This window comes from Bubalus kerabau, chromosome 4, assembly GCF_029407905.1.
Source record: "Bubalus kerabau isolate K-KA32 ecotype Philippines breed swamp buffalo chromosome 4, PCC_UOA_SB_1v2, whole genome shotgun sequence".
In the NCBI taxonomy this organism is placed as follows: domain Eukaryota; kingdom Metazoa; phylum Chordata; class Mammalia; order Artiodactyla; family Bovidae; genus Bubalus; species Bubalus kerabau.
The window spans coordinates 11,598,230-11,668,537 of record NC_073627.1 but is presented as its reverse complement, the minus strand read 5'-3'; the positions used below and the strand labels follow the sequence as shown (position 1 = coordinate 11,668,537).

At 51.8% G+C, this 70,308-nt stretch overlaps 1 protein-coding gene, 1 long non-coding RNA gene and 1 other non-coding gene across 6 annotated transcripts; 1 reads left to right on the top strand and 2 right to left on the bottom strand.

Annotated features, from left to right (window-relative positions):
- Positions 1-15,912: 15,912 nt before the first annotated feature.
- On the bottom strand, positions 15,913-15,984 carry TRNAC-GCA (transfer RNA cysteine (anticodon GCA)). Its single transcript has one exon. It is a non-coding gene; the product is annotated as a tRNA-Cys (tRNA).
- Positions 15,985-26,386: 10,402 nt separating this feature from the next.
- LOC129651138 (uncharacterized) lies at positions 26,387-32,549 on the bottom strand. Of its 3 annotated transcripts, XR_008714029.1 has the most exons (4): positions 32,186-32,549; positions 31,594-31,712; positions 30,635-30,700; positions 26,387-26,548 (listed from the first exon to the last, which is right to left on the bottom strand). It is a non-coding gene; the product is annotated as an uncharacterized LOC129651138 (long non-coding RNA). The 3 variants fall into 3 exon arrangements; XR_008714028.1 differs by lacking the exon at positions 30,635-30,700; XR_008714027.1 differs by lacking the exon at positions 26,387-26,548 and having other exon boundaries at positions 29,894-30,700.
- A 14,541-nt stretch (positions 32,550-47,090) lies between these two features.
- Positions 47,091-53,247, top strand: CBX4 (chromobox 4). Of its 2 annotated transcripts, XM_055575296.1 has the most exons (5): positions 47,091-47,233; positions 47,382-47,425; positions 48,580-48,645; positions 50,753-50,819; positions 51,066-53,247. In XM_055575296.1, exons 1-5 carry the CDS (start codon positions 47,165-47,167, stop codon positions 52,473-52,475), a joined length of 1,656 nt encoding a protein of 551 aa, XP_055431271.1. In that variant the 5' UTR covers positions 47,091-47,164; the 3' UTR covers positions 52,476-53,247. The 2 variants fall into 2 exon arrangements, with proteins under 2 accessions (XP_055431271.1, XP_055431273.1); XM_055575298.1 differs by lacking the exons at positions 47,091-47,233; positions 47,382-47,425; positions 48,580-48,645 and adding an exon at positions 50,215-50,508.
- Positions 53,248-70,308: the final 17,061 nt, after the last annotated feature.

Sequence of the window (70,308 nt, the reverse complement as noted above, 5' to 3'; positions counted from 1 at the left end):
GGTCTGTGTGTGGTCAGCCACCATCCATTGTGTCCCGCTATGGGTGGGTCTCGGCAGCACTGGGGGTAGCTGCGTGAGCCTGGAGGGGGTCCCTGTTCTCTGGAGAAAGCCGAGTGACCGCGTGCTCCTCTCACAAGGTAACGTGCTGTGTACAAAGACGGGAGAGCAGCTCATTCCAGCTCAGCCTTTATAATCCCACCTTTAGATCCTCCAGTGGGGGCAATGGGTGGTCTTTTTCAGTGCAGAGCAATGTTTGAGACAACTGAACTTCCCCGCAAGGAGACGTGGTGTATCCCAGATCAGAAAGCGCAACACCTATTTAATTCAGGGCTTCCAAAAAATAGACCTTCATGTAATTCTGTTTGCATGGAATGTCCAGAATAAGCACCTCCATAGAGACAGAGGATTAGTGGTTATTGACTGGAGGGATGGAGCAGAATGGGGAGTGACAGCCAATGAGCACAGTGTTCTTTGGGGTCTAGGAAAATATTCTGAAATTAGATGATGGTGGTGATTACACAGCTCTACATGACTGAAACCATTGAATTTTACTCCTTTCAATGAGAGAATTTATGATATGTTGATTGTGTCTCAGTAAACCTGTTAAATATTTTAAATAAGTCTCATGGGCAAATGTTCCTGATGGTAGTAACCAGTACGTACATAATTTCTTCTTTATTTTAAAAATATATGCACAGGTGTATGTAATGGGAAGACGGACAGGAAATACACTAAAAACACCAGCAGTGACTTTGGCTGGGTAAAGGGATCAGAGAAGGTTTTATTTTTCCTGCACAAACAGCCAGGGGGCAGAATCCATCTAGACTTGGGGGTGACGCTAAAGCCCCAGAGCCAAGACCCTGGACCAGCCCATCCCTGCCCAATGCGGACCCCGTGACTCACCAGCAGAGGCATCATGCATCAGGCAGCCAGGGGTCAGCTCCTCTCTGGGGAGGGAATGCTGCAGGGCCGGCCGGTGAGATGGGCGGGGCGGGCGTGGTGGGCAGGTTGACTCGTGAGCCCCATTCTGGCTGTGAGCTTCAACTGGTTCCCCTCCAGGCAAACAGGCAGGAGAGGTCAGGCAGGAGACCAGCAATAATTACCCGCCGGGCAGGCAGGCTTGGCACCCCTCCTTCATTCCCAGGCAGAGAGGTCACCCCTGGCGCCCAGGCCTGCCCTGATGCCACAGCCCAGCAGCAGAGCTGACAGACGCGCTCATGACCCTCCAGGACGGTTCAGGCGGTTCCCCAGGACGGAATCCAGCAGGGGGCCCATATCAGGGCCCTGGGCCTGACTCTCATTCTAGACTCCCAGCAAAATCCTTAGCTCCTCGAGTCTCCATGTGGAGCAACTGTAGCCCTGTGTTTTGCAAAGGAACTGGCTCCATAAATAGTGGTAGATGAATGGATGGATGAAGTGGGACAGCAGCCTGCCTGTCACCTCCGGGTGGCCGGAGGCGCACACTGCCTTGTAGGGGAAAGTGCCCAGGGAGCAGGGTCAGCACCACAGGCACCGCCTGAGTCACTTGGTTATTCCTGGCCGCAGAGGAGGCGGGACTGGGGCTGAGCAAGGAGGCCACCTGGCTGCCTGGGGGCTTGGCGAAGCTGCTGTCAGGGAGTTCAGCCCTGGGGTAAGTCAAGCAGGGGTGTCTGTGGCTGGGGTAGGAGGTTTTCAGAAGGCTGCTGGACGGGGCTGGAGGTCATGTCCAAATTAGGGCCTGAGTGCATGGATGCACAAGCTGGCAGCTTGGTGTGCTCAGCACCGCGCAGCTGGTCAGTGAGTGCTTCCCCAGGCCCTGACCTGCTCAGGGGACTGGGATGTGACCATGAATAAGGAGCCGCAATTAGCCCTCCCTTTCACTATCCTGATGCTGGTCTGGCTCGTGCTCAGGGATCAAGGGCTGCCTCGCAGTGTTTGTTGCCTCCAGAGCCCAGGGGAGCCCAGAAGATCACAGGTTCGGCCAGCTGTGGGTGCTGGCCCAAGGGAGGCCAAGCCGATGGAAAGCTCATGGCATGGATGTACCATGGGCTCCCCTCAGCACAGAGAGGCCACGGGAGTTAGTGCCAGATGCCAGAAACCCAGGATCAAGGCCCAGCTCTGCCTCCTTCTGTGTCGCCTCAGGCAAGTTACCTCACCTCTCTGAGCCCTGGTCTCCTTCACTGTAAGATGAAGTTAAAATAGTGGGTTCCAGAATCCATGCAAGGGCTTGGTGCAATAAACACTATATGCAAAGTGTTTGGCATGTAGTCTGTACTTAAAAAGTGGCAGCTGTTGCCATAATTTTTCTATTATTAATAGAAATAATATTAATATCATTACTATTACTGGCCAGTCTTAATATCTTTAATCCCAAGACGAGATCAGTCCCCAGGGCTTTCCCTCCATTGTTCAGCCTCCTCCCCTTTCTACATACCTAACTCTGGTGACTTAGGGTATGTTAAGCTACCTGGAGGGTAAGGCCCATCTCACAGAGGGGATGCTGTGAGATGGGCCTAAGCTATTCATATTCTCATGAATATGAAAGGTTTTGCCCCAAAAGCTCTTCTGACTTGGCAAAAGTTCCAAGTGCCCATCCTCAAACTTGTCCACTTGCTTTGTGACCATGGGTGTCCCTTCCCTTGCTTTGGTGGCCTCTTGCGTGGCCCCCACTAGTGCCTAGTGCCTGGTTCCCTCCCCAGTCAGCAGGGACCCAGAGCAGAGTTGGTGTGAAGGGGGTACTCCAGGCTCTGTCTGGGGGCCTCTTACACCCTGGCAAGGCTCAGCCAGGCAGGAGGAGGCAGCAGGACGGGGTTTAAGGAAAGGCCAAGGAAAGAGGAATCTCGGCCCTTGAAGTCAGCCTGTCTATTTTTACATCCCATCCCTAAAGGGGCCAGGACGGCAGGCCCATGGCCGTCACTCAGCATGAATGTAATCCCCAGGGAATCTGGTGTCTTTGGGAAATTGGACCCAGGTTGGGGATGCTCAGAGGCCCTCAGTCCCCCTGGGGGGACCTGAAACAAGGGAGATGCTGGCCTCTGGAATTAGACGGCCTGGCCTAAGCTGAGAGTGGGGCAGGGGCTCCACCTCTCCAGACCCCAGCATCCCCTCTGTGAGATGGGCCTCACCCTCCAGACCTGTTGAGAGCTGAGGGGGTGGAGCTGCAGGAGGGCTTCTGGGTGGGGTCTGCTTGGAAGCAGGCTGAGTAGGCCAACGCCTGCAGGCCTTCTGGAGAGGACTTGCCCTGGGGGAAGGCCCTGCTCCCCTGGGGAGGGCCCTCTGAGGGCATGGGTCAGGGGCCAGCACGACAGTTTGCTCAAACAGCAAAGGCCTCACAGCCTGACCGGTGGAAGTCAGGGAACTTCAGGGAGTTGGGGGGAGACTACCCGGATCTGCCTTCAGGAATAAGGGGCTGATTTCCGGCAGACAGCCTGGAGCTCTTGGGCCACCGTGGAAGGTTCTGTCACTCAGTGGAAGAACGGTCCTCAGCCAAGGGCATATCCTTCCCAGGGAAGCGGGCATCCAATGACCAGAGAGGCCCTGCCAGCCCTGCCTAGCTGAGGCAGCCCTGAGCCCAGGTGTGGACTCTTCCTCGGGGCTCCCCGAAGCTCCGCCCCTTCCTGCTACCACTCCCTCCTCAGGTGAGACCCCCAGCTGCTACGCCTCCTCCTGACCGCAAACAAGCCACTCAGCTCCACACAGCAGGATGGGCAGGTGTGAGGTCCTGAGAAGACCCCACGCGGATGCCGCCTCCAGTTCCCCAAGCACAAATCCACCTCCAGGACTTCTGGAATGGGTTGAACTGTGTCCCCGCAAAATTCCTGTCTATTCAGAACCTCAAAAGAAGAAAACACAGGGTTCATGCTGGTGTCATTAAGTTAAGGATCTTGTGATGAGAGCCTCCTGGATTTGGGGTGAGCCCTAAACCAGTGACTTCCATGAAGAGCAGAGACATAGAGAGACATGCAGAGGGGGCTGAGGGAGACGGAGGCAGAGACTGCGGTGATGCAACGAAGGAACGCCAAGGGTGGCCTGCACCCCCTGGGAGACAGGGTGCCCCCTCAGGGCCTCCACGGGGAACTGGCACTACTGACTGTGAGCGAATACATTTTTGCTGTTGTAAGCCGCTCAGTATGTAGTGATCTGTTACAACTACCGTGGGAAACGAATTCAGTTTAAAGACAAAATGGTCTAAAGGCACAGGGATCGCGGTCTGTCCCTTGCAAGCTGCCTTACTCCCCAGGTGCTCTGGTGCTGTGTGGTACTTTTATTCTGAAGTCACTTTGGCGTCTCAGCTGAAGAGAAATGATATGAGATTTCAGTTAAAGGAACAGGCTTGTAGCTGTTAGGGAATATTTGTTGGAGGGGAGCTGGTGTGGAAGAAGGGACACAATTGCAGGGTGACCCAGCACCCCATTTTAGCACTGAAAGTCCCACACCCCAAGAAACCTCAGTGCTGGGTGAGATGCACCCAGGCAGCCTTGTGGCCTGGAGGCCTTTGCAGTCCAGTCAGGTGAGATAAGGAGGCAAGAAAAGGAGGGAGCTGGTCTGGGGATGTTTGGGGAGAATCGGTGGGTCTGAGAGGCGTGAGGACAGGAGACACCAAGGCTGAGAGGGGCCGGTTCTCAAGAAGACGTGTTTCTCTTGGGATGTGTAGGTTGATGTCTGAGTGGGTTGTATGGCCTGGGAGCTGCTGTGCAGCCCTCCTAGACCAGCTAGGAGGCCAGTGTTAGAAGCAAAAGTGAGAGACCAGGATGCCAGGGGACCTCATTCCAACCATGTGGAGAAACAAATGCCCCAGAGCCCTGAGGGCAGGGGGTGATGCCAGCAGGGTGGTGAGAACCCTGAGACCACAGGACCCAAATGCTGGACACAGTGGGCAAGGCCAGCAGGTGCAGAGAGGAAACCGCAGCTCATTCACCCTGTTAAGAGGCACAGCAGGTGACAGAGAGACCCAAAAGCAGCAGAGCGATATGAAGAGGGGAAAGAGTCAGGTCACACAGAGAAACCTGATAAACACAACTTCAGCCCGGTGGTCAAGGTCGACATCGGCAACGATGGTCAGATGCCCTTGACATGACAAGTTGAGCGAGGCCCTTTATCTCTGAAGTCTTCCTCCCCTAAACGCACCACCCAGTCCGGTCCAGAGAACGACATCAGACTTGTCCCAGTGGCTGCGCTCTGCAAGGTATCTGAGCAGTGTTCCCGCAAAGCACCAAGGTCATCCAACCAAGGAGAGTCTGAGAAACTCACAGCTGAGTGGTGCCTGAGGAGACGTGACCAATAATGTAACGTGCTTCCTGGATGGCGTCCTGGAACAGGAAAAGGACATTAAGGAAAAACTACAGAAATCTAAAGGAAGCACAGGCTTTAGCTGGTATTTAGCTGGTAATAATACGTCAATACTAATTTGTTAATTGTGACAAATGTGCCATCCTTATGTATTAATTGTCCAAGAGAGCTTCCCTGGTGACTCAGATGGTAAAGCGTCTGTCTGCAATGCAAGAGACCTGGGTTTGATCCCTGGGTTGGGAAGGTCCGCTGGAGAAGGAAATGGCAGCCCTCTCCAGGATTCTTGCCTGGAAAATCCCATGGACGGCAGAGCCTGGTAGGCTACCGTCCGTGGGGTCGCAAAGAGTTGGACACGACTGAGTGACTTCATTTTCATTATGTATTAATACTAGCAGAAACCCGGGGTGGGGGTGTATGGGAGCTCTGCACTGGCTTGGAAGCTTTTCTATAAGTTTCCATTCTAACATTAAACGTCTGTTTCGAGGACTTCCCTGGTGGTCCATGCTCCCCAATGCAGGAGGCTCAGGTTCAATCCCTGGTCAAAGAACCAAATCCCACTTCTCCAGCTAAGAGCTTGAAGATTGTAACAAAGACGGAAGAATCCGAGTGTCGCAACTAAGACCTGGCACAGCCAAGTAAACATATAAACAAAATAAGTATTCTTTAAAATGTTTAGTTTTTTAAAAAAAGAAAGGAGCAACATTCACAGAGTACAGATAATCAGATTACAAAGGAAGAAATACAAATGGATGAATAAATATGAGAAAATCCTTGATCTTTCTGATCACTAAATAAAAGTGGACAACAATGAGATATTTTTGCCTTATCCTGTGGGCAAAGATGAAGACTCTGATGGTACCAAATGTTGGTGGAGGAGTATTGAAACAGGCACGTGTTGTTGAGAGCAAAGAAACTGGTAATTTGTCCCAACCACATAAACACAAGGGGAAGAAAGGTCATTTGCTGACGTCTGTTATAATATTCACATCTCTGTATACTGTGAACCAGCAGTTCCAATTCTAGAAACCTAGCCTCCAGAAACTGTGGGGAAAAAACATTTGCTTAAGGGCACAAAGATATTTGAAGCAGTATTGTTGGTAAGAGTGAAACGGAGGGAAAACGTCTATGAATAGAATATTGATTAAATATATTTTGATACATTTAATGGAATTTTAAGGATCCACTTTAAAGAACTACATACATTTTTATAGAATATATGAAGTTTATAGAGAAAGTTTTCCAAGATAGATGATTAAATCATAATGCAAAGGATTTCCCTGGTGGTCCAGTAACTAAGACTCAACGCTCCCAATGCAGGGGTTCCAGGTTCAGTCCCTGGTCAAAGAACTAGATCCCACATGCCCCAACTAAGAGCTCACATGGGGGAACTAAGACCTGATACAGCCAAAGAAATAAATACTTTAAAACATGATAAGTGAAGTGTAAGTTGCTCAGTCATGTCCAACTCTTTGGGACCCCATGGACTATACAGCCCACGGAATTCTCCAGGCCAGAATACTGGAGTGGGTAGCCATTCCCTTCTCCAGGGGTTTTTCCCAACCCAGGGATCGAACCCAGATTTCCCCCATTGCAAGCAGATTCTTTACCAGCAGAGCCACAAGGGAAGCCCAAGAACACTGGAGTGGGTAGCCTATTCCTTCTCCAGGGGATCTTCCCTACCCAAGGAATCGAACCAGGGTCTCCTGCATTACAGGCAGTTTCTTTACCAACTGAGCTATCAGGGAAGCCCTTAAAACATGATAAGACATGTTGTAAAACATTTACATGACTACACACACACACACACACAGGTGTACATAGACGCAAACAGGGCTGGTTTCATGGAGAACTACTTCTGAAGCCACACAGGGCCGCATGCTCAGAGGGACCTCTGCTTGGATTAAGGGTCTTAATAATTTTATTTTTGGACACGTGTTTTGTAAGTGAAGTCTGTGGGATGTTAGAGTGTGTGCATGAGCAGATATTTGGAGATACGCCCCCTTGCATATAGCGTTGGCAATGCCCCATGAGCACGGAGTTCTGTGGACCTGAAGGAGTTCAGTGAGATTGAGTGTGAGAATGAGGCTCGTGCATTATGCCTACAACCAATGAGAGGGAACATTGATGACTTCCAAAGGCCACACCTTCTGTTCAAGCCAGAACTTACTTTGAATGCAGAAAGAATGCAACATGGTTTTAAGAAATTGAATGACCAGGAAAACCTATCATCTACTTTCTGACCTGTGTTCCTTCCTTGTATCAGTCAACTGCTCATGCTGAAACAATGACATGAAAGGCAAAGGGAAAGTAGGGCACCCTTTCCCTCCTTTTCCTCCCAGCCCTTCTCTACTTATTGCCCTCCCAGAGCCCCTTTTCCTCACCCATCACAGGGAACAGGACTGGCCAGTTGTAAAGCAGTCAGGTCGAGGGTGAGCAGGGCCCTTGATGAATCCAACTGTTCTGTTGGATTTTCCATCAGTCTCGGTCAGATGCAATAGTTCTGGGTCCAGGGCTGGGTTCTGTGTCCCAGCCACCCTGGGTAGGGCATCACTTTCTGGCAGAAAGTGGTGAGGGGAGGAGCAGCTTGGGCAGGCTGTGATGGGGCTGGCACCCATGCAAGGTCTCAGAGGACATCCCTTGCACAGACCCTCCTTAGGAAGTGACTTGGATAGGCTTAGCCCAACAAAGGAGTGCCAAGAAGTAATGGGGCTTCTTCCAGCAGTTACACAGGGAATCACCCATGACCCAGTAAGTCCACTTGCAGGTGTGTACCCAAAAGAACTGAATACAGGGGCTCGAGCAAATACTCCTACACATGCTCATAGCAGCTTCACTCACCATCATCAAAAGGTAGAAACAACTCAGGCGTCCATCAGCAGATGAATAGAGACACAAAATGTGGTCCACCCATCCAATGGAAGAGTATCCAGGCTTAAAAAGGAAGTTCTGAGCACGATCCAACCCAGATGGAACACTGAAAACACGATGCTGAACGAAGGAAGCCAGACGCAAAAACCACGTAGAGTAAAATTCTATTTCTATGAAACGTCCAGAATAGGCAGAGTCCCTGGAGGGAGAAAGTAGAGCAGTGGTTTCCAGGAGCTGGGAGAACAGATAAACAGGGAGTAATGACTTAATGAGGTCAGAGTTTCTTTCTGGGGTGAAGAAAAGTTCTGGAACTAAATAAAGGGGATGGTTGCCCAACATTGTAAATGTACTAAATACCATTGAATTGTAGACTTTAAAATGATTCATTGAGACTTCCCTGGTGGTCCAGTGGTTAAGATTCTGTGCTCCCAGTGCAGGGGGCATGGGTTCAATCCCTGGTCATGGAAGTAGGATCCCATATACTGCACAGTGCAGCTAAAAAAAAAAATTAATAAAAAATGAAATTAAATCTCAGGCATCAACTTATAAAAATAAGTAAATAAAACAATTCATTGTATGCTATGTGAATTTCACCTCAATTTAGAAAAAGCGGAAGTAGTGCTAATTAGCAGCAGGGCTGGTGGTGGTGCTAGTAGTATTGTAATACTAGTAGTACTAGTACTAGTAGCAGTAGTAGTAGTACTAGTAGAACTGGTAGTGCTAGTAGTATGGGTAGTACTAGTTAGTAGTAGGAATAGCTTGGCTTGGACTCCTCGATTCTACCCCAGGTGAGGCACAAAGGGAGGTCATCCCCAAGATGCCAGCTGAGCAGTGGCACCCATCAGCAACCCTCCAGGCTAGAGCAGGAGCAAGAACCCCAGAGGGTCTTCTCCCTAACAGAGGCATTCCAGCGACTTTATCTGTTATTGATGAGTTGGAAGAACTCCAGCATAAGATAGAGGCAGGCAATGCCAGCAAAAGGGAAGACAGTTAGAGGCCCAAGGAAAACACCAAAGTCGTAATCATTATACGCCACTCAGCTGTGCACTGAATTTTTATATACAGTCATAATAATATAACGTTATTGATCTTCTACTTTTAGTACCAACCGATAAAGAAAGCATCGACCATGAGTGGTTACAGAGTAGACGACAAATATCAGCAGCCTTGGCAGTGCCCAAGAAGCAGAGCTGTGGGGTGGGGTGTGTGGGAAGGGGAGTCCCAAAGGGCAGGGCAGGAATTCTAATATCCTTCACCTTCCCAGAGGGAAGCTGAAACATGCTGGGACAGTCTTTTGTGGCTCTAGAAATGGAGTGGGACAAAGTGACATGGATAAGGAACAGGGGAGCTAAAAGCAGTGGTAGAACTGAAGGGCCAGCAGCAAGAGGAGACAGAGGACTTCACTCATGCCTGACATTGATGGAGCGCATATCTGCATCTTTGAAAGTCTGCAACTTGGAGGTTTGTTTGTAGGGGACTTCCCATAAAACCAATTGTACACAAGCTTTTTCAGAAAACTGAAGCAAGAGAACATTTGCCATTTCATTCTATGAGGCTTGTACTACCCTGATACAAAAATCAAAGATGTTACAGGAAAAAAAAAAAAAACACAGACTTGGGAATTCTCTGGCAGCCCAGTGGTGAAAACTTGGCACTTTCACTGCCATGGTCTTGGGTTCAATTCCTGATTAAGGAACTAAGATCCCATAAGCTTTCCAGCACGGCCAAAAAAACAAACAAAACGCAAAAAAAAACAAAACAAAAAAACCCACAGATCAATATCTTTCACAAACAAGGTACAAAATCATTAAGCAAAATTTTAGAATTTTAATGATTTATTAAATGTATTAAAAATTTCATTATATACGTAAAGAAAAATGCAACATTACAAGGGGGAAACCCAGGAACAAAGACTGGTCCAATATTTGAAAATCAATCAATGCAGTCCACCATTTTAACAAACTTAAAAGAAAAGCTATATGATTATCTCAAAATAGAGAAAGAAAAAAGCACTTGACAAATCCAACATCCATTGGTGACCCCCCAAAAGAGAAAATTCTTAGCAAACTAGGAAAAGAAGGGAACTTCCTTAGTCTTATACAGGGCATCTATAAACCCCATGCTGCTGCTGCTGCTGCTAAGTCGCTTCAGTCGTGTCCGACTCTGTGCAACCCCATAGATGGCAGCCCATGAGGCTCCCCCGTCCCTGGGATTCTCCAGGCAAGAACACTGGAGTGGGTTGCCATTTCCTTTTTCAATGCGTGAAAGAGAAAAGTGAAAGTGAAGTCGCTGAGTCTTGTCCGACTCTTAGCGACCCCATGGACTGCGGCCCACCAGGCTCCTCCATCCATAGCTAACACCAAAATAAATGATGAAAGACTAAAATTTTCCCTCTAAGATCAGAAACAAGACAAGGATGTTCACTTCCCCCACTTCTAGTCAACATCATATTGGAGGTTCTAACCAGTAAAGTAAGCCAAAGGAAAAAAAAAAGCATTCAGAATGGGGAGGAGAAAACCTAGATTGTCATTATTTGCGGATGATAGTAACCATCTATGTAAAAAATCTAATGGAATCTAGAAAAATGTCTGCTAGAACTTATAAGGGAGTCTAGTAAGATTACTGGAGAAATATCAATACATTAAAAAAAATCAACTGTATTCTATATAATAGTAATGACCAGAAATTTTAAAAGTTTAAATATCATAAATAACGTCAAAAATACAAAACACTTAGGGATAAATCTGACAAAAAGATGTCTAAGAATTGTACATTAAAAACCACAAATCATTGCTGAGAGCAATTTAAATGATCTAAGTCAATGAAGAGAGACACTTTGTTCCCCCAAATTATATATAGATCCAAGGCAATCCCAATCAAAATCCCAGCAGGCTCTTTTTGGTAGAAATTGAGAAACTGATTCTAAAATTCACATGAAAATATAAAAGAACCTAGAACAGCTGAAACAAATTTGAAAAAAAAAAAAGCATGAAGTTGGAGAGCTAACGTTACCCAATATCAAGACTTCCATAAGCTACGGTAATTGAGGCCGCAGGCTATTAGTGTGAAGGGGAACAAATAGATTGATGGAATGGAAATAGATTTGTACATCCCTGTACAACTGATTTTTTACAAAGGTGCGAAAGCAATTCAGTGAGGAGAGTAGTCTTTTCAACAAAGGAAACATTTGGACATCCATATGCAAAAAGAACACTCCAATTCATACCACCCACCACTACAGAAAGCAACTCAAAATGGATCATTGACCTAAATGGAAACCAAAAACTACAAACTTCCAGAAAAAAAAAAAGAGAGCGAGAGAGAAAATTTTGTGACCTTGAGTTAGGCCAAGATATCTTAAATACAGAAATACATAAAAAGAAAAAATCAATCGGAGTCGTCAAAGTTAATAACATTTATTAGGAGTTGCCTAGGGCTTAGGGTGGGGTGATTGCTAATGGGGATGAGGTGATGAAAATGTTCTACAAATTTGCACATACCTGTGAATTTCTAAATATCTTTGAGCTGTACACTGTAGTGGTATTGTATGATGTGTGTGTGTGTGCTCAGTCACTCGGTCATGTCCTGCTCTTTGTGACTCTATGGACTGTAGCCCACCAGGCTCCTCTGTCCATGGAATTTTCCAGGCAAGAATACTGGAGTGGATTGCTGTTTCCCTCTCCAGGTGACCTTCCAGACCCAGGGATTGAACCTGTGTTCTCTTGCTTCTCCCGCATCAGCATGCAGATTCTTTACCACTGTGCCACCTGGGAAGCAGTATGGAATGTGAAGTATATCTCAATAAAGTTATTATAATTTTTAAAAGAAAAAAATTAATACTTTTGCTCTTTGAAAGACTGTTAAGGGAATGGAAAGATGCAAACAAGGAAAAATATTTGTAAATCACATATCTAAAGAAGGTTGCATATGAAGAACATAAAAGAAACCTTCAGTGTTACGGAACCTAGGAAAACAAACAACCCCCTTCCCCTGACCACCCAAAAAATCCTCATATATGACTTGAACAGACACTTCATCAAAAAAGATTTGTATGAAAAATAAGTACATGAAAAGATAGTGAGCATCATCAGTTATTTGAGAAATGCAAATTAAAACCAGAGTCAGATACCACCACACACCTATCAAAATGACTAAAATTAAACATCTGATGACATTGATGATGATGTGGAGAATCTAGAGTTCCCAACACTGATGGTGAAAATACAAAATGGCACAATTGCTTTGGGAAAGTTTGACAGTCCTTAGAAAGTTAAAGTATATCACATGACCTACCCATCCCATTCCTGGGTAATAAAGGCATGAATACAAATGTTCTTAGCAGCTTCATGTGTAATAGTCAAAAACTGAAGACAACCCAACAACAGGCGAATGGATAAAGAAGCTGTTATTTCCATGCACTGGGACACGCAATAAAAAGAAATGAGCTATTCATATACACAATGGCGTGAACCAATCTCAAAACTAGGCTGAGTGAAGGAAGGAGAACAAAAAAGCATGTACAGTATGATTCCATTTATATAAAACTCCCCAAAATGCAAATGAATCTTTGGTGACAGAGAGCAGCAGATCAGGGTTTGCCTAGGGAAGGTCTGGGTGTGAGAAGGCAGGGAGTAGGGAGGAAGCATAGACTGGGGGAGTGTTCACGGATGTGTTCACTATCTTGAATACCTATGTCAAAGTTGATCAAATTCTGTCTTTTAAATATTCGCCTGAGTTTTTATATGCCAATTATACATCACTAAAGCCATTTTTTAAACAGTAATGTATCTTCATTTTAGCAAGTGAAACAATGCAAAGACAAATAAAGAAAACATAATCACTGTCTCCTCCTTCCCTCCATTCTCTCTTCTCTAAGGTTTCCAGTGGGCTTCCCAGATAGATCGGCCTTCCCTCATAGCTCAATTGGTAAAAAATCTGCCTGCAATGCAGGAGGCCCCGGTTCGATTTCTGGGTTGGGAAGATCCACTGGAGAAGGGACAGGCTACCCACTCCAGTATTCTTGGGCTTCCTTTGTGGCTCAGCTGGTAAAGAATCCACCTGCAATGCGGAAGACCTGGGTTCGATCCCTGAGTTGGAAAGATCCCCTGAAGAAGGGAAAGGCTACCCACTGCAGTATTCTGGCCTGGAGAATTCTGTGGGCTATGGCCCATGAGGTCACAAAGAATTAGACACGACTGAGCGACTTTCACTTGTCACGTGCCACTTCCCTAATAGCTTAGTTGGTAAAGAATCCACCTGCAATGCAGGAGACCCTGGTTCCATTCCTTGGGCTGGGAAGGTCCACTGGAGAAGGGATAGGCTACCCACTCCAGTATTCTTGGGCTTTCCTTGAGGCTCAGCTGGTAAATAATTCACCTTCAATGAGGGAGGCCTGGGTTTGATCTCTGGGTTGGGAAGATCCCCTGGAGAAGAGAAAAGCTACCCACTCCAGTATTCTGGCCTGGAGAATTCCATGGAATTTATAGCCCATGTGGTGCGAAGAGTCAGACTGAGCGACTTTCACTTTTTCAGGGCTGCTCTGTAAGCCATGGTGTGAATTTACTGCAGTTTATATAATCATCCCTCTAAAAGCTGCCCATTTCAGTTGTTTCCAGTTTGTTTGTTTGCTTTGCTTTGGTTTTGCCCACCACCACCAATGCTGAAAGCGTTCTTTTATGTCGATTTTCATAGACTATTATTTTTATTTCTGTAGAAGAGGCTCCCACAGTGGGATACTGGGTCAGAAGGTATGTGAATTATTTTCTTCTCAGTATATATTGGCAGATTATTTCTGCCAGGCATGTGTGAGATGTCAACGTCCTGCATGGTTTTGCCTCAGTGGATCTTAGCGTTTGTATAAAGAGTGAGCAATATATCATTTTGAATTTTCCTATCAGTGAGGTGAAATATTATTTAATTTTGCCCACTAGACATAGTGTGATCATTGTATCCATATTCTTTAATCTGGTTTTCTTTTGTCAGGGTTTATATGTACTTGAAATTCAATTGACTATTTAAATCTTATTTTCTATGAATTACATTTTTCTATCGTCTTTTTCTCTGTTGGGTTGTTTAGCTGTTTTTTATCAAATCATATTAGCTTGTTGCATATTGAGGAAATTGAACATATGATACACATCTATATACACATACATTATATACATGCAAGCACAAAACGCACATGTCATGCATGTGCACAACCATTGTATATACACACTTGTATCACACAGCTACATGTAGGCATGCCTACATATATACACATGCATTATACACCAATATATATATATACATAAGTGCATGCACACAGATATAAACATGCACATATATACATATGCATGCACCAGCATCCTATTTACATATACACATACACATGCTCATACAAGACATATATACAAATACATGCCTGCAGGAGTTCCCTGGTGGCCTAGAGGTTAAGATTCCAGGCTATCATTACCCCAATTAGGGTTGAGTCCCTTGTTGGGTAACTGAGATCTTGCAAGCTATACGACTTGGCCAAAAAAAAAAAAAAATGTCTGCATTCACATATATACACACGCATGCAAAATAAACATACACACGCATACACATGCATCACATGCACACCATGGGGAGAAGGGTGGGTCCCGGGGCCATTCCAGCAGGAGGATCCAGAGCCTGGACAGGGTGAAGGGTGGAGCCACAGACAAGCAGGGGGCAGGCAGATGGGCTGTGGGTGGACTAAGCAGCCACCCCAGCCCTTGGAAAGGGTTTTGAGAACCACTTGGCTCTCTGTGACAGCCTCCGCCACCTCCTGGCACCCATATGGTGAGGCTCTGGGGTTCCTGCAGTCCACACCCCAGCACCTCCAGCCAGTCACACCTCGATTCCCCCCTCCTCACCTCCTACCAAGAAGATTGCTACAGCACTGGGTGAGCAAGTGGGGCTAGGTCCTCTGAGGAGCTTTGATGTGGACTTCTTCCCTGCCTGATGTCTCTTTGAGGAGTTTTGGGTGAGCAGTTTTTGACATGTTAAATGAGAAATTGCTTTTTTTCCCCTCTCACTCATAAGACTCCACTCTTAAGACTTTAATTGCAGAGGCTCTGGGCTGACAAGTGCTTGTCTCAGCCTGGCAGGTGCAGGCGATGTAAACTTGCAGCGTCTGGCAGAGCTGAGCCACGGAGCCTTGGTGAGGATGCCAGCTTCTCCCGACACCACGTGGCAGCTCCAGGGGCAATGTGGGGCAAGGAGGGTCCCTCGGGTGTGGGCACTGTTATGTGCCAGATTCACACCATCATCTAATTCCTTCTTGGGTTCTCAGACCTCCCAGCCCATCTAGAAAAAAATTTTAAGGAGAAAAGTAAAGGCAGCTAAGCAGGAGGGAGGTGTCCATGCTTCACTGAAAGTGTTAAAAAATTTTCTTTCTGTTAATTTTTTAAATATCTATTTATTTATTTGGCTGTATTGAGTCTTAGTTGTGGCAGACAGGATCGCTGAGGTATGCAGGATCTAGTTCCCTAACCAGGGATGGAACCCAGGCCCTCTGCCTTGGGAGCACAGCATTTTAGTCACTGGATCACCTGGGAAGTCCCTAACATGTTGACACTTTTAGATAAATTATGAGTGTGTGTTGTAATACCCAGAGCAACCACTAGGAAAACCATACACATAGACTCACCCAAAGTGAAGTCGCTCAGTCTTGTCCGACTCCATAGACTGTAGCCCACAAGGCTTCTCCATCCATGGAGTTTTCCAGGCAAGAATACTGGAGTGGGTTGACATTTCCTTCTCCAGGGGATCTTCCCCACCCAGGGATCGAACCTGGGTCTCCTGCATTGCAGGCAGATGCTTTACCCTCTGAGCCACCAGGGAAGCCCAGACTCACCCAAAATCACTGCAAATAAATCAAGATGGACTCCTAATGTTCAAGTAATCCACAGAAAGGCAAGAGAAGAGGAGCAAAGAAAGCAAACAGAAAATCAACAATAAAACAGCAGACTTAAGTTCTAACATGTTAATAATTTGCCTTAATGTAAATTATTTAAATACACCAATTAAAAGGAAGAGATTGGCAGAGTCTGTTTTTTTTAAGTGATCCAACAATATGCTGTTTACAGGAAACTCACTTCTAATTCAACTATGACATTTCCCTGAAAAGGATCCACAAATGGCGAATGAACATAGGAAAATACCTTCAACACTGAAAGCCACGAGGCAAATGCAAATACAGATCACAATGAAATGTTGCTACACATCTATCAGCATGGTTCAAATAAAAAAATAGTGACCACACCACACTCTGGCAATGATGCAGACACACTAGGTCACTCATGCATTGCAAATAGGAGTGCAAAATGAGACAGCCCCTCTGGAAAACAGATTGGCAGTTTCTCACAAAACTAAACATGCATTTGCCATATGACTCAGCAATTGCACTCTTTAGCACTTACCCTAGAGAAATGGAGGCTTATGTTCACACACACACACAAAACCTGTCCATGAATGTACATGGCAGACTACTCCTAATAGCCCAAAATTGGACCTTCCACAGGTAAATGGTTGAACAGTATATCCACACCATGGAATACTACTCAGCAATAAAAAGCACTGTTGATTTAGTCTTGGATTAATCTCCAGGGAATTATTTTCAGTGAAAAAAAGCCAATTCCAAAAGGTTATGTAGTATATGATCCCATTTATATAACATACTTGAAATGACAAAATTATAGAAAATGGAGTGCAGATGAGTAGATCCTGGGCAAGGTGCGGGGCGGTGGGAGGTGCATTGGAGAGTGGAGGAGAGAGGTAGTAGTGGTTATAAAAGGCGATACCAGAGATCCTTGAGGTCATGGAACCGTTCAGTATCTTGGCTGTGGTGGTGGATATATGAACCCACACAGGCGATAGAGTTATTGAAACTAAACACACATGCAGATGAGTACAAGCAAAACCAAGGAAACAGTAAGATGGGGCATTTATATCAACAGTGATATCTTGGTTGTGACATTGTGCCATGGTTTCATGAGATGTTACCACTGGGTGACCCTGGGTAGTTGTGCTACACGGGAGCTCTCTAGGTTGCTTCCTCCAACAGCATGAGAATCTACAATGATCTCAACATAAAAAGGTCAACTTAAAAAAATAAATGAACAAAAATAAACAAAAACCAAACCAAATTCCTTCCGGACTGCCCTGACCTTCAGTCCTGTCTTGTGACTCCCCCACTCCCCCTACTCTCATCACTGCTCCTCCAGCCTCCAATGACCACAGTACGTCACTAAATTCAAGGTTATGGCTTATCCTCGATTCTCCCAAACAAAACGCCTGTCATGGGGTTGGCTCGATTTGCAGGTGTTTTCTTTGGAAAAGAGATCCAGGGAGCAGGAGTGAAGAGGAGAGAGCATGAAGCAGGGAAGGCCATGACCCAGGGAGATGCTGCTTTATGGAGTTGCCATTGCAACGGCGCCTGACCCTGGGGGTGTAACGGAGCACAAAGGGGAGAAGCATTTGTTTGCCGTAGACGCCTTGTCTGTCAAGGATGACTCTGAGAAATGTACTCATGGGGTGCACATGTGTGGGTGCCGAAAGGATTCCTTTGGATTCCCCCACCTTGGACAGATGAGAAGCAGTAGGATTGAAAGCCCACCTCTGGCCTCTGACCCATCCGCCTCTCACGGGACCCCTTGGAGCCTCAGCACATGGCATATCTGGCAAGCTCCTCCCACAAGCCTTCTACCTATGGTCAAGCTCAAAGCCAGCGATCTCTCTCCCCATAGTCCATGGCTCCAGGGTCTGGGGGTGGGCTTTTATCCCATTGCTGGTAAACTCCAGGGATGGAAAGATGTGGGGCCCAGTTAAAATCTCTGTGTGTCCGCCTCCCACCTCCCACCCTGGCCAGCACATGCCCAGCTGCTCTGGCCACCCAGCTCAGATAAAAGTTCAGAGAGAGATCAAAAGTCACCATGCACCTAACTGGCAGAATGGAGGTGCACACAGACTGCCTTTTAGGAAAAACTAGAAGGCCCGCAGGGGCCTGGCAGAAGGAACTCGCTGAATCGATGCCTGTTGGAGGGCTGTGTTCCCAAAGCACATGAGCCCAGGACGAGGGTGGACCGTGCTCTGGCCGCAGCACCGAGACCAGAGCTTCCCCCAGGTCATGGGTCATAGCCCCATCAGGGAGGCAGTTGGGGGAGGTGTCCGGCACCACCGAGCAGGATGTGGGGTTTCTATTACTGATCTGTCTCTACACTCCATGTCTTTCAGACTCGGTGTCCTTCACAGCATAGCAGCCAGGACCAGGAGTCCTTGGTGAAGGCTACCCTAATCCAGGATGCATGTGTCCCGAGAGAAAGGAGGGGCCTCCGCTTCACCCCAGGCCCTAAATCACTCCAGGGTTTCCCAGGCATCTTTCTGCAAATCCAAGAAGAAAGGGTGTGTGGAGATTGCAGGCCACTAGGTAACTGTGGAGTCCTGGCCTGAGGTCACCTGGGGTCATCTAGACTGCCCCCACCCTTTTCTTCACAGCAGGATGGGGAATTTGTTCCTCTGAATCACAGTTCACTGCCCTGGCTGTCATGAGAACCACCTGGGCAATTCTGTACAAAAAAAAAAAAATCCACCCAGATTTTGAAGCAGTTGGTCTGGTCAGGACCCCAGGGTGGTATTATTTTAAAGCTCCTTCATGATTCTCCTGTGCAGCCTAGGTGCACAGTCCACTCCAATCTCCAGGGCCATCACAGTGAGAGCTACTGGTACCACGTTACTGATGTCTCAAGGCCTCCATGTGCTTATCTGTAAAATGGGAACATGATGCCTACCTCATAGGTATGTCATGAGGAGTAAATGGGAAAACCCTGGCAGGTGTCAGGGACCCCATAATGAGTGTCCCTCTCTTGAAAGCCCTCTTCCTGTGTTGTCCAAGTCCCAGCCTCCACTATGCTGTTAGTGGAACTGGAACTGTCAGCCCTGAGTTCAAATCCTGTGATGCTGCTTCCCAGCTGTGTGACCTTGGGCAAAGACCACGGAAGGCCCCAAATCTAGAGAGCTCCTAAAATTTGAACCTCACATCACTTCGCAGACCTATTCAGTAAGGACTCTCTGGGACCAGGATGCTGGCATTTTTATTTTAACCAGAACACTAGGCACCGGAGACAGCCAACCAGACGCCCATACTTAGGGTCCACAACCTTAGAGCTCCAAGCTTTTGTTTTCCCCTCCGGGAAATGGGGTAATAACAATGATCTCATTTTTCACAGCACTAAATGAGACCACAGGAGTGAAGGGGCCTCGAGAGTGAAAACACAGAAACAGGTGGGGACGAGCGGGGTTCTGCTTCTTCCCCTTCCCAGCTTCATGATCCCTCTGAGGCTACACCTGCCTCTTCCAGGTGGGTTCAGGCATGGTTAGTGTCAGTGGCTGCTTAGGCCCCACCGTCCAACTAGATGGTCTTCCCTGCGGTAACTCTCCTGGCCTCTGGCCTGCCTTCGGCTCCTGCAGGTGGTCTGGCTGGTGAGTTCGATGGAAAGAGAGAAACACATGACTCAGCCTCCCACTTCCTCCTTGGGTCCTACCAGCTGCACCGGCCACACAGGAGCCTCTGCTCCCCAGGCCAAGAAAACAGGCAGGGCCCCCAGGGCAGGACCAGCTGCTGGATTTGAGGGACCCAGAGCAAACGAAACTTTGGGGCTCTTGTTCAAAAATTATGGATAATTCTAAGACAGAAGTTGTTGTTGTTTAGTCATAGTTGTAAGTTGTGTCTGACTCTTTTGCGACCCCATGGAAGGTAGCCTGCCAGACTCTGTCCGTGGGATTTCCCAGGCAAGAATACTGTAGAAGACAGTGAGGGCAGAGCACTAAACCAAGGGTGGCGAGGTTGGGAGTGCTTGTCCCACTGGGCAGGTCGCCTATGGTGAAGCCACCTTGCCCCAGGGGAGTGGCAGGGGTCCAGCTCAGCTATCGACACAGTGGGAAGCGAGCGACGAGCAGACCAAGCCACCTTCTTCACCCAGAGTGCCTCCCTCGGCCTTTCAGAGCCTTACCTCTCACTCCCCGTTTGTGATATTTAAGTGGAGTTAAAAGGAGCTGTTCATTCACCCACTCAGGACACTGACAATCTGCAGGGAGACTTGACAAGGGAAAAAACCACACTCAGAACCTGTCTTCTAGATATACATGGTCCAGAAGGCAAGGCCTTTGCTTAATCCCACTCAAATCCCTCTTGCTGCAATGTCAACCTTCTCCTCTGGCCCAAGAGGTGGGCGGGGCTCTCTCAGAGGGCCAGTAATACCACTTAGTCCGGAGCCTGGATCTGAGGTCTCAGCGCCTCCCGGCACAGAACTGCCTCACCTTCCGCCCACTGTACACACCCAGAGCAAGGGTGCTGTCACCCCGATTCCTCCCTACCTTCTCATCAGCAAACGCTGCAGAAGAACCCACTCCCTGGACTTCTGTCCATCCCTTGCCCTGGTTCCAGTCACAAGATTCCCAGGTTAAGCTGTTGCAATATTAGCCTAACCACCTCCCTTGCATATCCCTCTAGAATATTTTCCAATTGAGCTCAGGCCCCAAGCAGTTTGGCACACCCTGTAGGGGACAGACCCCAATTTCAGGGCCCTGGATTAAAAGCCCTTGGCTGCTGCAGCTCCTCAGAGATCTGTGGCCCCAGACCAAAGGGACCAGTCCCCCACACCCCCACCCCATGCTGACCCTCAGTCAGAGCTGGGCTATTTGGCTACTTGGTTTCCAACCTGCTGATGGTCCCTCTTGCTCTGTACCTCCAGACTGAGGCTGGCAGGGGGCCAGGGTCATGCTTGTTACTGAGGGGCAGGGGTTGGTGGAATTAGACCCCCTTCATCTCCCTCTCTTTAGTGGTTGCTGAGAAAAGAGGAAGAGAGCCGCCAGGTCAGAGTTTCCTTGGGAGGTACCCACCCTGACAGTCTGCTCCCCCAGAGACCTCCAATCCTCAAAATCAGGTGGGCATCTCCCTAAAGGAGGGAAGGAGGAGGAGGATGGGCTAGTGGGTGGAGGTATAAGGTAAGCTCCCCTGCCACTCCCCAGAGCTGGTCTACCAGGCAAGGTCTCAGGGACAAACGCTTAAAGAAGAGGCTCTTCTTCCTCACACTGTACCTGCCTCTCTGCAAGTGACCCACAGATACACCCATGTTTAAGAACCTTGGTGAGGACCAGAGAGAAAAGGGTACCAGGAGTCTGCCTGATGGGGAAAGCAATGTGAGGGGCTGCAGGGGGCGGGGGAGAGTTGGGAGACAGAAAGACCAATTCCAGAGCCTTCCAAAGGTTTGCCCATCCCCCAAGCCAGCAGTTAATCCTCCACCTCTGCTACTTAACCTCTCCCACTAGGGGCCGGGCACTTTAACTCCATTTAAATAAGCCCTTGAGGGCCCAGAAGAAATTGTTGCCAGCAATTCAAAAGCCCTGAACCCTCAGGGCAATCAGTGGCTTACTGTCCAACTGCCCTGGGTTCCAGGCTGTCACCAGAAGCCTTCCCATGGCTCAGAGGCCCAAGCCTACTATCCAGGGGAGGAGGATCCCCCAGGAGGGTGATGTCGGTACCCCAAAGCTTGGTATAGGCCTCGCAGGCCACACTCCACTTGGCTTCAGTTCAGTTCAGCTCAGTCTCTCAGTTGTGTCCGACTCTTTGCGACCCCATGAATTGCAGCACACCAGGCCTCCCTGTCCATCACCAACTCCCGGAGTTCACTCAAACTCACGTCCATCGAGGCGGTGGTGTCATCCAGCCATCTCATCCTCTGTCATCCCCTTCTCCTCCTGCCCACAATCCCTCCCAGCATCAGAGTCTTTTCCAATGAGTCAACTCTTCGCATGAGGTGGCCAAAGTACTGGAGTTTCAGCTTCAACATCATTCCTTCCAAAGAACACCCAGGACTGATCTCCTTTAGAATGGACTGGTTGGATCTCCTTGCAGTCCAAGGGACTCTCAAGAGTCTTCTCCAACACCACAGTTCAAAAGCATCAGTTCTTCGGCGCTCAGCCTTCTTCACAGTCCAACTCTCACATCCATACATGACCACTGGAAAAACCATAGCCTTGACTAGATGGACCTTTGTTGGCAAAGTAATGTCTCTGCTTTTGAATACGCCATCTAGGTTGGTCATAACTTTACTTCCAAGGAGTAAGCATCTTTGAATTTCATGGCTGCAGTCACCATCTGCAGTGATTTTGGAACCCAGAAAAATAAAGTCAGTCACTGTTTCAATTGTTTCCCCATCTATTTGCCATGAAGTGATGGGCCCAGATGCCATGATCTTCGTTTTCTGAATGTTGAGCTTTAAGCCAACTTTTTCACTCTCCTCTTTCACTTTCATCAAGAGGCTCTTTAGTTCCTCTTCACTTTCTGCCATAAGGGTGGTGTCATCTGCATATCTGAGGTTATTGATATTTCTCCCGGCAATCTTGATTCCAGCTTGTGCTTCCTCCAGCCCAGCATTTCTCATGATGTACTCTGCATATAAGTTAAATAAGCAAGGTGATAAGAGGGCATCAGAGGGAAGTCAGAGGAAAGTAGGAAGGTACAAGGCCAAAGCAAAGAGTCACCTGGAATTAGGTGTGAGCAGAATCAGTCCCTCTAGGTCTGAACAGACTCAGTCTTCCAGGTGTGGGGCGACTTTCACTCTAAAATGCTTGAACCCCAGTGTCTGAAGCCACCCAGCACTTAGAAGTTAGGCTACCAGACAAGACATAGAACACAGCTAAATTTGAATATCAGATACACAATAAATCATTTTTTAATATAACTATGCCCTGGACTTGCATGGGACAGTCATTGTTTATCCAAAGTTAAAATGTAATTCAGTGTTCTGTGCTCCCCTACGAGGGTAATGTCAGTACCCCAAAGCCTGGTATAGGCCTCGCAGGCCCTATTCTCTGTCCACCTGGCTTATCTTCCTCTAATATTTTCATTCGCAAAATCCTCTGTATTTTCATTTGCAAAATCCTCTGTATTTTCATTTGCGAAATCTGTCAATTGTAACTGAAGGCTATCCTGTAACAGGGGTTTGGTTTCAGTTTATTAAATCCCTTGATAGGAGGAGGCAAGATAAGAAAGTTAAGTGAAAAGTTGGATAAAGATCTATAAACACACTATCATCATTACTTGTTTTTAAGTTTTAATGTATATTCTCCTAGAGAGGAACCCACATATAGACACTGTCCAAGCCCGAGACGGAAACAGAGGAGATGGACAGACATGGAAGAAAGGCTGGGAGGAAAGTTCCAACAGGTTAACGGTGGCTATGTTAAGCAAGTGACTGCAGGTTCCTTGCTTTCACTTTTTAAATTTTTCCAACATTTTTCAGTAAACATGTGTTACTTGATAAAAAAGACATTTTAAGTTCATTACTTAGGTGGAGAATCCTTTAAAATTACTAGTGCATTGTTGGCTTCCCCAGTGGCTCAGTGGTAAGGAATCTGCCTGCAATGCAAGAGACTCAGGAGACATGGGTTCTATCCCCGGGTCAGGAAGATCCCATGGAGAAGGAAATGGCAACCCACTCCAGTATTCTTGCCTGGAGAATCCCAAGGACAGAGAAGCCTGGCACGCTACAGTCCATAGGGTCACAAAGAGTTGGACAAAACTGAGTATATTGTTAATGGCCAAGTGAATAAAAGATAGAAAAATATTCACACACCATCCTTTCCCCATCTGCCCCCTCCCCCCCGCCCCCCCAACCCCCGACACACACACACACACACATCTTAAACAGCCTTATAAAATGCACGATGTTTCCCCAGCCAAAGGCACCAACATTCTTTATCCTGCTCTTGAAGGGTCTTTGTGGTGGGCACCAATAGCACGCCAGGACTGGGCCCTGGTGCTGATGACCTCGGCGTCCACAGAGCAGGGGCTGACGGGGCAGGGGGTGGCTCGCCCTGTGCTCACAGCCCCAGTCCCTCCTCCCCACTCCTGCCTATGCTTTTTGAGCCTTGCACTTTCCTTTGTTTTTATAGTTTTCAGTTTCCCTGATCACTGTCAACTGTCATTACTCACTGCCGTCTGCATGCCTGCCCCCAACAGCCATTCTCACTTCTGTGTTTTCCTTCCAACCCTCTGTGAACGCCGTGGTTGAGACTGTGTGAACAATTCGGGCAGGCAGGCTCAGAGTGGAAGCATAATTGCTCTTATAAAAAAAAAAAAAAGTGGGGAGACTTGAGGGCACGACTTCATGAATCCTTCTCGGTTTCCATAGTCACACAGCAGAGGTAACAGTCCACAACTCTGAGCTGTCAATGGTGTTAGGTTATTGCGTTTTTCCAGAAGCATTTGCCTGATAAGTGTACATATTGAAAAGATTTTTTCTAGGTCCCATCTCAGAGTCTACACTCTTTATGTGTATCACCAAATCCCACTAGAAAGCACATGGACATACCCCATGGAGCTAGGGGTTCCAAACCTCACAGGACGTGGAATTTGAGGTGACCATGGTGAGAATGTGTGTCAGTCGGGCTTCAGATGAAGACAACAGAAGCCACTCTGGCGACGTCTGGCAGAAGATGAAACTAGGTGCTTATAAAAATCCTTGGAAGGACTGGAGAAGCAGACTATACTTTGCTTCCAAAATGGGCCCTAAGACACCACCAAACTGGCCCAGAAAGAAAGCTAACCCTCCCTCCTCATCAATAAGGTGGGGGACCAAGACGACAGCTCTGGGACCACTGGCTTCAGAATGCCTGGAGCAATCAGAACACCCACTGGACCCGCACTGACCAAAAACTAGTCCTCAACCTGCCTCTCAACATCCCCAGGACTGCGGCCCAGCCCACAGAATGCTGCCTCACATGCCCACCACCAAACATGCCAAGAAAAAAAGCAGAAGCGTGGCCTTTCCATTGCTTCCTGCTTCCAAATTCCCAAGAAGGCATCTAACTGGCCAAAGTGAGTGGCAAAGAAGTCTTGAGATAGCTGGGTTTTGCCTTCCTCTCTGAGACAGAGGAAGGTGGCAGAATGGCTGCTGAGTGCCGGCCTGCACATCCTGCACAGAAGGTTCAGAGAAGGATGCGTGGGCGAGAACCGGACTGAGAGATAGAATCGACCACCTGCCAGGCTAGGAAATGTCCTTCAGGAGGTGGGGGTAGTGGCCCTGAGCTACTGCTCAAAACACCCGGGCCTAGGGCTGCTTCTATAATCCATTTGCTATGTGATCTTGCCTGGTTCCCATCCATCACTGAACCAGGATCCAGAAGGTTGCAAGTCAGCTCAGGATAAAGACAGGCCATCTGGAGATCCCACCCCAGAGGTTAAATTTTCAGGAATTTGCTGGCTGGTAAACTTCATGTTGGGAGCTTGAAATTGGCCATGTGGGAATATTTACACCACAGAAATTGGCAAATTATATAAATTGGGGGTTTTGTCCTCATCACCCAGAACTGGTTATTAAACACTTACTGGCATGTCATTGATTCAGGCAATAAGGATGAGTGAAATGTCTAGGAGGCTATGAGCTTGGTAGGTCTGCACCCTGACTGCAGGTGAGGATCACCTGAGGAGTCTTTGTCAAATCTCAGACCCCAGGCCCCACCCTAGACAACTTGAACCAGAAGCTGGAGGAAGCAGAGGAACAAGGCAGTTGGCCGGAGAGTCATGGGATGACAGGAGGAGACTCCCAGGGTGGATTAGCTTGTGAACAGAAATCCTCCTACTGGGACTTTCCTGGTGGTCCACTGGCTAAGTCCCTGTACTCCCAAAGCAGGGGACACGGGTTTGATCCCTGGTCAGGGAACTAGATGCCACACGCTGTAACTAAGAGTTTGCAGGGGGCAACTAAAGATCCTGCATGCCGCAACTAAGAGCTGGCACAGCCAAATGAATAAATAAGTATTTTCTTTAAAAAAATCCTTCTGCTGGGAGGAGCTGCTGATGCAGACAAGAGAGCAGGCAAAGGGTAAAGTCCTTAAAGGACTGAGAAGGAAAGAGATAGCAGAGCCAGGCAGGCTAGAGGGTGTGGGAGCGGGAAATGAGATGGGCAGGTGCACAGGCAGTGCAGCGTTCCTGCCCCGGACACCTATTTCTCAAGGAGGGGGCATTTTCATCTAGGAAGCGCTGGGGGGAGAGTGTTGCTTTCAGGGTGATGTTGACTGCCCCCTCCTCCAAGTTCACTTGCCCACAAGGACCCGCGAGGCTCCAGAGTCCCTCAAAGGGAACAGAATGTGTAATAATCAGCAGAGGCAGGAAGGTTCACCTCCCAGTTCAATACAAATGCTGGGACATGAAGGGGAGGTCTTAAATTGTTTTATTGTTTGTTTGGGGGGTAAAAAAAAAAGCAACAACAGTGCATGGTGGTTATAAACTAAATTCAAAAGTGCAAGAGAGGGGATTCCCTGTCACTCCAGCGGTTCGCACTCTGCACTTCGGCTGCCAACGGCCCAGGCTTGATCCCTGTTTGGGAAACTAGGATCCCACAAGCTGTGGGGTGCGGCAAAAATAGAAAAAGAAGAAGCCAGTTTTAAAAAGTGCAAAAGAGAAAAATAAAAATCACTAGATGGCACCGCCCAGAGGTGATGACAAAGGGTGAACATCCCTCCAGGTATGTACCTCTTTGTGTGAACACACGCATAGACAATGCTACTCTCACTCCCCTCAGAGCTCAGCCTGATTGCTCTGCTGGCAGCCTGAGTCCCAAACAGGCAAGGAGAGGAGAGGAGAGAGGGAGCAGGGCCCCTTCCAGCCCATCGCAGTGACACCCAGGCTCCTGGCCCTTTGCACTCCAGCCTGACCAGACCATTGTTTCGACCTACCTCGTCCACTTGGTCTGGAGGTCGCTGGTCTTTACAGGGGGTAGTGTACTATGTATAGATTCCAGCTCAGCTCAGCTCCCCTGCTGAGCAGGAAGTCTTCCCCTAATCTCCTGGTAACCCTGACTGCAGCTGCATCTCCCCTAAACCACCCCACAGACAGTCTTACCTCCAGTTTTTCTCCCCACCCTATCCCATCACCCTCCCCTCCCCAACACCCTCCCGTCCAGGAGCTCCAGAACATCAGGCCTCACCCTCTCCCCTTTTAAATAAATATTTTAAAAAATACTTATTTATTCATTTGGTTGTGCCAGGTCTTAGTTGCGGCATGCAGGATCTTTAGTTGCCCCCTGCAAACTCTTAGTTATAGCATGTGGGCTCTAGTTCCCTGACCAGGGATCAAACACTGGTCCCCTGCTTTGGAGTACAGGGTCTTAGCTGGTGGACCACCAGGAGAGGTGGTCCTCATGCCCTCTCCCCTCTCCCCGCCAGTCTTTGCACTGGCCACCCTTGTCCTCTCCCAGGTGGACCCCCACCCATGCTCCCAGCACCACTTCCCCCTGATCCTCGATGCCTCCTCCACCCCCATCCCCACACTCTCTCCTGCCATAAAACACACACACCTTTGTTTGGCCCCTACTGGCCGCTCCAGTCTCAGCCCTTCTTTCACATTCTCTTAACGGACACTGCCCTGACTTGGTCAGTGGTTGAGCGTGCAGCCTGCGTACATGTGTGTGTGCTTGCGCATGCAGTCTGTCCCATCCTGCTCGACCTACGTCCATCTCAATGGAGACTGCCCATCCTCCAGCATCCCCCAAAAGAGAAGCCTCTCTTTCCATGCTTTTTTAAAAAAACATTTTATTTATTGATTTAGTAGTGTTGGGGTCTTAGTTGCGGTACTTGGGACCTTCCGCTGCGATGCATGGACTCTCTCCAGAGCACCTGGGCTCAGTACTGCAGCCGGTGGGCTTCGTTGCTCCCTGACAAGTGGGATCTTAGTTGCCCCGAGGCATATCTGATCTTAGTTGCCCGACCAGAGATCGAACTAGCTAGCATCCCCTACATGGCAAGGTGGATTCTTAACCACGAGGGAAGTCGCATCTTCTTTCCTTGCTTTTTGAAGAGTGACCCAGTCTAGAGCCTCAACCTGTTCAGGAATTCTGACAGCAGCACAGTCGCTAAGGACTGATCATCCTCCCATTTCTGACTCTCCCAGGTTCCTGGGAAGTGGGCCCCCTGGCATCCATTTCACAGAGAAGGAGCCTGGGGTCAGGGACCCCCACCTGTGGTCAGGGCAGAGACAAGACTCTGGCTCACATAGTTCCTAACCATCCTGCCACACAGCCTTCCTCACTGGCTACTGCTGACTGCCTGGTCACTTCACCTCCCACCTGCACATGAGCGCATGCTCTCTCGGTGACCTCTCTGCTCTGCCGGTATTGCCCCATTCTGCTGATATTGTCCCCAAGGCCTGTTACCTCTACCCACACTTTTAAAAAAGTCACCCAGTTCAGCAGGGCTGGCTTTAGCCTGTGCTGTTACAATAATCTGCTCTTGTCTGCCTTTTCTTGTCCACCCCACCCTCTGTTCCCAATTAATCTCCTGAAACACTGTCAAGGCATTGATTGCGTCACTTGTCAAGTGTGGGGTTGCAGCTTGGCTGTGATCAGCATCTGGTGAGCTCAAAAAAATCCTTTGGAATTCTGAAGCCATTATCCCCGAAACTGTGTGTGAAGCTTGAGGCTTCTGCAGACAGAGCTGAATGTGAGGGACAGCCTGCTGAGGACGAGCCTCAGCAAACCCAAAGTAGGGTCGGACGGAGGGATCCTCCTATTGTTCTGGGGTCCAGCCCAGCAAACAGGCTGGGGTGAGTGTCCTAGGACTGCTGTAACAAAGGGCCACTCACTGGAGGGCCTGAACAACAGGAACCGCTCCTCTCACAGCTCTGGCGGCCAGAAGTCTGAAATCAAGGTGTCAGCAGGGCAGGGCTCTCTCTAAAGTTTCCTGCCCCTTTCAATTTCTGGTGGCCTCCAGCAAGCCTTGGCATCCTTGACTTCTAAATGTATCACCCCAAAGTCTATCTCCATCTTCATGTGGCTTTCTCCCCAGTATCTCTGTGTCTGTGTCCAAATCTCCCTCTTCTTATAAGGAATCCAGTCACAGGGGGTTAGGACCCACTCGAACAATCTTGTTTCAAGTATATCGCATTTGCAAAGATCCTCTTTCCCAGCAAGTTCCCATCTGAGGTTCTGGATAGAAATGAAATGGGTGGGGTGGACTATTAAACTCAGTTCTGTGACTGCCCCAGCAATAAACCAGGAGGATCCAAACGAGGCACACAGGCACAACCAGCAAAGTGCCAGGAAAGGAAGAGGTTGGAAAAGAATCAGAGGAGAGTGGAGCTCCTGAGTGGAAGGCAGAGAGAGGAGGAGAGAGGATAGAAAACTGTGGAAAGAGGCCAGAGGAACGAGGACAGACAGAAGCTGCCAGGGACAGACATCTTGGGGGCAGAGTTTGTGCCTGGAGGCCAGCACCCACCAGGACTGCCTACCGATGTCACCATCCCTGAGAGGAGGAAATGTCTCCATCTCCAACAGATGAGGCATTTTTATCCCAGGCATCTGGATGCAGTGAATGGAGGCCCTGCCCAGAGTCCCAGAGATTCACAGCTCGCTGAGCAGCTGACGGCCACCAGCCCCACAGGAGACACATGCGCAGAACCATCCTCAAGGACGAAGCCCCATAATTACCTTCAGCTGCCAGCAAACAGCATCCACTTAAATGATAAGCAGACGCTCACGGCCCCTCCTGGGTCTGCTTCAGGCAGCATCCCACAGACACCTCGGAGGTGCACCCTGTCCTGCCGATATCAGTGGCTTCCTACCTATAACAGAAGCCCAGACCAAGCACCCAGGAAGAAGACACCCTTCTCCAAAGAAACTCCAGCTCCAGCTGCCCCCTGCCAGCCAGCCAGTCTCCTAGGCTGTTGGAAAACTGCTGTGTCCCAGGAAGGCAACTTTGAAGTGAGCCGAGTGTACAGGGGACACATTACTGATGTGAATGTCCCATCCCACAGGTGTCTGTGAAGGCCACTACCCACCCTGGCTCTGATCTCACTTTTTAAATCAACCTGGGTGGGCCTCCAGGGGGAGGTGGGCTGGAGGCAGCATTCTTGGTGGCCACTTGCTTTGGCCCAGAGGAAGCGCCCTCGCCAAGCCTGATACCAAGCCTGACCACACTGAGCACACAAATGACCACACGACCCCAGACACTGGGTCCAGCCACTGGCCTGCCTCAGGCCTGCAGGGCTGTGAGGGACATAAACCAGGGACAAATCATAAAGCTCTCACAGGTCAGATGCCAGAGGGGTTTGCTCAACTGGGATTTGGGAGTTATCACATCCAACCCCGAGCCTGCTGTGTAATATGGGGCCACAAAGCCTCATGTGGCCTTCGAGAACATGAAATTCACCCAGTGCAAAGGAGAGGCACCCAAAGTGCAAAATCCATGCCCAATTTCCCAGACTAACAACAACAGACATAAGGTCAAATACTTCATTAATAACTTTTCATTGGCCACAGGTTGAAGTATTTTGGATATGCTGGGCTAATACACTAAATACATTTTACCTGTCTCCTTTTTCTTTTTTCACGTGGCTACCAGAAAACATAAAATTACAGACATGTCTCCCATGATATTTCTTTTGAACCGAACTGCCCTAGACCCTCACGATAAACAGAGAAGTCCAGTGGCCCACCTGACCCTCATGGAGCAGCCTGCCTGACCACCTGCTGAGTGACGCTGAGCATGGGCTCCTCCAGTCCTGCGAAAAACGAGGAGTTTCGTAAGATCCTCAGTACCCAGTACCGCGACAAACCCCGTAAAGGCATTTGGGCCTGAAATTCAGTCCTAGAGGTCAATGGCACTGTTTGCTTCACATGGTGTGCATTCCTTCAAAATGAATCGCCACATGCTTGCCTGAGTGCCTGCTAGGGACACGGGAGATGCTGAGGAATTGCAGACTTGTCCCACCAGCTCCAAATTTATAGTCAAGCGGGGAGATAAGACCTGCTTGTGCACAGACACGAAAGCGTTACGTCACTGTCCCACACCACGTGTTGAAGTGTCAACACAGGGCTACAGTTGTGAGGGCCGACAGAGGGAGCACAGGGTCTGCGTGGCCCCCTCATGGGGGGAGGGGCGGTCTGCAGAGTAGACAGTACTGTGCCGGACTGCCTGGCATGCGATAGGCAGCCATCAGAAGCACAGACCTTGGGTAAGTGTTTGCAACCACAAGTCTGGCATGTAGCAGCTGCATTAAGCTATTTAGTCAGCATCTGAGCCTCAGTTTTCTCATCTGTGAAATGGGGATAAGGTTACCCATTAGGGCTCTCAGGAGGAACCAGCATGCAAGCGAAGGGTCTCATGCCAATCCTGGGATGAAGGGAGTACAGGAGTGCTTGGTAAATCTTTGTCCTCTCTCTGCTTGCCCCAGAAGAGAAGGAGCGAGGCCTGAACAGGCCAGGGCCTGAAAGGAAGTGAGGGAAGACTGCCCATCTGTGACAGGGATCCCCAAAGAGAGCAGGGTGACAGATGGGGGAGAGGAGAAAGGGTTAGACCGCACGTGTGTGCCAGGGAAAACCTCTGGTGCTCCAGTGAGAGGAATGGGGTGATTTGGATGAGAAAGAGTAATGAAAGAGAATCTGAGGGACTTACCTGGTGGTCTAGTGGCTAAGACTCCATGCTCCCAATGGAGGGGCCCGGGTTTAATCCCTGGTCAAGAAACTAGATCCTATGTGCTGTGACTGAGACCCAGTGCGGCCAGATAAATACATCTAAAAAAAAAAAAAAAAGGAAGAAAGAAATGGGAATTTGAGAATTTGGGGCACATTGGGAGGGAAGACAAGAAGCAGGGAAGCCAGAGCCATAGTGCTTGCCATAAATCCAGACATTTGGAGATGAGGGTGGGACCCAGGGCTGGAGCCGTGGGAAGGGAAAGACCGGTAACAACCCCAAGAGGTATATCTTTGCAGACCTTTCCCTGGGCACATGTGTTTAGGGGGAAACTATGGTGTCGTAACAGCATCATGCTGTCTACTTAGTGACACTCATCATATCTTGCCCTTGTAGGGACATTTGGTGGAAGCAAAGGACAGCTCTTGGGATCAGAGTCCTTCTTCTGTGAGTCTGGCCCTGAAAAGGGGGACCTCTCATGTATAAAATGGATTATAACAGGGCCCTCTCATGTATAAACTGGATTATAACGGAGCTGACAGGCTGGGCATGTCAACTGTGTGAGAAGACATACCCCAGCACTCAGCCCACAGCAGGAGCACAGACAGACTAGCAGTCCTTCTCTTTCTACCAACAAGAAAAGGACATGGGACTCTCACGCCGGGATCCCCCTTGGCCAGCAGAGTAATGGAGAAATGAGGCTTTGTGGCAGACACACCAGACTCAAATCCTGGCTCCACCCCAAACTAAAGGGCTTGAAGGAGCAGTTTATTCTCTCACAGCTGTAGATCCCAGAAGTCAAAAATCAAGAGATGGGCAGGGCCATGCCCCCGCCTCCTAAGGTCTAGGGGAGGACCACCCCTTACCTCCTCCAGCTTCCGGAGGCCCCAGACGTACCTTGGCTTCTGGCTCCATGATCACGTGGCATCCTCCCCAGATGTAAGGAGAACATCTTTGTGTATCTTCTCCTCTTCAGTCTCTTTTAAGGGCACTCGTCCTTGTATTTCATGCTAATCCAGAATGATCTCACCTGGACATATCTGGTGCCAGTGAAGGGCTACTACTCAACCCATTACAGTCTGCCCTTTGCCCCCACTCCAAGTTCATATCCATCCCATATGCAAAGAACACTACCTCTCTTGCATATCATTACCTTCTCTTTGCCTCAGTTCCCCCTCAGAGCCGAGGATAATATGACCACTTTATGTGGATAAGGTAAGAGTGTGTTCACCAATGTATGGCAAAAACCACTACAATATTGTAAAGTAATTAGCCTCCAATTAAAATAAATAAATTAAAAAAAAAAAAGAATGTGTTCACCAGGACCCTGGCCCAGAGCTTGGTGGGTCCAAGTCACCGGAGCCACCTCTGTCTAGTCCTCAGCCCTTACTACCTCTCCCGGCTCCAATTTCTCAAATGATAAACTCCCTGATAATGGGAACCTGTGTCCGTTTAATTCACTCCAGTCCTCACCACAAACCCCAGGCCTTCCTGAGGCTGGTCACCAGGTGTACTAGGTGTGAAGACCCAGGGCCTGGTCATGACTAGGGAATGAAAACGGCCTGTGGAGCACAACTTCTGGCTGGAAGTGTGGAGATGGTTGGGTGGGGCCACCGTAGGCAGGGGCCCAGCCCTGCTGCCACTGCATAACCAGTTAGAACCTTCCTTGTCTGTAAGTGAGGGACAGGGCGTCACCCCTCAAAATGAGCTGCCTGACAGTCCTGACATGCTGCCATCGTACGCACGTAACCCAGTGGGTCCCTGGTCCCACACACAAGCCAGGAAGTGGCTCCCCTGGAGCTGGGTGGCACCCTAGTCCCCTTTTCATGGCCTCCTAGCCCCCTCCTTTGCTCTTCCAGCCAGGGCGGGGTATGCATTAGCCCAGCCCCTCCCAGGTGAGCCACCCACGCCACCCCTAAGTGTCCAAGGCAGGCACTGGGCTTGGTGTTCAAAGACCCTCTTCACACGCAGTGACCCAAAGACCCAAAATTGACAACACAGATGCCAGAACCCTGACGCCAATTCTCAGAGAACGCCGATCCCCTTCACACCTCTACCAAGACCCATCTCAGCTCTGCCCCTGCCCCCTGGGCCAAGACAGCTCATTTCCCTGCACAGAGGACTTCCTAGGGCCACATAGACCTAGTAAAGCATTCAATTCAAACTGAAAATAAAGGCCTGCTCCCCGTAATCCACGGTCGTCCATTGAAGCCAGCAGGAATGGAGGAGCCCTATGTCTTGAGGACCCAGGAGTTCCAGGGGCTCCATGGGCCCTGAATGTGAGGCTTCTGGAGCTCATAACACCTGCTTCCACACCTCACTTGTAGTGAAGTGTGTAGCTTCAAGCTCACCTACCCACCAGTCAGCGTAACCAGCTTCCATGACCCCAGGCATCCTTGTCCTGAGCTAGGGTTCTGACCTGGGCTTGGTTGCCTGGGTGCCTCTCTGTCTTGACAGCAATCATGAAAACAATAAAAATAACAATAATAGCTAACATGCGTTGTGCCTTCCGCCTGGCAGGCACTGTGCAAAGCTTTGCCTATTGATCCAGTTAACCTCCAAGACTACCAACTGTTTTATCATTAGCCTCCTTTTCAGGATGAGGAAACAGGCGCAGGATGATGAATCAGTTGCTCAAGGTCAAAGAGGGGAGGGAGTAAATGCCCCACCTCCACGCAGACCTATGCAGCCTGGTTCCTGGAGTCTGTGCCTTTAGCCCTACCCTCTTATTTTTAGTGTTTAAGTCTTCAAATCCATGCTGCTAACAGGGGAAGAGATGGTAATTCTGTGATGCTGCTTAAAAGATGACCTGGTAGAGAACAGGTCATCCAGGAAAGCTAGGCACGCGACCCCTTCTCAAGGCTTGGGAACTTGCTCCGTATCTAGGCCTGACCTGGTTCCCCTCACTTCCCTGCTTAAAACCGCCAAAGGACTTCTACCCAATCAGAATCAAGTCCAAGCTCCTCATCACAGCCACTAGGGCAAACAGCCTTCATCCTTCTCTCATGTGCTCTCGAAGCCCAGTCCCCCAGCTCACACTGTCCCTGTGTCCTGCCTTCCTTCTGGTCCTCAGACACTCCCGGTCTGTGCTTGTCTCAGGGCCTTTGTACATGCTGCCCCAGCTCTCTGGAGCAACATGCACCCAACATGCACCCCCCCCCCATCTTTACATAGTTGTCTCCTTCTCAACATATAAGTCTTAATTCACCTGTGACTTGCTCAGTGAGGCCTTCTCTGACCACCCACCCCCTGCAATCTGAAGCATACTTTATGCAAACACACTTATAGAACAAAACAAAATAAAAGGATAATTCTTTCCCACCAGGAAGAGGAGGGCCAGGGTTGGAGTTGGACCAGCCCCTCCTTGGGTTTAGCAGATACAGAGGCCAGGAAATATGGACACAATAATTCTAGGACACAAGGTCCCCTAACAGGCTTGGAGGACAGAGAGAACAGCATGGGGCAATCCTGAGGATAATGGGGCCTTTGTATGGGGGCCCAGCCCATCTACCTTTAGGACAATGACTTAGGGGGGTCTAGGATTCTGTGCCACCTACAAGAGGGAGCATCTTGTTTGGGGAGGAGAAGCCACAAGGATGCTTTACTGAAAGGACTTGGTTCACCATCCACAGGCCTTCCTTCGTTAAGATCCTATCAATATAGGACTTGCCAGTGGTCCAGTGATTACGAATCTGCTTTGCAATGCAGGGGACGCTGGTTCGATCCCGAAACTAAGATCCCACATGCTGTGGAGCAACTAAGCCCATGCACTCCACAATTACTGAGCCTATGAGCTCTGGAGCCCAAGTGCCACAACTAGGGAGCTGGTGCACCACAATGAAAGATCCCTCATGACATCATCCCACATGCCAAAATGAAGACCTAACGCAGCTAAATAAATAAACAACACATTACAAAAGTGCATTCTAAGAAAAAAAAAAAAGATCCCATGAATATGCCAGGTGTCCCTGTGTCCCTCACCCGCTCTGGGTCCTGCCATGGTGTCCTAGGATCCCAGTTCTTACTGTCACCTGTCCCAGGCCTGGGGTTCTCTTCCAGTGTCCTGGCCTTCTTTAGGGCTATAAACAGTTGAATCAGTGTCCTCAACCCCATTTCACTAAACATATTTCACTTACTTACATTAATCTAAATGCCTCCTCTGGGCTGGCCACAGTGTGAGCTGCTCATAAATGTTTAGGACTGTCACCTCAGGGGGTGGGGGTCAGGGTGGAGTACATGTGATTTTACTCATATAAAGAATGTGTATCATAGAATTTACAAATATTCTTTACAGTAAACTCTATAACCAATTGATTCACAGAATGCTTTCCTTGATTTTTTTTCCCCAAACTCTTGGATCAGTGGCCAACATATGCTTGCCACTGATGAATGAGTGTAGTTCTGACAAGAATGTTAGTTGATATTGAAGCCAACCAGTAAAGTGAAAGGGAAACAACAAAGAAGTCAAACCTCACTGGTTCATAATGATGTGAGTGGCTTCTTCATTGAATCAGATAAGAGTTTTTTAATATCAAAAGAATATTCCTTCATTTTTTTGTGGCATTCACAATGTAATGGCTACAGACAGGACATGCTTTTAAATTTAACCTGTATCATTAACATTTTTTTCCATCACTTTCTTAAGTCTAGACAACCAGTGAAACAGTAATGCAAGATGTGATTTGCAGAGTTTGCCAATTTCTGTGGTGTAAATACTCCCACCACAGCTGATTTCAAGCTGCTGGCAGAAAGTCACTGAACAGGGAACTGGGACAAGAGGCACAAGAGCCACCGTTATCCAACATTGCCACCATCAGATACAATAGAAGTGAATCACCCCCAAGAACATGGTAAGCATCAAATGGAGTGAAATCATTAGGAAGAAATGAGTTTTAAGCATGTATTACCTTTGTAATATAATCTATGTCATTATAAACTTAGTTAATTTTTTAAAAATTTGGCTGTGCCAGGTTTTAGTTGCAGCATGTGGGCTCTTAGTTGCCAGGTCTTAATTGAGGCATGTGGGATCTTTTTTCATTTGCAGCATGCAGATCTTTAGTTGTGGCATGTGGGATCTAGTTTCCTGGCCAGGGATTGAACCCAGTCCGCCTGCATTGGAAGCACTGAGTCTTAGCCACTGGACCACCAGGGAAGCCCCTGTTGATAATTTTTAAATGAGGGGCCCTGAATTTTTGTTTTGAAAACTGGACAAGCAACCCACTGGACATGCCTGGTGAAGGACAGCAGGTCTAGTGCATTGACTTGCTTTGTGCCATTCCAGGTCACCCATGTGGGAGAAGAGAAACCCAGGTTTCCTGACTAATGTGTCCCCAGGAGAAGGACATGCTGGTGGGCCTTCTGTCCCAGGAGACTCCTGTCCAGCTGGGATCCTGTCTGCAGTGCTCCAGGCCATGCGAGGAGAGCCAGAGGCTGGCTGTTTTGACAGAAAAAATTCTGTCCACTGGATAAGCCTGTTCAATACTCTATTGACAGATTCACCTTGGCAACCTAAAGCCTGCTCTTCCAGAAGCACCTCTCCCTCACTGCCTGTCTTTGGTCTTAAAGGCACACCTCCCTCTCCTCCCAGCTGGTGCGGGACCCAGGGGGAAGGGGTCAGGCCGAGCACTGGGTTATGACATGAGCAGATGTTGGGGGCACTCCTTGTGTCCAGCCAGAAGCCTCAGTTCCACTCTGCATGGGGACCTCCTCCTTTACGTCTTCTATTCCATCCCAGGAGATTGACAAAGAAGCCTTGGCTCCCTGGGGTTGGGGTGATAGAGGCAAACACTCTACCTTAACCCTTCTATTCTCTAGAAGGTGGACTTAGGAACCCTGAAGTGGCAGGAACGGGCACTCCTCTGTGGGGTTGGAGGGTCTGAGTTTAGGGGGAAACCGCTGGTGTGCAGCATGAAAAACCAGACCTCTAATGAGCGCTGTGAAAACAGCATAATCAATGCGTCTGAGAAACAGCAAGTGCCAGCTCTGCAGACTTTGCAGACACTGGCCTGGCCCTTCTGAAAGCCAGAGCTGCCCCAGCGCTGGGACCTGTCCTCCAGGTTACACACAGGTCCCACGGAGGAGCACAGAGCTTCTTTGTCATTCCTGAACGATGTGCAAATGCCAGTCAGAAAGGAGTCAGGCTGAGAAACAAGTGGGAAGTGACCAGGGGACAAATTACCCTTGGTTCAATAGCTTCAACACCCACAGCATTGCATCTGGGTCCATCTGTCTGTCTGTCAGTCAGGGCCTACTAGAGAAAGAAGGCAGAAGGCAAGCTGTAAACTTGCCTGTAAACAGGAAAGCATCACTGCCAGTGGTGGGTAACTGAGAGGGAGATGAAGCAGTTGTATCAGCAGAATGTGTGGGAGAAAGCAATCCCCAGCTACTCCATGCACAGAATAGCTGTAGTTGGTTTTCAAAATTCTGAGAAAGACCTCTCTCCCACCGAGGTTTCTGCGGCAGCATTTCTCTGGTCCTGTGCAGTATTTCTTGGCTTCCATGGCATTTGTTTTGATCTCCAGGCCAAAAAAGAAACCTATAATCCCTAATAAGTTTAAAAAGAAAAGGACCCTTTCTCTATATGGATATTCTTTCATGAGACTCTGCTATTTCTTTGGAATCAAAGAAAACATCAGTGTCAAGCAAGGAGGTGGGGGTGGGAGGCACAGGTCCATTTCTGAACCCTTCTATCTGAATCCGTCAAAGAATACAAAATCACCCCATTATAATCATTACTGTCAAATCACAGGCAATCAACTTGCTGACACAGGCCAGATGGACATCCGGGAGGAATCCATAGAGCCAGAGCTGGTTCTGAGCCCTGCAGAACTGAACCCTTTAAATCAAAGAAGGAAAAAAAGGCAGCCCTTGTGTTTTTATTTCCTGGTGTTCCCTGTTACTTTTACATGTTTGTTTGTTTGATTTTTTTCAGGAGAGTCAGACAGAAACCTGAACTCCAAACCGAGGAGAAGTGGCCCAAGAAGATAGAAGTGCCTAGAGATAGAAGGCCACATGTGAAGATCAATGTTCTGAACTCCCCAGTGCCATCAACCCAAAGCCAACAACTGAGGCAATTGAACCCATCCACAGAGACAGCTGGTAGTTCCCATTCACCAAATCTCCCCAGAAATGCCATTCTTGAAAGTTCTCCCAGAAGCAGGACCACATTCTAAGAGCCCTGGGCGCTTTTGCCTTTTTGGACTCCTTTCTCCATTAAAAAAAAAAAAGTATTAAAAATTATAGTTTATACTGCATTGGTATAAAGATGAACATATTAATATTCTACATTAAAACATTTTCTTGAACTTAAGCTTTTTTCTTTCTGATTTTAAAAGAAATTATATATACATAGCAGAGAAGGCAATGGCACCCCACTCCAGTACTCTTGCCTGGAAAATCCCACGGATGGAGGAGCCTGGTGAGCTACAGTCCATGGGGTTGCATAGAGTCGGACACGACTGAGCTACTTCACTTTGACTTTTCACTTTCATGCACTGGAGAAGGAAATGGCAACCCACTCCAGTGTTCTTGCCTGGAGAATCCCAGGGATGGGGGAGCCTGGTGGGCTGCCGTCTATGGGGTCGCAGAGAGTTGGACACGACTGAAGAGACTTAGCAGCAGCAGCAGCAGATATACATAGAGTGGAATATAATTCAGCCTTAAAAAGGAAGGAAATTCTGACACATACTAACAACATGGATGAATATCAAAGACATTATGTTAAATGAAGTAAGCCAGACACAAAAGGACAAACACTGGATGATTCCATTTACATAAAGAACAAAGCAGTCAAATTCACAAAGACAGAAAGTAAAACAGTGGTTGTCAGGGACTGGGAGGAACAGAAGGAGGAGTTGTTGGTTAATGGTTAGAGTTCCAGTTTGCAAAGAAGAACAATTCTGGAGATGGATGGGGATGATGGCTGCACAACAATGTGAATATACTTAATGCCACAAAACACTTAAAATGGTTAAAATGTTAAATTTTATGTTTTTACACATGTACATAAATATATGTGGTATATTTTACCACAATTTTAGGGCTTCCCTAGTGGCTAAGATGGCAAAGAATCTGTCTCCAGTGCAGGAGACCTGGATTTGATCTCTGGGTCGGGAAGATCCCCTGCAGAAGGGAATGGCTACTCGTTCCAGTATTCTGGCCTGGAGAATCCCATGGACAGAGGAACCTGGCAGACTATAGTCCATGGGGTTGCAAAGTGTCAGACATGAATGACTGACTAACTACAATTTTAAAACAACAAAAAGAAATTAGAATACTTTTGTGGATCCCTAAAAGTATTGTGGGCCCTGGCACTGAGCCTTCCCAGCCTTATAGAGAAGTGACCCTACCCAGAAGCACACAGCTGGCTGGCTTGTGTGGACCCACTCATGCCCTTCATTAACCCCATATTCATATAGCCACCCTCCCCATGTTCCTTCTTCCATCAGTCTGCTCTGCTATGCTATGCTAAGTCACTTCAGTCGTGTCCGACTCTGTGCGACCACATAGACGGCAGCCCACCAGGCTCCCCCATCCCTGGGATTCTCCAGGCAAGAACACTGGAGTGGGTTGCCATTTCCTTCTCCAATGCATGAAAGTGAAAAGTGAAAGTGAAGTTGCTCAGTCGTGTCCGACTCTTAGCGACCTCATGGATTGCAGCCTAACAGGCTCCTCCGTCCGTGGGATTTTCCAAGCAAGAGTACTGGAGTGGGGTGCCATTACCTTCTCCATCAGTTTAAGCCCAGAAAAAATGAAATACAGAACTTTATTTGGGACTTCAGTGAATAGAAATAATCTTGACACATTTCAATTCAGCTCCTGCCTTTCTCAAGGCTATTGTCTCCATCGGAGGAGAGGACTTGAGGTCCCTTCCCCCTTCCCAGAACATCTCTTGAGGTTTTATTCTCTTTCCCAGTCAGCAACCAAGGGGAGTATCCCTTACAGGGAAGTGTCAGGGCACTTTTAAGAGGTGGCATTTGTCAGCCAAGACAACATTTTTTTTTATTTTTTACTGAACCTCAGTTTAAGGAAGAGAGTTCCTGGTGGGGTTTCTACTCTATCCCCTCACCGCCCCCACCCCAGGTCCTACATGAAGCCAGCTGGCTCTCTAGGGAAATCTGCACTGTAATATCAGTTTACTTCTTATTGGCCCTTTGATAGCAGATCAGGGGCTTTGTGATGCTCTTGACCTGAGATTCCTTTAAAAACCTCAAATCGGAAAAAAAAAAAAAAAAAAAAAAGTATATATTCTCCTCCTGTCGACTTCTCTCTGTGAGTGAAAGGGCACTGAGCAAGGGGTCGGTTTGGGAAACAATGGCCTTGACCACTGAGTAGTGTTTAGTCCTGAATGTGCAGGGGGTGTTTCTAAAGCTTAAAGTCATTCTGGGGCCGGTTGTTTCTGGTTGGGCAGGCAGCAGCCTCGCAGCCCAGAAGGAGTGAGGGGAAGGGGTGGGGCTGTGCCAGAAGCAGGGGGCGCAGGACTCCTCTGCTCACCCCCTACATCAGTGAGACCCGCACTTCGCCCCACGTGTACATCTCCATCCCATTCCGGGGGAGGTGGGGCTATGGGGGCGGCGGGAACGGGGCGGAGGGCTGCCAGCTCCGGCAGGCCCCAGCTGCCAGCCAGCCCAAGGGGAGCCCGCCCCCTAGGGGAGGGCGTAGCAAGTGCAGGCTCCTCGGTGCCCCTGCCCCGGCCCCGCCCAGGCACCTGGAGCAGGCAGGTGAGGCCGCTGCCGGGGTCCCCCGGAACCGAAGGGGACTCTTTGGGGGTCCTCGGGGACAATCACAGGAAGCGATCCTCCGGAAGAAGCTGGACAGGAGGACTTCTTGGACAAACCTGGGGGTTCTTTCTGGAGGTGGGGTCGCAGAGACACCTACCGTTTTCTACCAGGATTCAGGAGGGCGGGGCGAGGAGGAAATGGACTAGGTGACCACGTCCGACGACCTTGTAGTCGGGAGTGGGGGTGGGGTGGGAACGCGGACGTGGAGACCAAGTTTCAGGGCAGCCAGATTCAGCTCCGGAAGTAGCCAAAGCCGGCCCCGATACCGACAATACAGGATTTCGAGGGGGGGGCGGTGCCCGAGGCGTTACCACCCGCCCCCAGTCCTTGGCCCCCGCTGCACAGGCAGAACCGTGCTCTGGCTGGGCCCTCCCGGCCGCCATCCCACGGTCACCGGATCCCTGAGCACCCCCTCCGTTCTCCCTTTGATCCTGCAGGGACACCCCCGCCCCAGGTGTCCAGCGGAGCTTGCGGCGCTCCGGCCCCTGGGGATCGATCGGCTGGCTGGCGACGCGCCGCCGCGGCTCCGGAACCACCGCCCCATCCCCCACCCCGGCTACGCAGGACGCGGCCTCGGAGCAGCGTCCTGGCGGTTGCGGGCCGCGGCCGGACCCGGCTCCAGGCCAGCCGCGAAGGCGGAGACCGACCGGCTCCTTCCGATCGCTCCGGCCTCGCCACTCCTGGGTTGGCTGGGACGATGAGGGGGAGGAGAGCGAGCCCAGCTTCCCCGGCCGCGGCGCTCGGCACCCCACCCCCGCTCCTCCTCCGTCGCCAACTACCCACTCCTGCGCGCGCTTAACCCTCAGCGCGCCGCGAGGCAGGGACGGGGGCGCGCACTGGGCTGGGGGGAGGGTGGGGTAGCAGTTATGCTTCGGCTGACTACTACTTCGGGGTGCGCCTGGAGATTTTAATTTTATTCCGGGGTTTGCTGCAGCAGCTCTTGGTTGGAAAAAGGAAAGAAAGAAATCTGCCTTGTGTGTGGGCCCCGCAGGGTTTGGGGGGCGCAACGGAAGCACCCGAGAGCAAAACGCAGGGGCGAGTGTAAGTGGGGAGAACCTCGTAGGCACAGGACACCTGCGGGGAGTCCTTGGGCAAACGAACCCCAAATGAAGAACACACAGTGCGCAGAGGCCGTTGTGTGTGCGCGGCGGCGGCGGCAGGCGGTGGAAGCGACACCAAAGATCATATTTGAAATATGGATCCTGGGGGCGCCTATCTCCAGGCGGGCGGGAGCCCTGCGACCGAGCTTGGGACCGTGGCTGAGTGGGCTTCTCCTAGCGAACCTGGGAAGCTGCCCTGACGTTGGGAGGGGGTGGACCAGCCGGCGTCGTAGAAAACGACGCGTCCCGCTTCGCCGCCGGCGACCCCGGCGTACCGCAATGCGGAGGCGCGGCCCTACGGCGGTCAATGTGGCCCCAAGGCTTGCCCCAAGGGGCCACGACCTTGCAGCGCGTCAGATCCGTTCCCCGACCGATCACCCTGCCTGGCCTTCCCACCTGGAACCCCAGCTCCAGCTCCAAGCGGCTTTCTGCAGACGGACGCGGGGGCGTCAGGGGCTTCACCACCAAAATGAAAGCCGAGCCTTGGCGGGCCGTGCGACAATGAGCAGAAACATGGGTGTGGGGCCTCAGAGGGCGGAGGGGCGCCCTTAGGGACAAAATCATCATCCCTCGGAGAAGGTGCACGGGGCAGCCTTCCGGCTCCCACACAGCCTCCCTGGTCTCCTCACCGCCGTCAATAACAACACCCCCCCACACACATACACAGTCCCACCAGGCCAGCTCCCCCAAAGCCAGCGCTAAAATGCAAAATTACATATGCCAGAGCTGAAGTCAAAGACAAGTTCCCCTACTAAGAACATAAGAGAGAAATGAACTCTAGTCAATGCCTGGGCAGATTTTGTAGACGTTGCTAGTAAATTCTCCCTCAGCTACTCAAAATCCACGTCGGGAGGCCTAAAAAGTCACACTAACTAGAGGGCTTTCTTAGTGGGGGACTAGCTGGGGAAGTCACAGGCGGCCCCTTCCGGGCAGAGCCCAGACCTGGGCTCCGTGGGCGGGTAGTGGCATCTCCTGGCAGAGAGCATCCATTCAGAGAGTTTCTTTAAGAAGTCGTTTGTTTCCCTGAGTTGACATGGGTCAGGCCCCTTGGGGATCCGAATTGTCAGTGACCACCCTCGGGTCCAAGGCCGTTAAAATTTTCCAGGCTGCTCCAGGGTCTGCTCTTCCGGACCTCTGCCCTCGGGCGGGAGCCTGAGCTCCTCAAGAAAGCACCGCTCCTCTCTTGGGGCCCTTGAGGGCCCCTAGGGGCCCCAGCCCGAGGTGGCACCCAGAAGACTTCTGCCCTTCAGGGGAACCAAGGTGTGCGATCTGCCTCCGGCTGGAAGGGGGCAGCATCAAAAGCGTAGGCCGACGACCCTTCTCCGGGATTCCCCGTGGGCTCGGGATATCCCGGGTCGGAGGCAGGGGCCCCAGCTGAAGGCTCTGGGAATCCCGTATTTAGAGCTCCACTTGTCTGCGACTCCCTCGGAGGGGCCAAGACCGGGTGGGATGGTAGGGGAGGCCCCACGGGAGATTTTCCAGGAGAGGCTTGCAGGGCACAGCGGGGGAGCTTCGAGGGTCACCGTTCCCCACCCCTCAGTTTCTGTCCCTTCCTTCTCCCTGCAGCCTATTCACAGCCCGGAGGACCTGAGCTTCGCCCCACACCCGCCTGTAGATAAGCGGTGGTCTAGGGCCGGTCTGCGAGACAAGGCTCCGGCTCGGGGAGTCGGCCTCTCTCCACGTTGGCCCACCCACCGCCAGGACGAAAGAAACAACCACGCGAGTTCCCCGGTTCGGCTTGTGTATTTCGGTCACTTTCCAAGCCGGGAGCGGGGGCGGCCGGGGACTCCCGGGGCTTCCGAGGAGCTTCTGGGCGTCCCCTCCCGAAGTGTTGGGGAGACTGCGGCTACTCGCATGGTCACACCGGCAGCTCCAGAAAAGACCCGCCGTGTTGGCCGGTGGGAGCCACCCATCCTCCCTAGCTCGGCAGCAGAGCCAGCTCGGCTCCTGCGCAAATTCGCCGTCGGGGCACCGGGTGCCATCGCGTGGCCCCCGAGATCCCGAGCGGGGGCCCCGGAGGGGCGCGGGCAGAGCGAGCTGAGCCGTTGCCCGCGGAGTCCGACGCCCCTGGCGGCGCGGAGGCTGTAGCGGCCGCTCGCCCTCCCTCGGCGCCCCCCTGCCCGGGACGCCTCGGAAACACCCATTGGAAAAAATTTTCGGGGGGTTTTCTAGCGAGGGGGCGGGCGGAGTGTCGGGAAGCTCAGACCCTCCCTGGACGAAGGGACTGTCCTGGACGAGGTCGCTCCAGATCTCCCGACAGACTGACATTGCCGACGGCGTGGCAGTTTGGTAGGCTCAGTTCGGAAGAGTGACTGTCGCGATGACAGCGCTTCCTCCTCCAACTTCAGGGACCCTTCCCCTTCTACGGTCAAGTTGTCCCACACGAGAGCTCCGCGTCCTGGACACGAGGGTCAGGAAAAAGCTCAAAACACAACAGGAGGAGAAAAACCTTTTCCTACGTCCCCCTCCCAGCTTCTATAAACCCGGAGAGCCCCCTTTCCCCAGGACTACCGGAAGGCTTCGCCCCCACCCAGGCAGGCGCGCCCGCCAACACCTTCTCGGGGAAATCTTGTGTTTGTGCCTCAAGCTTGTAAGAGGGCAGTCGCTGCAGACCGAGCCCCTCTCTGGGGCAGCCAGAAAGGGATCCCCGCGCCCCACCCCCCACCCCTCCAGGCTTGGGCAGCGGTCGCCAAGACAGCAGAAGCCGCCCAGCCACGGGAGCTGCGAGGTGGTGGTGAAATGGTGGAGTCTATGTGTGCGTCCTGAAACACCAGACCATTTCCAGGCTTCTTCTGGATTCCTGGGAGAAAAGGAGCCCAAAGCAGGCTTTGGGGGGTTCGCTTCCGCACCTCGCCCCTCCCCCCGCCCGCTCGAGCCCCGGCGCAGTCCCCACCCAGCATTCCGGGACTTGTGTCAGGGCGGGAGCGGAGACCCGGATGGCTCTTTGCCCGCCCCCCTCGCTCGTTCCACTCTCGCTCGGCTTTTGCTCCTTTCCTTTCTTCCACGGACGCTCAGCCAAGAGATTGCGCAAGCTTCCTGCTGCCGGTCCTTCAAGGGCCCGGAGCCTGGGGCCCGGACACACCCCCGTGTGCGCGCACCCCTGCCCCTGTCACTCGGGTCGCTCTGCCCCCTCCTAAGGTACCCCCCTTCTCACTCCGACCCCACAGAGCTTGCGGCCCCGCGGGCGGCGCCCTCGGGAGGCCGCGTGGGGCGCAGCAGCTCCCCCAGCCGGACGCCGAAGCTGCACGCCGGAACGCGCCGTCTCGCCGCCGGAGGTGCTAAACTTCACACTCGTTGGCTACTCCGGCCGGGTCGGGAGGGCCTCGGCTCGGCCGCGGCTGCCGGCCGGGGACCAGGGAGCGCGAATTCGTAACCAGCGCTTGGCTCTTCGGCCATTCCATTCTCCTCCCTTTCGTGCGGCCCCGCTGTGTCCTGTTCAGTTTCAACCCTTTCTTGGCCTTCCCTGCCTTCTCTTTTCGAAGCCCCTCCCGGGACCCCACCAAGTCCTCTCGGGCCCCCAAATAGACCTGGACATCCTCTTCGTCCCCTCTTTGTCCTCCCTGCCTCACGCCGTGTTGGCCGCGGGGTGAGGGTGGAGGGTTGCTGCTGGAAAGTGGACCTCCCACCCTCGCCCCGCCAAAGACAGTACTGAGGGTAAATTAGGAGCCCAGCAGGATTGGGGAGGGATCGAGAACACTTTGGTAGGGTTCCTGAGCTCTAGGGCTCCAGGCTGGCTGCTCCTCTATCCCCTTTCTCCTCTCGGCGCTCTTCTCCCTGGCGATCCTTTGCACCCAGTCCTTTCTCTCCTCCCTATTCTTTCTCTTCCATTCCTCGCCTTCCTAAATGCCCTCAGCCTCGTGGGGCGGGGCCAGGCGGGGCGGCGGGACCCGGGGGCGGGGGTGGGGGGGGAATCCTCGAGCTGCCCCGACTCCGATTCCGCCCCCTGCCGGCGACCCCCTGGGAGTCTGCACATGACGCAATTCGGTGCAAATGGAAACTGCAGTGGATGCTCCCGTGGCCCCCGGCAGGGGTCCCCGGGCAGTGCACGCTGAGAATGAGAGGCGAAGGGGGCAGGCCAAAGCGCTAGGCCGCAGGCGAGGGGTCGCAGCCAGACCCTCGCGGCCCCGCCAGGCTCTTCACCCCCGCCTCGGCCCCCCGCCGACACACCTCTCTCCGGCCCGGTCCCGTTCCCTCCCTCCAGCGTCCCTCTCCCAGGCTCTACGATCCCTCCCCCTGCACCTCCCCGACGCCCTCCTCCTCCTGGCCCCCTCCCGCGCCCTTCCTCCTCCCCCCCGCCCCCCCGCCCCGCCCGCCGCCCAGGCCCCGGGCCTCCGGTAGGCCGGGCTGCGCCAATCCCGGCCGCGTCCCGCCCCCTGACGCCGAGCAGGGCCCAGCGAGGCCCCGCCCGCTGACGTCCGGATTTGCATGAGTTCTTGTGCAGCCGCGGCCCGGGCTCAGTTGTCTCAGCGAGCGCGAGCCGGGAGCCGGGGCGGGCGCGGGCAGCGGCGGGCGGCCGGGCTGTGCAGGACGAGCGGCGGCGGCGGCGGCGGCGGCGGCGGCGGCGGCGCGGGCGGCAGGGGCTCCTCGGCCGGGGCGGCAGCGGGGCGCCGGCGGGAGCCAGCAGCGTCTGCAGCCGCGCCGGCCGCCCGCGCCCCGGCGCGCTCCGGTTCGGCCATGGAGCTGCCAGCTGTTGGCGAGCACGTCTTCGCGGTGGAGAGCATCGAGAAGAAGCGGATCCGCAAGGTAGGGCGGCGCGGGGGCGGCGGCGAGGCGGCGGGGGAGCGGCAGCCGGAGCAGCCCGCGGGGAGGCGGGGAGGGGGGTGGGGAGGCTGCGGGCCGGGGCCGGGGATCCCGCGGAAGCTGATGGAGTGCTGTCTCTTCCCCCCCTCAGGGCAGAGTGGAGTATCTGGTGAAATGGAGAGGCTGGTCCCCCAAGTAAGTAGCGGCCGAGGGGCGGGGGAGCCTGGTGCCGAGGCGCGGGGCTCCCGGGCTCCGGACCAGCCGGGCTGGTGGGGTGGTGGGGGGAGCGGACGGGAGGCGGGGTGGAGGTGGGGTGGAGGGAGGAGGGGGTGGGGAAGTCGGTGGCAGGCACTGGGGAAGCCGAGCCGCCGAGCCCGAGCCCGGCGCCCTGTGTTGTACTCCGCTCTCCGGGAAATGCCATCACTAATTTATGCACTAAAAGGAGCCGGAGGAGCTGGAGAGACGCGGGGCCGAGCCGGGGAGGCCGGCGGAGGGAGGGAGGGCGCAGGCACTGACTGATGTGCAGCAGAAAATGGCTCCTTTCCCCTTTCCCTCCACCGAACGGCTCCATATTGCAAAACCAAAAAAAAAAAAAAAATTAAAAAGCGACGAAAATGCAATTGTGTGCCTCTTCCCTCCTAGTGGTGCAGGGAGAGGAAGAAAAAAGGCAGAAAATGTTGGGAACTGTCACTGCGGCGCTTTTGGTGGGGAATTTTTTTTTTTTTAATTTGAAATGCGAAGGCACCGGATGGAGACAGACGCGCAGGCACACGCACACACACTCACACACACACACACACACACACACACACACAGAGGCATATTTTTGTGTTGCTGAGTATTTGGGGGTTGCTTGCCCGTGACAGCGGGCTCCAGGGCCGTGAGGGGGTGTGGGGGGGCCGCGTGGCTGACGGTGATCGGATTAGGGGTCAAATAGAGAATGGCTGAAGCCCTCGCGGAGACTCGGGGCTGGGAAGAGGAGGAGGGGACTGCGACTTTGCATTTTGGCTGCTTTGCACGCAGGATTCCTGGTGAGCAAAGTGGCTTTGGAACATGTCGCAGTAACATGCTTAAAATTCTTGACAACTGCAAAATAAACTGCTAGTTTCATTTTCCTTACCCCTCCCCTTTCTTCCTGCCCTTGTGTGTTTATTTTGACTTGGGGAGGGTGTATCAGGGACCGTGTCAGGCCTGCAGAAATTTACTCTCCAGCCCCCACGTCCACAGCTAAATAGCTTTCAGTTCATGAAGACAGAGTAGGGCCTTATGTCATTCCCCACCTGGAGGCCACAAAGCTGGCTCGGTTTTTTTTTTTTACGCCGTGTCCCCCCTCCCTTTTCCCTTGCAAGATATAACACGTGGGAACCCGAGGAGAACATCCTGGATCCCCGGCTGCTGATCGCCTTCCAGAACAGGTGAGCGTCCCCCAAGCACCCGCCACCGGCAGCCGTGACCGTATATGGGAATGGGAGAGTGGGCCAACGCTGCAACAGGACAGAGGGAAAGGGCCGGGAGGGGGGTTGGCAGGAGTCCCCTCCCCCGGGTCTGAACAGGCACGACTGGGGCCTCGGCTCCTCTAACCAACGTCCTTGGCGGTTGCTGCAGCTTGGGGTGGGGGCGGGGCAGGCCGGGAGAAGGAGAGGCTTGTGTTTGGGGGAACTGCGGGAAGGGCGCTTGCGGGTGGCCCTACAGCTGCGCGGAGAAGTTGGGGCTGCGCCTCGGTTCCCTGCCGGCCCCCTCCCGTGGCTACCTTGGAGCCCCACCCCCGGAGCCTAGGTGTTGCTTTCCTGCTGCCACTGGCCGCTTGGCACGGGCAGCTCTCGGGGCAGCTCCAAGGGAGCTGGCATTGTGAAACCTCTGGACGTCACAGAACTGAACTTAACCTGTTGGGGACTGGAGAAAAGTTTACAAGACCATAAGCCGGCACCCTCACCCCCCAGGGAGCTTGGGGTCGACAGGGGCCAGATTCTGTCTGGCGCTGCGTGCCCTTCACACCTCCCACTAGGCTACTTGGTGGGTCTGGCCCCCATTCTCAGGGCAGGGGGAGCTTGGCCCACCGGTTGTGGGGTGGGCACTGCCTAGTGGTGGAGGGGTGGCTTCTGACGAGGGGTTCGTCGCGCGCACAGATGCTTGTCACGCTGCAGCTGCTGCAGCTGGATTCACCACCGGTGGCCGTGGTTCTCTGTTTCGGGAGGACAGAAGGGGGAAGGGCGATCGAGGAGGGGCGGAGCAGCAGGAGCCCGCGGAGCTGGGCCACACCGCGGCCTTCCATCCCCCCTCTCCCTTTTATTTTGCATTATTTCCTGTGGCGCGTTTGCCTCTAAAACTGTAAACTCTAGCCCCTTGGAAGGAGAGACCATCAGGGAAGTTGCTCTCCTGACGCAGGAGGGCGCCGAGAAGGGATCCTGCCCGGGTTCCACCTGGGAGTTCACCAGCCTGTAACCATGTCAGCGGCTGATGCCATGTTGCATAATGGATCCCCGAAGATTTAAAACGCAGGCTGTTGCAATGCCATGCAACTTTGGAATCAGGCCCCAGCCGGGGCCCCAGGCATGACAGAATTCCTCTGGGTTAGCCCAAGGGTAGAGGGGTGCCTAGGGTCTGGAATGGGCTTCAACTTTGGCCTACGCTGGAGAGGCACTCGCTTCTGCCATGGAGGGTTGGGCAGTGCTAGGACCACCCTCCCAACCTCGGATCATCCTCCACCAGGCTGCCAGCGAAAGCCAGACAGCTGTATTGACCAGCGCCACCGCCCACGGGCTTTATTAATAATTTGGAAATCAAGGGAAGCTGGGAACCCGGGCTTGTCGAGTAGGCGGTGCTTCTGTGCGTCTCCCCGCCCGGCAGCTCCGCCCCAGCCGTACCAGAGCTGGTTCACCTGATGGCTGCGAACCTGGCCAGGCCCTGGCCTCGGTGTCCGGCCCCCGCCCCGGTGTCCGGCCCCCGCCCCCAGCCCCTAATTGGCTCATTTGCCGCTGTGTAAACAAGGGCGCAGCCCCTCCCCCTGTTTAGTGCCTGGCCTTTAAGAAAACGAGTCCTCCCTTCTGCTGGCGGCACTCGTTATCTGAATCTTAATGAGGTCATTAGCATCCCGTGCCTCTGACGGGGAGGCACCCGGTTGACGCTCACCTCATTTGGACTTGGTTTTCATCCCCTGGACCCCCGAGCGCACTGCGTTTTGTGCAGGGCCACGGGCCCAAGGCTGTGGGCACCAGTGCCAAGCTGCCCAGTGTCAAGCTGCGGGCAAAGATTCAGGGCTGTGGGGGGCCCCATTTCAGGTATGGACATCTGAGGTGGGGGGGGCCCTTTGGAGAGGGCCCCTTGGGCAGATAAGGGTGGTGCTGCGGTAAAGTGGCACTCTGGAACCGGACTGAGGCGTCCAGCTGACAGTAGAGGCAACCTTCTGCCCTGAGCCCTTGTTCCCTCTGGTTCTTGCTGGCTTCACGGCTCACCACAGTAGGGGCAGAGCAGGAGGGGAAGTGACTGAGGCTAACAGCCCTGCCCTCTGTTCCCTCTCCGCAGGGAAAGGCAGGAGCAGCTGATGGGATACCGGAAGAGAGGGCCGAAGCCCAAACCGCTGGTGGTGCAGGTGAATACACTCCCGGGCCCCAGGGCCAACCACGACTTATTCCCTTAACGTTGCCACCTGAGGTGCCTCCAGGCTTGGAAGTCGGGGGGAGTTCCTCTGAAGCACCCAATTCCATTTCATCTTGACTTCCCACACCCTTCCCCGACCTGGTAGGGGCTGGGACACTCCTGATGCTGGAGGCTTGCTCTGGGGCTGGTCTTATCCCTCCTCTTACGTCCCCCTCCATTCCCACCCCGTCCCCCCCAGGTACCTACCTTTGCCCGTCGTTCCAATGTGCTGACCGGACTCCAGGACTCCTCAGCTGACAACCGCTCCAAGCTGGAGCTGGGCGGTCAGGGCAAGGGCCAGGGGCACCAATACGAGCTCAACAGCAAGAAGCACCACCAGTACCAGCCGCACAGCAAGGAGCGGGCGGGCAAGCCCCCACCGCCAGGCAAGAGCGGTAAATACTACTACCAGCTCAACAGCAAAAAGCACCACCCCTACCAGCCGGACCCCAAAATGTATGACCTGCAGTACCAGGGCGGCCACAAGGAGGCGCCCAGCCCCACCTGCCCGGACCTAGGCTCCAAGAGCCACCCGCCCGATAAGTGGCCCCACGGCGGGGGAGCCAAGGGCTACCTGGGAGCCGTGAAGCCCCTGGCCGGTACGGCCGGGGCTCCAGGCAAGGGCTCCGAGAAGGGTCCCCCCAACGGGATGACGCCGGCCCCCAAGGAGGCAGTGACGGGCAATGGGATTGGGGGCAAGATGAAGATCGTCAAAAACAAGAACAAGAACGGCCGCATCGTGATCGTGATGAGCAAGTACATGGAGAACGGCATGCAGGCGGTGAAGATCAAGTCCGGGGAGGCAGCCGAGGGCGAGGCGCGCTCCCCCAGCCACAAGAAACGGGCTGCTGAGGAGCGTCACCCCCCGGCAGACAGGACTTTCAAAAAGGCCGCGGGGGCGGAGGAGAAGAAGGCGGAAACGCCCTCCAAGAGGAGGGAGGAGGAGGCGCCGGGGACCGGGGACCCGCAGTCCCAAGATGCCGGCTCTCGCAAGCTCTCCCCGACCAAGGAGGCCTTCAGCGAGCAGCCTCTGCAACTCACTACCAAGCCCGACCTGCTGGCCTGGGACCCGTCCCGCAGCACACACCCGCCCTCCCACCATCACCACCACCACCACCACCACCACCACCATCACCACGCCGTCGACCTAAATCTCTCCCATGCGCGCAAACGCTGCCTCTCCGAGACCCACAGCGAGCGAGAACCCTGCAAGAAGCGTCTGACGGCGCGCAGCATCAGCACCCCCACCTGCCTGGGGGGCAGCCCCGCAGCGGAGCGCCCTGCGGACGTGCCCCCCGCCGCCCCCCTCCCGCAACCGGAGGTCATCCTGCTGGACTCGGACCTAGACGAACCCATAGACTTGCGCTGCGTCAAGACGCGCAGCGAGGCCGGGGAGCCGCCCAGCGCCCTGCCGGTGAAGCCTGAGGCGCCCGCGACCGCGGCGGTGGCTGCTGTGCCGGCAACAGCGGCCGAGAAGCCCCCGACCGAGGCCCAGGACGAACCCGAGGAGCCACTGAGCGAGTTCAAGCCCTTCTTTGGGAATATAATTATCACCGACGTCACCGCGAACTGCCTCACCGTCACGTTCAAGGAGTACGTGACGGTGTAGCCTAAGGGCGTCGGAAGAGGAAGCGCTTCACCCTCTGGGGCTTAACACCTGGGGCCTGGGGACGGACTTCTCTCTGCAACTGCGGGAGCTCCCGGCCCGGCCCCAGCGCGAAAACGGCCGAAGCCGCGGCAACCGCGTCCCTCTGCCGGGTCTTGGCTGGAGCGCCCGGCCCACACTGGCACCTTCCACGCCGTGCCTGCGGGTCTCGCCCTCATCTGCCGCACCCCCTCCTCTCGTGGACCTCCGGGACTGACAGGGCAGCCACTCGCGGCGGTCTAAGAGTTATAGTATTATATTTTAACCGTGCTAACTTGTCAAGTGCAGACTTTACTCCCGTTTGTACGTGGTGTTATATTGAAATGTATTGTTTGAGCTCAAAAGGCCCACCACCCACTTCGGGCTGATATATATATATTTATTTGTAGGTATTTATATATTGAAATATAAAAACCTAGATTTATGGAGTTTCCTCTAGATCATGTTATATTCTATATCAGACGAACTATTTTCTGTTGGCCTTTCTACCCGTTCATTCAGTATTTCGGTTGATTTCATTTCCTCCCCTTCCAGGAACTGCAATACCAGTAACCTTGGTATATATTTTTTGATACTGTACACATGGATGTGTTGTTTCTATGTGCAAAACAAAAAAAAAAGTTTGTTAAAAGGCTAAACGAGCTCTCTAGAAACTGCTGCTACTAGAAATGTCTAAACTATAAGCTTCCAATTATTACCTGCTTGAATGTAAATATTAAATGGAGATGTTGAAGGTGCACTTTCGCTGTTTGAGATTAGCTAAGAGGGAACGTCAGAGACAGGGGGGAGGGGGTGTGGGCGGCGGCTGGACCCCCTCTCCGCACCCTACTTCCGCCTTAGGTCGGGCGGGGGGCGGGGGTGAGAGGACCTATCGCATCCTGCGATAAACTTTTGCAAAAGCAAAGTGAACTGGTTTCACGAGCAGAGGCGCCCGCACCCGGGGAGTGACCCCGCTCCCCGGAAGTCGAGAGGCTCTCCAAAGGAGAGGGGAATTCCTGCGGGGGGGCTGTGCTGGCGTCGCCCCCGCTCTCAAGAGTTTTCGGGCCTTGGCTGCCCACCGCGAGGGCAAACCCGGGATCTGCATAGTGGGGGGGAGGGTTGCACGGGTGCTTGAGCTGCACGGAGACGTGGGTGGGGCTAACCCCCAACCCCCGAGCCAAGCCCACCCGGCACCTGCTGATTTTTGCCCCTCACCCCCCAGGACGCAACACACCCTGGCGCTGGCCCTGATGTGGCAGGGGTGTTCCTTCCTAATAATCCCTGCCCGGTAGGGCAGGTTCCGCAAGGAGGGGACCTTCCCACCCTCTCCAGCGTCCCTCGCTGCCATCGCTGGCCCCGCCCCACCGAGGAAGCTGCCGAGGCTCTTTCTCTGCCAGACTCTCTCCCCGGAAACCACCAGGCCAGAAGCCGCGACTGGAGGCTCCGCGAACGCGGCCACGGCAGGGGGCGGGGGGCTTCCCGCGAGGTGGATGGGTTGTGGGAGGGAGAAAAAGCCTGCGAGAGCAAGGCCTTGCCGGTCCCCGCTTCCTGAGCGAGCAGGAAAATGTGGGACCCCATCTCACCCATCCTACTTTGCTTTGAGTGGCTAGGCAGTGGCCCCTGGTTTCCCCACGCAGGAAGGGGTTAAGGGTCCCCAGGGAACGAGGGGAATGGGCCGAACTCGAACTCCGAGGTGCCGCTCCCCCAGGCCAGGAAGCCGAGACCCGGGACTGCTGCGGCCGGCCTTGGCCAGCTTTCTGCAGACGCAGCGATCTTCCTCCTGGCTGGGGTGGCCCGAGCAGGGCCAGGGGCCACGGGACTGAGGGCCTGGTAGGCGCGAGGCTGTTGCTGGCCCCCAAGTCCCTTGCCTGCCAGCCTGGGACTGAAGAGCCTAGCCTCTGCTGGCCGCCAGGGCGGAAGAGGTCAACGCGGTTCATAATGGGGGTGGGGGGGGGGCGGCGTGGAGAGGTGGCGAGAGAGCACAGTGTTGGGAAGGCCAGGAGAAGAGATAGAGGGCCAGGAGGGCGGGAGGCCTGAATGCGGACAGTGTGGCCAGTGTTGGCTGCAGGCCACCAAGCGGCTGGAGGTGGGGGAGGGGAGCCTAGCGGGGGGGAGGGGAGGGAAGGAAGGGAAGCTCTGAAAAAAAAAAAAAACCGTTGGGAGTTTCTAGCCCTGGCTTTTGTGAATTGTCCCTCCCACTATCCCCATCACCCCAGCCCCCTTTAGAGTGAGTTAAACGCTCCCCCTCCCCCTTCGACGTAATGAATGCCCTTTGCCACCCTGGGAGTAGAGGGAGGGGTAATCTTGACTGCTCCTGGCAAACTGCCTGCTCAGCACTAGAATTGGGCCTGTCCTTCACTGACTGGTACACAAAGGCACATGCCAGGCGTGGATTTCGTCTCCCTGTTTTTCTGGTAGAAGAGAACTAAAAAATCCGGAGTAAGAAGGGGAACCCCTTGTTCAGGTCTGCACAGGTGGTGACTTGGGAGTGAGCCTTAGCCCCTAGGGGTGCCCCTCCTGCCCAGTGGGTGGCCTCTGAGAAGCTGAGCCTGGGCAACAGGGGAGGGGAGGTAGAGGATGGCACTGTTGGTGAGTAGAGAAGGAAACTGCTCCACTACCATTTGCAGAAAGGTGTGGCCTGCAGGTGGCTTGAGGCCTTGAAAACTGGGCCTGGTGGTGGACCTCCTAGGGGAGATCTTCGAGCAGGATGGTCCTTGGAACAGCTTGGAACCTAAGTTCAGAAGACCAGCAATAGGACAGAGGCAAATGGATAGGTCAGGAGGGGCAGCAAGATGCCCAACTGGCAGAGACTCAAGAGTGTCCCCAGGAGGGACAGGACTCTTGTTGGCTGGGGCCACTTAAGCATCTTGTTCCAATCAGACCCCACAGAGGTCAAGTGTCCCTGTGGGATGAGAATCTGAGGTTCTGATGGCTAAACAGCTTGTCCAGCTCACCTGGCCACTGCCCAGTTCTGTACTGACTCTAGAATCAGTCAGGTGGTCTGCTGTCACCCGGCAGAGAGGTACACCACAGCAACTCGCCCCTCCCTGACTTCTCAGCCATAGATGTGTCCAAGGCTCAGGAACACTCAAAGAGGGCCAGGGGCCCTGGCATTGGGACAGGGGAGGAGAGCCCAGTAGCCCAGATGTAGGCTTTGTGACATATCTTTGTCACAGATGTAGGCTGCTTCTTCCTAATGGAGGGCAGAGGTGTTTGTCAATGCCCAACTTTCACAAGCAAGGGGTCCAAAGCCCTCACTTTTCCTAAACCCTCACTTTGAGCCCAAGTTCAGATGATTCTGGGATCTTAACCTTGCACACTAGGAAACCCAGAGTTCTATCTTTTCTCCAAACAAACCTTTGGGGCTGAGCCTTGAGCATAGAGCTGAAGCTGACTCCTTGCAAAGAGAAAAGCACTTGTGTATCCACCCATCCCTCAGAGGCTGGTCCCTCCTGCACCAGCCAGGTTCCAGATTCCAACTCTAGTCTCCCTATAGCCTGCACCACTGCCCAACTCAGTTTCACAAGAGCCAAGTTTCACCCTTCGGTGTTAGCTCCATCCTTGGATCCTACCAGGGTACTTAGGAGCTAGGGTTGCCAGGCTGAGCATATAAAAATCTAGGGTGCTCCGTTAAATTTGAACTTCAGATGGACAATGAATCATATTTTAGTGTGTCTCATGAAATATTTGAGATATACTAATACAAAAAAATAATAAAATGCTTTGTTTATGTGAATTCAGATTGAACTGGGCATCCTGGAATTTGTCTGGAACCTCACTTGGATCCTGAATAGTCGACTTAGTTAGTCCCTGCCCACAGGGAAGTTTCAGTCCAATAGGAGAGAGAAACTGCTGAGAACTGAGCCACAGGGGTCCTAGTGAGTGGGGTGATTGTAGTGACATAGAGTATGTTTGGCATGACACAGAATGGTTGCTGGATGTCCAGGAGCCTTCAGCTGTGATTTAAAGGGGAAGGGAGTAGTGGAGTGAGCATGTCACAAGACCTAGACAAGTAGTGATGGAAGACCAGACTTGGTCTCTCCATCTGTTGGCCCACCTCGGGCTCCTGAGTTGAGTCTCTTCCCCATTCCCAATCACCCCAACATCAAAGTCTAGAACATACAAGGAGGGCAGAACAGATCCAACTGCAGTGCCCACTGTGCTTAGTCATGTGGGACTCTTTGTGACCCCATGGACTGTAGCCCACCAGGCTCCTCTGTCCAGGAGGATTCTCCAGGCAAGAATACTGGAGTGGGTTGCCATGCCCTCCTCCAGGGGATCTTCCCAGCCTAGGGATCGAACCCAGGTCTTCTGCACTGTAGGCAGATTCTTTACCAGCTGAGCTACCAGGGAAGCGGTACCCGCTCTCCCACCAAAACCTTTTCCCTTTCTACACCTCAGTTTCCTTAGCATCTTCAAAGACATGTTCTGACAGTGAGGATGAACTGGGTCGGGAAAGAGCCTTGAGCTCTTCTGGAAAACTCCCCAAGTAAACACACGAGTTTTGTTTTTTTTTTTTTTTTTTTACCAGGGAACATTAAATATTTCATGTCAGACTCAGATGCCTTCTAACAACTTCTGGCTGAGAGCCTCAGCTTGACCAAGGAATAGATACCCAGTGATGTTTACCTCTGAACTGACTGCCATGTCTCCCTCCCCTCGCCCCCACGCCCTCTATAACCCAGTGTACACCACCAGCCCTTTGCATTGTGCCCTCACCACCAGCTTGGTAGATAACCCATTGACCTGGAAACTCAGCCTCAGCCTCTCCAGCTTTATCCTGGTTCACCAAGGCTGGCATTGGGACAGGAGAGAGATAAGAGCTGTGCCTGCATTTGTACAAAACCAAATCCTCATGCTTTTTTAATCAAGTTGCTTCTATGGTTCCATGTTATGTTTGCAGCTCATCTGAGAAGGCGAAGACTCTAAAGAGGAAATAGTACTAACGGCAGATATTCTCGGATGCAAGTGTCCATTTCCTGTGGCCATAGTTCAGATGCACCCCCGCCCCCTGCACCCTCCTTTTCCTCTCTTCCCCTTGCAGTTGCTGTTAACAGCTAACATGGAATGAGTGCCCACCACCTGTGGGGGGTACTTCAGGAGGTCATCTCATTTAATTCACACAGTCTCCCATGAGCTAGGTCCCATCACTGTCCCTGTCTCATGGATGGTAAAATGAAGGCTCAGAGGCTCAAGTAACCGGTCCAAGGTCAAACATCCAATAAACAGGGGAACAGGAGTTCTGGGCTAGCCTTGTCTGTCTGCAGGAGCTATGCTCCCAGCTTCCAGGGTTCTGTGGGTTCTTCATAGGTGAGTTCAGGTCTCATCCCCTCCCTGAGGTTGTTCTAGACTATTCCAGCCTTTACCAGGGCCCACTGTGCCTGAACTCCTGCAGTAATTACTGCACCCCCACCAACTCATCAATCAACTGCTACAACATCCATGTGTGCACGTGCCTCCATTCTCCAATTGGACAAAGCCCTGCCCATCTGGAAGGCAGTGGATATGTCTTGGGTATTTCATGCAGTCCCACAGTGTGCTCAGTTCCTAGATAAACACCTCGGAACCAGATGCCTCGTGTGTGTGTGTGTGTGTGTGTGTGTGTGTTTTGTCCTGTGTGTATGTGTTTGTGTGTGTGTGTGAGAGAGAGATGGGACTTTCAGACAGTGATGCTGATCACTGCACTGCAAGCTAGTAGCAGCAGACACAAGGAAGACCCCCGTGCCACCCCCAGGGGCTCAACCCCCATGACCACAGAGCTGCACAGCAGAGGCTGGGGACTCAGGCTGCTCCCTTCTGCCCAGCTATTGGCGGGCAGCAGACACTTGGGCACTGAGCTGCTCCAGGGTTCCACCGCCCCCTCACTTCTCACCTGATCCATCTGTGTGAGTTTCAGGAGACTCCAGGTAATTATGTGGTAATTGAATTTAGGGAAACAGACCCTAAGGATAATTCTGGAGTCAGTTCCAGAAGACTCCTGGTTTAATTTCCATATTTAGCTAGTGGTACACGTTATACGGTTCCTGATAGCCCAGCACACCTTAAGTATTTAGTTTTAACATGAGGTTCAGAATAGTACAGATATGGGCATATTACTCCAAAACATGCAGAGTTAGCAACAAGCAGAAGACACAGTATGCACCCCTTTTTAATTTTCATATATAGTCTTCATATAAGCTGGGTGGATAAGACCTGACACAGTAAAAAACTCACCAAATGCTGCCTGTAATTATTATTTCACTTAATCAATGATCTGCAAGTTGTAGGGGCAAAGAGTTGCCATTACCAATGGATGTCCAAGGTGTGTGTGCATGCCTGCATGAGTGTGCATGTAGGTGTGCATTTATGACCAGGGAGAGAAGTAGTGATGCAGCCTGTACCAGCAGGAATGCCTCTCCTTTGCTGCCTGAACGAAGGATCCTTTCAAGCGCACCCTGGAGTTTAATATTGCCAACACTGGCCCTGACTCCTTTCAACCTGCGCCAGGTGTAATGTAAACCTCCCTGCGTTTCCTCCCTTTCCTGTTTCATCTGAGAAATTCTTCACTAATTCCATGGTATCTGGTTTCTCGTTGTTTTCTCTGCTTTAGACAGCCCCTTGGGGTGGGTTTAGGAAGGTGTGCTTAACGCTCTCAGCCTTCCAAAGTGACACCAGCACTTCCCTCACGACTACTGCCATCCTCCAAAATCTCTTCCAAGGGACGTCTCTGGTTGTCAGGGCAAAATAAGCCATAATGCCTTGGGGAGATGAGCAAGCACCTGTCACAAAATCAGAGGATGGTCATGGGCGGTCTATACCACAGCATCCAATGGAGAAAACAGGATAGTCATGGTCAGCTCCTTTGTAATATAGTGTTAAGTTTATATTAATGTTACAGTGGTTATAAGGTTATATTAATGTTGTGTCTTCCATTCTTTGTTGAAGTAGTGCTGTTTGGGGTTGAAGACAAGGAGGAATACAGCTGGATGGAGGAGGCCTGGGTTATTCCAGATGCAAGCAGGGGACCATACATTTTCCTGTGATTCTCTAAAGGAGGTGGGATTACAAAATCATGTGAATGTTGGGGGGTGGAGAGAGAAGAGCCTGGCAAGCAGAATCCCTCCTATGAACAACGGAAGTGAGCATCCTTATAGCCATTTCCTGCTTTGTTTTTTGTACTCCCTGCTCTCCCATCAGTGCTGAGTGGGGGGAGAGGAAGCCCTGGGCAGGGTGAGGGAGACTCAGGTCTGGCCAGATTCTTCTCAACCTTCAATGCGTCTTCCTACCGTCTCCTCTCCTGGCATGGGAAATTATTTATGTTTGCAAATTGCTTTTGACTCACATGAGTTATTCTTCTTGCCTGCCAACAGGTCTGGGGATGGGAGAGAGTTACTGAGCCGGCAGCTGAGAAATCCAGGGGCGATGGCAGAAGGAGCACTGAGGCGGAAGTCACGAGCCTCGGGATTTGGTCCCAGCTCCGTCACTGCCATGCCATTACTTCCCCTTGCTGGGCCTCAGGCTGCTCATCTGCAAAACGAGAGGGCTGGGTGGCCTCTGAGTGCCGAGGGCCTTGGTGGTTCTGACATCCCCTGGGCCTGCGACCCCCGAAGAGGCACAGACAGGGTTGGTGCCAGCGGGTGTACTGCTCCCTGATGTGGGCTCGGCAGTGCTGCTGCTGCTGAGCGCTGGAGGGTGGAGAGGATGCTGCCCAGCCCTGCCCGGCAGGAAGAACTAGACAGGGCAGCGGGGCAGCCAGTAATGTTTCCTCCTTTAGCCTTTTGCTTCATACTGGTCCTTAGTGAGGTCTATTTCCATAGACTAGGATGAAAACAAATGTCGGCAGAGGAACCACCAGAGCAGAAAGTCCCTGGGGCTGGTCCAGGAGAGAGATACACACAACCAGAATGAGCATCCTAGACATAATCAGGGCCAGAGCAGGATCAGCTGCATGACAGGTGGATAGGGGTCACCTGGCCTTCGGGGAGGAAGGGGTTGGCCCACTGATGATGGAATCATTAGCTTCTGGAAGCCCGGAGCAGAGAAGGGTCCCAGAGTTCCTAATCCAAGTCCTTCGCTCTACAGATGGAGAAGCTGAGCCTCCCAAAGCTGAGATCAAGGTGAATTATCGATGATTCTCTACCCACAAGTGGATGCTTATGTTCCAACAAGGAGCAGTGCTCCCCCAATTCATCCACCATAAAGTTGGATTTAATAATAGTAATAATTCGAAATTCAATGCCATGGCCATGACGGATTGGCCGCATGCTGCTCTTGAGAGCCATGGTCTGGCCTCTATTCTCTGACTGTGGTTTGGGGCCTAACCCAGAGAGAAAAGAAGCCCAGGGTCTGGGCTTCTTCCAATCCAGTGACCACCAAGTGGGGATGAAGGCTGTTGTGGGCTCAGCTCTCTGAGGTGGCAAGAGACCTGCTAACCTCAGAGCTTTGAGTTGGTTCTGCCTTGGTATTTGTTCAGTCCTGGCCAAACCACAGTGAGCCTCAGCCCTGGGTCTAGAGGGGAATTTGGGGTCTGTGCACTCCCTCATGAGAGATGACCTATGGATGGGCAGAAGGCAGTCAGACAGCAAGAAGAGAAACTTTTCTGCAAATCCCTTTTCTTCTAGAGCCTGCCTTTTCTCCTAGGCCCAGAGATGAGTTCCCAGGGCCATGATATTCCACCTGAGTAGACTATAATGCCTCGAAGGTCTAGCTTCTCATCAGTTCCATATGATGAGAAAGAATGCAAGGATGCACCCAGTCTTCAGCTGTGAGTCAGCCTGGTGGCAGGTCTAAGTGGTCTTGCACACCTTTCAGTACTTCAGAGAGAAGAGGGTGACACAGGACCAAAATCAAGGTGGGCAGAGGCAGCAGCAGGGAGAAAAGGAAACCAGAGAGGACCAGAGATAAAGAGAGAGACCAGACCCAGAGGTAAGGAGACCAAAAGGACCAGAACCAAAAAAACAGAGAATGAACATAAAAGAAATAGAAAGAGAGCAAGACAGAAGCAGATGAGGAGAGAAACCCATACAGATAAGGAGACACAAAAGGCTGGAAGAAATCAACTGATTGAAAAACACTGTGTTGGAAGGGATCAAAGTCAGTGTCACCAATATGGGGACAAACTGACTTGCGTCTCCTGATACGATGCACTGAGAAGGACACAGCAACACTCCAGGGCATTTCTCCCACAAACGTAGCACCCGAATCTAACCATGTAGAAATGTCAACACCAAGGTTGAAGAACCCAGAGAAAAGCAGAGGCTCTGTCCCAGCTTGTTGTTGTTGTTGTTCAGTCGCTAAGTCGTGTCTGACTCTTTGCAACATACCAGGCTCTCATGTCCTTTACTAGCCTGTCCCGGGTTAAAAGAGACTAAAAAGACAGGACCGCATGGACTATACAGTCCGTGGAATTCTCCAGGCCAGGATATAGGAGTGGGTAGCCTTTTCCTTCTCCAGGGGATCTTCCCAACCCAGGGATGGAATCCAGTTCTCCCGCATTGCAGGTGGATTCTTTACCAGCTGAGCCACAAGCGAAGCCCAAAACACAGGACACTCAATGCAATTCACGATCCAGGTTTGGCTAATGGAAAAGGAAAAAAACTTGGCTCTAAAGAGCATGACTGAGAATATTCACAAAATTTGTCTATGGACTCTAGGCTAGAAATAATATTGGATCCATGGTAAAAGTCCTGATTTTGATAACTGTACAGTGGTTATGTAAGAAAGTGTCCTTGTTCTTAGGAAAAACACATTAAAGTATTTAGGCATAAAAGGGTAAAAGGTCTCCAACTTACTTTCAAATAGTTCAGACAAAATATGGGGAGAAAGTGGGGAGGAAGGGAGAGAGAACAATAAAGCAAATGGGAAAAATGTGAATAACTGGTGAGTCTGGATAAAGAATATATGAGAGGCTTCCGTGGTGGTCCAGCAGTTAGGAATCTGCCTTGCAATGCAAGGGATAAGGGTTCGATCCCTAGTCAGGGAACTAAGATCCCCGGGGGCAACTTCGTCCAACAAAGTCCAACACAGCCAAATAAATTTTTTTTTTTTAAAGAATATATGAGAGTTCCTTTACTATTCTTGCAACTTGGAGCCTCCTCTTTGGGGTTGGGGACAAGTGTTGGCTGACACCAGAGGCTCATATTGAATCTGGGAAGAACCAGATGTGCCTCCCATGCGAGCGAGGCTGAGGCCCAGCTCTCCAGCAGCTGAGAACATCTGAGCAACTTGACCGTCCCTTTCCGCCTGCTTGAAGGCCTGTTTCCCACCCCTTCACCCCCTGACTTCAACACAAATGAATGGGGGTCCAGGACAGTGGGCCCGTAGCCACCAAGTCCCACACCAGGAAGTCGAAGTGCCTCCAGCTCAGCCTGGCTACTCACACCTCACAGTAGGGCCCACCATCACTCTGTGGCCATGGGAGGAGGCAGGATCTGGCAGAAAGGGGAAGGATTAGGCCGCTGGGCAAACTGGGCTCCAAGTGCCAGCCATTCTGCACTCACCGGTTCTGGGTCCTGGGGCTGGCGGCTCTGTCCCCTAGAGCTCCCCAAACCTGGCTTATTCTTACCATTTTGGTCTCCTAAATGCCACTTCTTGAGAGAAGGCTTCCCTAACCAATTACTCCATTTATTATCCTGTTTTTCTTCTTTAGGGGCTTCCCTGGCAGCTCTGAGGGTAAAGAATCTGCCTGCAATGAAGGAGACTCAGGTTCAGTCTCTGAGTTGGGAAGATCCCCTGGAGAAGGGCGTGGCAACCCACTCCAGTATTCTTGTCTGGAGAATTCCATGGACAGAGGAACCTGGTGGGCTACAGCCCATGGGATTGGGGCACAAAGAGTCATGACTGAGCGACTAACACTTTCTTCTTTAGAGCAGGCATCCTTAGCTGAAATTTGGATTTGTCTGTTCCCCTATCCCCCCCCAGTAGAGTGTAAGCACCTGGAGAGGAAATCAATGTCTCTTTTACTCATTGTTCTAGTCTCAGCTTCCAGAACTTGGAATAACTCAGATACCAGAGCTATTTGTTTAAGGGAGAAAGGAGGGAAGGGAAGAAGAAGGGATGGAAGTGGGGGAGGAAATCTCTGAACCTCTCTGAGCCTCAGTTTCTTCACCAGTGAAACTGGAGGAAATTGGTGCAGGGACTGCTGAAAAGTTTGCTTGGATATAGGATTAAGAATGTCCCAGGGTAGTGTTAGACCCAAAGAGGCAGTAAGAGGCTTCGATTGTTAATATGACTGTCTCAGGCCTAATCACAGCAACTCCAACCCTCTTTCACCCCTGCCCATATCACTGTTCAGACATTTGGTAATTAATTTGGCAACCTGGACATTTCTCTTTTTTTGGCCATACTGAGCAGCTGGTGGGATGTTAGTTCCCGACCAGGGACTGAACCCGGGGCCCTCTACAGTGAAGCATGTAATTCTAACCAACCACTGGACCACCAAGGAATTCCCATACCTGGTCATTTTACTTTCATCTAGGGGAGGGTAGATTGGAAGGGGTTGGAAGGATTAGAGTTATTTTGTCATAGTTTGTGTTTTAGGTTTTGTGTGTGTGTGATTTTATTTTATTTGATTCAGTACTATGAACTGAGCACAGAGCTACAGCCGAGATCTCCCCGCCTCTGCCGTCCAGACCTGACAAGCCAGGAGTCCTGTGAATGCTGGCAGGGTGACAGGCGAAGTGTGGGTCCAGCTCCCAGTTTCTGCATGGGCCCCAGAAACACTCAGCCACGCTTCTCATGAAGAGATTCTCAAAAAAAAGCATCCCTGGGCCCCCAGATTGCCTTACTCATTCTGACCTGGGGATTCCCATCTTGATTCAGTTGTAGAACATGCTCGAAAAGAATCTTGCCTTCAGTTCTCTGACTTGCCTGTTGGTAATAGAAGAGAGACAAAGCCAACTGAAAACAGGCAATAAATGTTGCCTGGCTAGCCAAGTTGAGTGAAAAAGTGAGTGAGTGAAGGAAGGAAGGAAAACCTCTGGGAGTTTTAAGTTAGTTTAGCTCATATTTTAGTTTCTTTCCTGGCACATATGAGACTCTGGAAACACTGGGAAGATTCCAATCTAGGCCCGACCATTGTCCCCACCCAAAGCTGGCATTATTTGGGACCAACAAGCTTGTCGAGGTGTGACTAGCATTCCAAATGAAGCTGGTTCCTCTCCCAACCTAATTAGGGCCCACATAGAGAACCCTACTGAAATGCAAGCCCCAAGGAGACAGGAAGTAGCTCAGAAGGGATAAGAGAAAGATTTCAGAACCACAGCCACTGAAATTTGTTTACCATTGTCTAGCTTCCCTTGTGATATCACTGAAAGATGCAGATACACACTGTGCATTGCAGGGAACACACCGCAGGCCAGTTTAACTGATCAAATCTTGGCAAGTTAGCAAGTAGGGATCATGTGCCCGCTCAGTAGCTTCAGTCATGTCCGACTCTTTGTGATCCCATGGACTGTAGCCTGCCAGACTCCTCTGTCCATGGGGTTTTTCAGGCAAGAACACTGAAGTGGGTTGCCATGCCCTCCTCCAGGGGATCTTCCCGACCAAAGGATCGAACCTGCATCTCCTGTATCTCCTGCCTTGCAGGCAGATTCTTTACTGCTATGCCACTGGCAAAGCCCCGGTAGGGACCATATCGACATTTAAAACATTAGCTGCAATCTCCTAGTCTGGTTCAGCCGCCTCTCCAGCTGCCTGGAGAAATGAAATGTGCCTCCAACTCCAGACCAGCTGAGTCTCTCGTAGACAAGTCATCTCTTTGTGTTGTCCATGCCTTGTATGAAGGGTGTGGGAATTGCCATGTTGAATGGACTGCTGACAAAGGAAGAGACCAACTTGTGACCTGTTCAATCAAATTTCCATCGTCAAGATAAGAGTGGGCAGGGACTTCCCTGGTGGTCCTGTGGTTAAGAATCTGCCTCTCAATGCAGGGGACCTATGCTTGATCCCTGGTTAGGAAACTAAGATCCCACATGCTGTGGGCAACTAAGCCTGAGCACAGCAATTAAAGAAGCTCACACACCTCAACAAAGACCCAGCACAGCCAAAAAAAAAGATAGAGAGAGAGAGAGATAAGAGTGGGCAAACGGTCAGGTCTATAAATAATGCTTTCAAGAGGGGCTCTTCCTGAACCATCTCACAGATTTGGCAGGTGTGAGCTGCCCATTTCTTTCTGTCCCAAATGCAGAGCTGGCCAGCTCTCTCCCTGGAGCTTTGGCAGCTCACCATGCAAGAGCCCCTCTCGTCTTTCTCTACCCAGCACTGAGCCAGGAACATGGAATCTTCTTTAGCCACGAGATGGTTCTTCTCTCTCCACCTGCCCTGCAACCATGCCACTGCCTGGAAGTTAACTCAGGTGGTGAAGAAGCCTCCTCCAGATTTCCAGTTCCTGATTAGGGTGAGGAATCTCCACCAGTGACCAAAAATGTGCCCAGAAACCCAGGTCATTGCTGTGTTCTGTGTCATGCCTTGCAGGGATCCCTGTGTCTCTGCCACTCTTGACTGGTCTCTCTTACCTGCTGAGCCTTAGCCTCTCTCACTAGGAGGGGCTGTGTCTTTGTCACCATCATTCCCCAGCACAGCGTCTGGAAGGACTGGATAAATATTTACGGAATGAATGAGCTGTGTTTACAAGGTTACAAGTCACTGCTGCTGCTTCTCTCCTCGTGTCCCCCAACAGAAACTCAGAAGAGTAAAAATTCAGGCAGAGGCTTTCTCGGGGGCTGTCCCCTGGTCCCCCCATCCCCAAGTCAGCAGGATTTCCCACCTGCTCATGGGATGGGAGCAGAGGAGGTATCTCTTTTTCTCTCTGTATATCTAAACAATAGCCAATAGTTATTAGATTCAATCTTTGTTCTTTACTCTTCTCTCTTTTATGAAAGACATTGCTTTTGTCATAGCTTGTGAGGTACTTTGTTTTCTCTCTCTCTCTGATAATTTTCATCATCAGCTTGAGTTTAGGATAAATGCCAAAAGTGACACCAGCTCCTGAATAAACACCACTGCCTTGTGCCCCCATGAGCTAATAACGACAATAACTCACAATTATAGATTGCTCACTGAGCCAGGCTCCATGGGAGAGCCCTTACATGCTTTTTCTCTTTTAATCCTCACAATAACCTGATGCAATACAAACTAGTATTACCCCCAGGAGGAAATGGATGCTTCGAGAGGTCAAGTACCTGGCCGGGGGTCGCAGAGCCAGTGTGCAGCGGAGCCAGGGCTTGAATCCAGGTAGCCTGGGCTTCTAACCCTGATATCACACTGCTGCCCTCAGGAGTCTTTGCACACAAAGAGTGTCTGGCCAGGATGTCCCTCTTCAGGAATGGCAGCATAGTGACAACCATCTACACATCAGAGGCACCAGCTGTGAACTGAAATGAACCCTACAAAGTGAACTGCTCCTGGGACCATAGAGTCATCACAAGGCAGGAGCTGGAAGAAGCCTCTAATAGACCTTAGGAGCCACTCCCTCACTTTATAGACAGATACAATGATGCTTGGGGGCTCACACTTCAGCTGGTGGAGCATCCAAGATCATCCAAGAGTGCTTCTGCCTATGGCCCCCGATTTGTGGTCCACTCTCAATGCAAACTGGACAAGAGGCAGTTTGAGATCAGATTTGGCCTGCTCAGTTCTTGGTTCAGACCTAAACACCCTGGCTTGTTTCACAGCTGATTCAGCCCTTTGGAGGCCCCCCAAGTTGAACATGGTTTTAGAGTAGCCTCCAAAATATGAGGCTGCTGGTTACCACATCTGCTGTACAGTCCTGGCAATAAACTCTCTGCTCCTCGTGCCTGAGTTTCTTTGTAGCCTCCTCTCTTCCGCAAAGAGCTGACAAAGGATTTTTATTCACAAACCTCACGTCATGGTCATTCTATTTCCATGGCTACTCCATTAATTAAAAAAAAAAATATATATATATATATATATATATATTTGGCTATGCTGGGTCTTAGTTGTGGAGCGCAAAGTCTTTGGTCTTCCATGCAGATGCGGGATCTTTAGTGGCAGCTTGTGAACTCTTAGTTGTGGCACCATTAATGCTAAATTTTGGTCACATCCTCATGGGATGAATGGACAACCCTCAAAGTACTGAACCGGAAGTCCAGGTTGTTCAGGCAACTTCCATCCCAGCCTTGGCTGCAGCTCACATCCCCAAATGAAAGTGTTATATGTTCTCAATAGCACCAAACACTTTCTTCCCCAGTGCTTATCAAGGTTGTAAATTACATTAGGTGTGTGGCTTTTCTATTACTGTCTCCTCTCACCCCAGGCTTCAAACTCCATGAGGTCAGAAGCCAGGTCTGTTTTATAGTAAAAATAACTCTGAGCACTGGGCTTGATCGGCATGGAGAAGGTGCCTAGGAAATCTTTGTTGGGTGAACAGGTAAGAGGGTGGGTAGATGGATGTGGATAGATGTTGAGAGAGTGGGTTTAAAAAAAATGTCTAAAAAAATAAATAAATAAATAAATAAAATGTCTAGATGCCAGATTACCAGAATGGCACCTGAAGCTGAGGGAGGTCCCACTGTGCACAATGATGAGGCTAAGGAGGGCCAGAGTAGGTGTAATAATTCTTCCCCTACCTTCCTTCCCCACCTGCAGTCTCTCCAGCTACCACCCTGGAGACTTCCCGCAGAAGGATGTCCCCTGTAACTGGCAGCCCCTGGGTTAATGGCAACCTCAGGAGGTTGGTGAATGGGACTATATTCTCTCTTGTTTATTTGGATTTTGCCCCTTTCTTCCCCAGCCTGCTGCTCCAGGAAAGGTATCGGGAATATTCTAACAGATGTAAGGGAAGCAGATGAGCAGGCTGGAGCAGGTAACCTTCATGTACTTCCCAAAGTGGAGCTGACAGCACGCACTTTATCTGGACATTCCCCTACCAAGGAGAGGAGGTGGATGGGAGAGAGGGAGGAAGTCCATTCTTGGAGATACCAGTTTCTAACTGCTGCTGCCTCCACTCTAGTGACACATGGGACTTCATAGGCTCGTGGGCACCTCCTTCATGCCCTTGGTGCAGGGCCTAGGATAGTGCTGGGAACAGAGGTGCATTTGAGGAAGCATCTCTATAATCATAATGGCAAAGAGAACCATAACGGCATCAACACTAAGATGCAAATTAAAGACTAACCTTTCCTCTGCTTTTATAATCAGGGCACTACTAAGTACCAGGCACTTCCCATGGTATTTCATAGGGTCCTGCCATGGTCCCAGCCTATAGACAGGGAACTGGGAGGCCTGGGGAAATTCAGCTCCAACAGAATTGTGCCCAGTTGGGGGCCATGGTTCTGTTTCGTCTGTTCCCTGGAATCTTATAGGTGGAAACCCTAGAGGTCATTCAGGTCACCCTCAAACCTAAGCAGGAATTGCTCCATGACTTCCCATGATAGCACTGCGGGCCTACCAGTCCCAAGCATCCTGCTCTGCCAAACTCTAGGGGTTGCTAATTGTTGCCTGCTCCTCTGTTAGCAACCCGTAGAGTTTAAATCCACCTTCTCTGAAGCTTCCTCCTGTTTCTTCTGGGCTGCGCCCCCAGGGGCAGGCAGGGATCCAAGTGCTGGGAGCTCTGGGGACCGAGCCTTGGCAGGAGGGTCCCCCCCGCCAATGGGGCTGACCCCCAACCTCACTCTGCCGCGGTCTGTTGAACCTGACCTGTACCTTTGCCCTTGGCTCCTACACACACGCGCGCGTGCGCGCGCGCGCGCACACACACACACACACACCCCACGCTTTCAGAAAGGAGACAGCCTCTGTCTAGCCTGGAGTGAAAGAGTAACTAGTACATTTTCCTGGTTCTTCCCATACCCCACCCCACCCCCACCCTATTCCCACCTTCTTTTTTTAAACCTTTCGGATGGATCTAGAAAGAATAAGCCAGCTACGACGCCGGTTGTGGAGAGGCGGGAGATGCTCTCAGGGCAGATAGCTCTGCTTGAGCCCCTTCCCCAGGTTAACTGCAATGGGGGAGGGGAAGCATCTTGGAGTAGGGAGGGGTGGGCTTATCCCGGAGGACACCCAAGCACGACCCCAACACTGCGGTTGGGTTTTGATTGCCCTCTCCTTCCCCCTAAAAAAGCGCGATGGGGATGGGAAGGGGCGGGGCTCGGGGAAGGAACGCACCGGCCGCACCTCGACCCTGCTGACTCGGCATAGCTGGCTCCGCCTGCCCCAGCCCGGCATTAGGAGTAGCCGGGGCCGCTCGACAAAGCTGGGGAGTGGCGCCCCTCCACCTGGCATGCCTGTCTGCCCTTCCGCGGCCCCGACCCGGCGGACGACGCTGGCGGCCGGCCATCTTCCCTCCTCGCCCCCGCGGCCGACGCCTCGCAGCTCCGCACCCGGGAGAGACCGCAGGCCAGCCGCCACCCACCATCCCTGCCCCCGGCTGGGGGTCAGCTGGCGCGCTCCAGCGCCGTCGCCCCGTGGCGGGTGGGACCGGGGCAGCTGGAGCCCTGCCCTCTAGGGGGTTCCCATCGACATGACCCGGGGGCTGGACGTGGGGGCGCAGCTGCTTTCTTGGGGGCATCCTGGTGAATTGTCGGTGAAGCCTTTGAAACATTTGCGCCGGGCAGGCTTCGGTGCCACATGTCCACCCTCCCACTTCGGTGGGACTGCTCTGGCTTTTCCCGCCCGCGGTTCCCTCGAGGTCTGCTGTCCTTCTTTTGCGTCCTCGGTCGCATGGGGCAACACTGTGATCCCACCTAATAGCCACTTTCTAAAGGATTGACATTCAATCCTAGGGCTCAATTCGGTGTCCCGACCTGATTGTAAGCGCCCCCAGGACAGCCGAGTCCGGAACAGTGTGCCCGGGGCAGGTCTGGAGGCGGCTCTTCGCCTG

Coding starts and splice junctions, on each gene's coding strand:
- CBX4 (XM_055575296.1), top strand. CDS start 47,165: ATGGAGCTGCCAGCTGTTGGCGAGCACGTCTTCGCGGTGGAGAGCATC. Junction 47,234..47,381: donor AGAAGAAGCGGATCCGCAAG/GTAGGGCGGCGC, acceptor TCCCCCCCTCAG/GGCAGAGTGGAGTATCTGGT. Junction 47,426..48,579: donor TGGAGAGGCTGGTCCCCCAA/GTAAGTAGCGGC, acceptor TTCCCTTGCAAG/ATATAACACGTGGGAACCCG.